Source organism: Pinus tabuliformis, chromosome Q (assembly GCF_031772625.1).
Source record: "Pinus tabuliformis cultivar Carrire ecotype Pingquan chromosome Q, CPIR1, whole genome shotgun sequence".
NCBI lineage: Eukaryota > Viridiplantae > Streptophyta > Pinopsida > Pinales > Pinaceae > Pinus > Pinus tabuliformis.
The window spans coordinates 182,537,969-182,610,057 of record NC_142296.1 but is presented as its reverse complement, the minus strand read 5'-3'; positions in this window follow the sequence as shown (position 1 = coordinate 182,610,057).

The following is a 72,089-nucleotide window of genomic DNA, read 5'->3' as shown; positions in this document are numbered from 1 at the left end:
CAAATAAATTTCTGAGACGTTCTGGATATCTAAAGAGATTTCCTTATAAAGCTCAAGTTCAAAAAAGCATCCAACATATGGATCATGAAACAGTGGATCCTCACACTAATATATTCACCATGGGACTGATACAAAGTTATACAAATTGTAAACTCCCTCATGTAGATGAGAAAGTGGTGTTGGAAACTCTCCATGTTAGAATTGACACTCTTACCATATTCAAATGGTATCCTTCCTCAATGTAAACAATTCTTCAATAATATGGCCACTCTCCCACATGTGTCACTTCTCCCAATCCTCACGCTTAATTGGCACACTGCACCTATGCATTTCATTTGACAATGTGTATGTCTTGGTACTTTATATTCACTGTAGTGGGACTTCATCCCTCTTCTATTACAAAGTAGACTTCTCAAGGTAGGGGAAATCACAACTCCCTGCCCTCCCTCATTTAAAGGTAACACGAAAATCTTTTCTTGCACCCTTTCCATTTCACGGCAATTCTTCAATTAGAAATCTCAATTTCAAGCCCTTCCTTCCAACTTTGGTTAAATATTTTCGTTTCTATCAAATCCAAAAGTAGGTGACAGAAAGGATGGGTAGAAGGCTTGGTACACAAGCTAGAGTTAAAGAGGAAGAAACATTGAGTCAGACACTGGAAGATTCCTCTTGTGGGGTAAAAGGATCACAACAAGGCCACAGTAAGCCCCAAAGAGAGAAAGAAGATGCTACTGTATGCAATGGTAACAATCAAAGTATGGTTCAACATTGTATATTAAGGTACCATTATCATCCCCTCAAGACTTCGATTGTTGAGGAGAGAGAAAATATTTTAAAAGCAAAATCTGGAAAATTTGAGGCTATAATTAGCAAAGTGGAAAGCTTGCACAATTTTGTTTAGCGACCTCGTGAGCAAGTTACAGATGTTGATACACTCTTTGATCTCACACCCACACTCCTCGCTACTGTTAAGAGATCACAAAACAATGATGGTGATACTCTAGTTGATTTTATTAGTAGTGATATTCTAAGAAACTATAGTGACCAGGCATATGGAAGCAGGTCTTTGGAGGGAAATGACAATCAAACCCAAATATCATGGAGAAATATTGGGCTTTTAGTTGTTTTTGTTTTCCAGCATGTGGCAGGAATTTGCACTATGCTTGGACCAATGGATAATGAACCCAAGCAAAGGAAAGCTATGGTACAGAGAAAACATACTAAGCCAACAAAAAGCACTCGACCTGAAGCAGTGAAAGTGTCCTTGGAAGATGAAAAATCAGAAACGGACAAGAATATGGCAAGCATATTTAACATTTTGCGAAAACAAAAGCAAGCCAGATTAGAGAATTTGGTTCTAAATAGAATATCATTTTCCCAGATAGTAGAAAAAATATTTTCGTTATCATTTCTAGTAAAGGATGGTAGACTTGAAATAAATGTTGATGAAAATTGAAAACATTTTGTTGTCCCCAAAAATGCTCCTAGAGCTACAAAAATGGCATCTGGAGAAGCTTCTTACAACCAATTTGTTTTACGGTTTGATTTTAAAAACTGGAAGTTGATGATGGAAGCTGTTGAAAGTTGTGAGGAGTTGATGCCTCACAGAACCAATCCACTTATGATTCGTTGTTCTAAGAAGGCTATAGAGGCTCCTATCAGAGAGATTTCAAGAAGCAAGGGCACAGTGGTACCTGCAACTCTTGAGGTGCAGGAGGATGAATGTCAAAGTGATGATGGTGGTGGAGGTCTTTAAAGACCAAGACTGAAGAAGCGAAATAAGTGTCTCCTATGACTTTTGCTGCATTTTTGGATGCTTTTTGTTGGAAACTATCTCTGTTTCTATCAGTGCACTATAATTCATACAGGAAAATAATCATTAATTTAAGAAATCTGGTATATAAACAATACAATATTGTTCTCATAATTAGTTATAATTAAGTTTACTAGCATTGTAAACCCCCGGTCATGTAGTACACCCCTTTAGGCATGGTTCCAAGGCCTGGGCAGAAGACTGACATCAAGTAAAAGGAAATTGTTAATGTAAGATGTCAAGTTTGATCTGTTAAACCATGATTAGTCTCCTTGTGACACTATGTTGTAATTTTATGTTTGAAAAGTATTTTGAGATACCACACAATAACAAAGTTTCTGATTATGTAGTTGGTTTAATTTGAGAATACATAGAGATGAGAGTAGGGTAAGGCCAGGCGAAAATAGATGTAAATACAAAGGTTTAAAAAACTAGCTAGCAACCCTTACCATACCCAAACCCTTTTACTGGCACTACAGGGATAGAGAGATCCACCCAGAGGCGCGTGGAGAATAAGTAGGGATATGCATGCTCTAGACTGACTAATTGCTTGAGCCTAGCTCAAGCAGGCGCAACTAGTATATGGAAAGATATTGGGAATATATATCTATTAATTATGTGTATATGAAATTCATTATGTCCCCTTTTGATTTTCAAGGTGGGAGGAATGTAATGGAGAAAGGGAGATTGTATTTGTCCTCTATATCCCACCTATTAGGACACTAGGATAAGTCCCAATAATAAGATTTGGGTTCACTCATAAGTATATGATTGTAAAAGGCCATCATGAACTTTATTAAGCTTAGTCATCCTTTATTTGAGTTTCATCCTTTAGTTGAAGCTTCAAGCAAGATACTCGGCCTCTTTTCAACCCTTCAGTCTTCCTGGAATAGATACAGAACAACCCTATTTAACCCACGTTGAATGCCTCTTCTTGTTGTGATCTTAAACTTCAAACTTTGGCCCTTCTCCTTATAAGAGCACCCAAGAACAACACTCAAAACAACCTCTCTTTCACACGTTGTACCTACAGCAAAACTTAAGACTTCCACGTTGCTCCTAGGGCTTCTTTCTTGTTGTCTTATGGATCCTTCTTGAATGGATAGGGCCTCCCTTTGACTGCATCTAGGGCCTCTCTGAGTGTTGCTTTAGACCTTCCTTTACTACAGCTATATGATTCTTCTTGATGACTGATAATGGCCTCCCTCTTGCTATGGATTAAGGCCTCCTTTGTTGTGGATAAGAGCCTTCCTTTTTCGGGTTATCTGGCATCTCTTGATTAGGTCTTTATGCCTCTCTTGATTGTGTCTTAGGCCTCTCTCTAGATTGCATCTTAGGCCTCTCTCTTGTTGTGGCTAGGCCTCCTTTTGACTGTGGTTAGGGCTACCTTTTACTGCAGCTAGGGCTTCCTTTTCGACTATGGCTAGAGCTCCTTCAAGATTGCATCTAGGTCTCCCTTCATGACTGTAACTAGGGCACCTTTGTGACCGCAACTAGGGCTTGCACTATTGCAACCTACTAGCCTCGCGCTGCCTGGGGACTCCTGCACTGTAGCACTCTCCACTGCTTCATCCGCATCCATCTCTACCCACATCCACCAGTCCTACTACTCTCTCTTTGGGGATCCCATACCAAGGTATAATCCAAAAGGTTGGGTACCTCAAGTATCTGCCCCTCATCATTTGTAGTCCTCTTGACTACAGCTCGATGTCTCCCCACCTCTTCTCTAGATGTACATGAGCACTCCCTGTAGTCCCTAGCATGCCCTAGGACACTACGACATGAGCACTAGTGCATTAACTATGCTAAAAGGTAACTTTCTTGTTGATTTGACCATGAATATCTCTTCTACAAAGCAGTATTTCTTAGCTTTGGTTACGTTAGTGGATTGATAAGAACATTTCTACAGTCTCTTCACTGAATTTCTTAAAGTTTTTACATTTATGCTTTTTGACAAAAAAGGGCTAACCCTAGCTAAGTAAGGATTCTTTAAGCAACCTTCTAGCTTGGTTCCTTTTTGTTCCATCTAAGCTTGGAAAAGTGTCATGAATTTACATTGGACAATGTAAGAATCTAGTCTTCTCTAGAAACAATCAAGCCAACTCTTTCATTTTGCAAATTACCTACCAGTTCTAAACATATTCTTTTAAATTTCTATGCTGAAGGTGTTGGATTTAGGTAAGTGATATAGAATGCACACCTACAGTTCTATTGTTCACCTATTAGACCAGTGAAAATTATAGGCAAAATTGGAAGGGTTGGACATGAATGTTCCAACCATAATCTTATTGTTCTGCAACACATATATTCATAACACATACCTACAATACTATTGTTCACCTATTCTGCTAGTGCATATTGTAGGCAAACTGTTAATGTTGGACTTCATTGTCTCAAGTTCACACACCAGCGCTAAAGATGCAACGTATTGTGTGCATCCTTAGATATGTTTGACATTACAAGCTAACTGTTTAAATAAATGCATGTATAAAACTTCTATATTAGCAAAATAACCATCAATATTTTTTTCTAGCACTTTGGCCTGAATTCACAATTGTATGCTAAAAATTGTCATTTCAATGTCTAGAAATTAGGATATATAAATGTGAGATATATACTCTACATCTTTGGGTTATCTCCTTTTCAAACTTGAGTTTTTTTAGGCTACATCTTAATTGTTTGAACTTTGAACTTTGAATAAATTCCTGAATGGACTTCGTAAATACTCAAATGGATGGACTTCATAAGGCAGTGGTACCATAAATTGTGTTATTTCAAAGATTTGACTTCCATATTTTCAGAAAATACAATGTCCTATAAATACTTATATGTATAGATACTTATGTTTAGGATTATATATGTGCTAGAGTGGTTCCTTTATGTTTTACTATAATCCTGATGCTGACAAGCTTTAGCTGACTTTTTTCATCAATTGTTCATAGAATATGCAAAAGATTTCATTGTCAAAATGTGGCAAAAATTACATTTCTCTATATTTATTTTTTATTGTACATGGAAAGATAATCATGTTGCAGGAATGAGGTATCCTACAGTCTGTTTCAATTTATGGATATTTTTTTCGTCCCATTTTTTTTACAAGGATGTAGATTTTATTTTCATGTTGATGGTTTTTGCATGTATCTTATCTAGACCAAAATGATGGTAATGGAGCGGATCTTGAGAAGTAGTCGTGGAAACAGACTATCAGAGGTTAATGTTACAATACCACTTCCACCTGGTATCAAAAATAGTTTAATGGTAAGTGACATAAAGAAGAGTTATTTAATGATAGGGTTGAAAGGGAAACCTCATGTCTTAGTTCTAAGTCATTTATTTACGTTTCTTAGCTCTAAGTCATCTGTTTTTAAGCTTTACCAGATCAATTATTTCACTAATCCAATATGCATGGATTGTATTTCTCACCCGATGTTAATTACTTGACATGGTTGATATAACATTCAATTCTAGGCCACTTTTATTTTAAGTCGGAGATTTTATTGATTAAAAGGATGTTCATATTTTGATTGGTTTACTTGGAGCTTGATTTAATTTTCTTTTCTAAATTCCACATGGATGTTATTTTTTCAGGGTGAGCTCTTTGCACAAGGTCAAATGAGTCCTAGAACATAGGTGTACAACAAGAACATCTTTGGCCTTTGTTGTGTATCTGTTATTCTTTATATCATTGATGGATGGTTATTGATTATGTAAAACAGAGGATGGGAAGGTCCTGCCAATTCTCTTTACAACACAAAATAAAATGGAGTGGTAGAATTGTGTTTTAAAGGGTGAGCCAGAAATTAGTACTTGAAAGGTATAACTTGAGAATGGCAAGCTATCTGACCTGGATCTAGAGACACAACAAACTGTGGAAAAAAAATGATGGTATTGACGAGTCTTCCCAAAAAATAAGCTCTAATTGTTAGACCACTACCCAAATTTCAATTATCTACAATGGAAATAGTGACTCTAGCTTTATTTGTATGAAGAATGACTTTGTCCATTGTCCTATTCTTTTCCTATGAATGATTTTGACTTTCAAACTCCAACTAGTTTGTTGTTAAATTAAGTAAAGCTTTGATGACAAACTTATAGTTTTCGAATCTCTTTTCTAAATCTATTTTCTTGAGCAAATTTGTCTTTTTACTTTAGGTACTGTAGATTGCTACTGTATGACATATGCTATGACATAATTGCATGGATAAATAGATAGAAGTGTTATACAACGTAGTCTTTTTTAAATCTAAAGAAACAGTATTTCCAAATACAAAGTTTATTAATTAAGAACAACTTTTAGACTTCTTTGCTACGTTATGATTATATTTCAGTAGGGGATTTTGTGTATGATGATATTGTGTTGTCTCTTTGGTTTTTGTCAGGTAACAATGGTTAATAAGGAATGTGTTCTTGAGCAGCAGACACACATCTTATTCTACTAGCAACAGGGAACTCCATGGTTTTCAGGCATGGCAACAAAAACGCAGATGTTAGTGGGATATCCAAAGTCTGAGTTGGATGAATTTAATACTAGTGATGATTTTGATTCCTTGTCAGATAAAGAATGTCATGAGTCAAATTCAAATAAATAGAAGCAACTCAAGAATGAAGGTGAAGCTATTGCTTTCTGTCTAAGTCAATTTCTTTTATTTGTTGGTTGTTGTCATGTTTTGAGTGTGGACTTGTGAAATTCCAAATTTCATGTTGGTTTATGTAAAGGGGATATATATATATATATATATATATATATATATATATATATATATATATATATATATATATATATATATCATATGTCGTTCATGGTTTTCGGAGATCCGTGTTACATTTGCACATAAGTTTAGATATCATTCAGACATCTAAACACCAAACAACAACAACATTAAGATTTTTCTTTCACTCAACCTATAACATATTGCATCTGTCTTACTCAATGTTCTTCTTCCATATGTTATCAACTTATGACATTTCCTTTGCAATATTTGGTGCATTTTCTAGTTATAGGTCATTTATAGATTATAAATGTCTTCATACTTTCACTTATAATTGAGTATTCAACTGAAAATATTGATTCTCTTATACATAATTATTTTCCCCTCCACCCACTTTTCATAACTTCCATAACCATTAGGTAGGGACCTGCAACTTCGATGTTGCTTTGCTTGCTTACTAAAATATCGTCAAGAGTTTAATTTATTGAAAGTTGTAGAATTTACAATTTATGAAGTTTCAAGGTCTAATTTTAAAATTCTAATTCTTTAAAGGGTGCTAGCTCAAAGGAAGAGCACCTGCTTTACAAGCAGGAGGTTGGGGGTTCGATTCCATCGTGCCCTGACATGATCCATATGGAATGAGCTTTTGACCATCACCAATGAGCTTTGGTGACATTTTTCAATCGTCATCAAAATATGAAATGGTGACGGTCAACGAATGCCACCATATATATGCATCAATAATGACGAACCTTAAATGTCTGTAACCATAAATCATTATTATTGATATGAAATGGTGATGGTCGATGTCCGTCATTATAGTCATTATTCGTGATGGACCTTGAATGTCACCACAACACCTATACTTATGGCAATGCGGCTTTTGGTGAGGGTCAACGAATGTCACCATATATATGCACCAATAGTGATGGTCATGAAAGATCCATCACAATAAATCGTTGTTGTTCATATGAAATGGTGACAGTCACTATCCGTCATTATAATCAATATTCGTGACGGACCTTTAATGTCACCATAACACCTATACTTTTGGTGATGCCACCTTTGGTGACATTCAGTTTTTTGTGACGGAGGCTATGGTTCATCACCATTACTCATATTAAATGGTGACGGTCACTATCTGTCACTATAAATCATTATTGGTGACAGACTTTGAATGTCACTACAACACCTATACTTTTGGTGATGCCACCTTTGGTGACGTTCATTTTTTGGTGATGGAGGCTATGGTCCGTCACCATTGCTCATATGAAATGGTGACGGACACTATTCATCATTATATTAGTGATGAACTTTGAATGTCATTACAACAACTATACTTTTGGCGATGCCACTTTTGGTGACGTTCAGTTTTTGGTGATGAGGTCTCTTTTGACTGTCACCAATGAGCTTATGGTGACATTTTTCACCCCTCACCATTGTCCTTTTTTCTTGTAGTGAATGTCTTGCTTCAATCCTGAAGCACACCCTGCATTATAAACATGTTCTCCTACTGATTGTCTTGCTCTAGCCAACACTTAGTCAATTCAAGGCCCCATATTTCTCCTATTTCCTTGCACAATTCGTGAGGAAATTAGCTCCTAAATAATAGGATAATTCACTATTTCATTATGCAAATCCCAAGTAATTGATTTCCTACCTCAATGCCCAACATGTATACTCAACTAGTATACAATTAATAATTAGAATGTGTCTTTTCCTCCAATTCAATATGGAAATTCAAATTCCATGCATGTCTGGGCTATTTTTAGTTGATTGACTAGTTTAATTGAGAGATCATTGAGTTACCAACAATTCTATTACTCAATTGTCCTTCAACTCACTCGACTAGTTGTTTGAGCTCAGTTAACTAAATCAAACTAACAATAATTGAATTAGATTACTAAATTTTAGCAACACTACGTGCATAACTATACTTCTAGCCTATAACTCAAATTTATTGAATAAACAAGTAGACAAGGCCATGTCACACAAGTTAACTACCATCCAAGTTATCTTGCTGATTTGGAAAATGAAATTACTAAATTTGACTATGGAACAAGTCAAATTTAGCTTTTCTTGCTACATTTTCTAACACTCCCTCTTAGCGAGAAAGCGATTTTTCACCACCCATATCCTACACCTATGGAGATTGAATTTTCCTCTTTAAAATTCCTTTTCAATATATCTACATCTTGCTTCTCAGTTGGAATGTAATGTTGCATCATAATTATCCTCTGCACACAATTCCGCAAGTGATGGTACCTAATATCAATGTGCTTGGACCTGTCATGAAATACTGGATTCTCAAAGATTTTGATACAACTCTGACTATCACAATAAATCATTGTCGAATTCATCTGATAATTGAAAAGACCCACAAGTATTTTCCTCATCCATATGGCCTCACAGACTACCTGACTTGTAGCCATCTATTCAACCTCTATTGAGTTGAGTGCCACATACCTTTATTTCCAAATATACAAGGAAATAGCTGCAGACCCAACAATGAAGATAGCACCCAAAGTATTTTTCTTTTCTAATGGACTCCCTTTATAATCTACATTAGTGAAGTCTTGGAGTTGCACTCCATTTTTCCTCTTATACCATACCCCATACTTAGTTGTGCCTCTGAGGTAGCTCAACACATGCTTTGTTTCCTTCCAATAAAACTTGGTAAGCTTCGCCATGACTTGACTCAACTGATTAACTGCATAATGTATGACGGGCCTTGTGTTCACCAGATACATCAAGGATCACTCAAGTTGTCTATATATTGTAGAATCTACTACCTCTCATGAAGAAGTGCTCTCCTTCCTCCAATTTGTAGCTAGAGGTGTGTCCATAGGCTTTCAGTTCTCCATGTAAAATCTACAAAGTATTTGGAGGCATACTTCCCCTGAATCACAAACATCTCACCATCACCCTGCCATACTTCCAGCCTAAGGAAGTAATGTATCAATCCCATGTCCTTCATCTCAAATTATCTTGCAAGGTCCTCCTTGCAAGACCAGATCAACTTCTCATCTCCTCTAAGTATCAAGTCATCAACATACAATACCAAGATAAGCAACTTGCCATATACCACAATGTGATATAGGTTGGCATCTCTTCACCTTTGGTGAATCCCAGTCCACTGAGATATGTATAAGTCTACGTGTACCATGCTCAGGGTGCTTGTTTGATACCATACATGGCTCTTTTGAGTCTACACACGTCTCCCAGTCATATGTCTCAAATCCCTCTAGTTTCTCTATGTAAATTTCTTCCTCAACAACACCATCAAGAAAGGTGATCTTCACATCCATTTGGTGGATCTTCCACCCCATCTGTGTAGCTAATGCTAGAATGGTTATGATCAAGGAATATATTTCCACAGGTGCAAATGTTTCCCCATAGTCCACTCCCTCTACTTGAGAGAATCCTTTGGCCACAAATCTAGCCTTGTACTTCTCGTTGCTCCCATCAATTGCATGCTTCAGTTTGTAGATCCATCTGGGACAACCTAATGACTTTTTCTCTAGCCTCAGCACCACCTCCCATACAATGTTCTTCATGATGGATTCATACTCCTCCACCATGGTATCAACCCACACTGGTTGAGAAACTACTTCCTCAAATGAAGAAGGCTCTGACTCAATGAACTTTGTAATGATAGCCATATACCCAATGTACCTATCTAGTGACCTCCTTTTTTGCTGCTAATATGAATGAGCTCCCACATTCTCCCATGCATATTGTACCAATCAATCAACTTCTCTGGTTCTCTTCCTCCCCTCTATGGAAGATTCTGGTTGAGTGGACGCCTCCACTCAACCTCTTCTTCACTCCTCTCCATGTGGCTACTCCAAAACCTCTTAAATCTCTACATGAGGCTCCTCCTTAGGAACTATAAGCTCCTCCTATGGTCGGATACTCAACTCTCACTCTAAAGAGCATATCATAGCCTTCGCCTCATCAAATTTGACATCTCTCCTCATTATTGTCACCTTGGGTGACATCAAATACACCCTATAGTTATGTGGAGTCTCTATGTATCCTAAAAGGACTCCCATCTCAGTTGTAGGCTCAATTTTCTTCCTACTATCCTTGGAGAAGTGACAACACACAATAGCTCCAAAAAGTCTAAAATGAGATACAACTCGCTTCCTCCCATAGAAAGCTTCGAGAGTGATCATGCCAAGTATTCTATGACGACTCTGGTTATGCAAATAAAATGTGTCGTTGCATGATTATTCCCATAGGTGTAATGGCAACCCCTGATCATGCAACATGGCTCTTTCTACTCCCACTATTCTTTTGTTCTTCCTTTCAACCGCACCATTTTGTTGTGGGTTATGGGGTGTTATCAATTCTCTTCTAATACCCTCTTTGGCACAAAGTCCTTAAAGGTGCTAGATACATATTCTCATCCATTATCACTTCTCAAGGATTTCAATTTCTAACCAATATCCTTTTAAACCAATTCTTTGAATTCAACAAATTTTGAGAAAACTCCATCATTCTTCCGCATGAAGCATATTCAACATTTTCTTGAAAATTCATAAATAAAAATAGCATAATACTTGTGCTTTGTTGTAGAGGTTGTAGAAAATGTTCCACATACATCAGAGTGGACTCACTCCAAGATTACTCCAACTCTGTTACCTTGGCCCTGGAAGGTGGGTTTGACATATTTACCCAATGTGAATCCCTTGCATACATCATGTTAGTCAAGGGTGCATTTCGAGAGACTGGTGGTAATCCACTGCATTATTTTTAAGGCCCCATGGTGTGATCATTACAATGATGGGTGCACCTATGGGGCTAGTAGCTATACTAAACGAAATAATGCAAGAATTATAATCTATTTAAAGGGTGAAATTGATGAGAAAATTTGAGGTGATGAGTAGAAAATTACATATATCCACATTTAAGGATTGTTTATTATAAACTTAGAAGTCGTTGCACACTTAGCTTATCAAAACAAGACATAAAATAGTCATTGACCAAACCAATAAGTACCCAATGTAGAAGACAACAAAATTGAAACCAAGTACAGGGATGATACTTCCCAAGGATCAAATGTGTAATTCTTCTTCTCCAACAAGTCTTTATTAAGTACCTTTTGAATGTGAAATCCATTCCAGGGGGCTGTCAAATTCATTAGATAGTAATTGAGGAGAAGGTTAAGAGTATCTAGCCTATCCATTGGTTCTCATCGTTTAGTCTTTACCTATTTAAACATGACAATTTCTTGCTCAAGTATAAAGGATAGCTCATATGTATTTTGTCTCTTATTTTTCTATTATGATTGCTCTACCTATTCTCTCATTTGGACATTTTGAGCAACAAGATGATGAACTAGTTGTTGCATTGAGTCCAATCAGTCCTCACTTTTGCTTAGGCAAGCTATTTTTAGTTTATCCATTTTAACGAATCTTATGTGAATAGTCTAGACAACTTCCTTTCATTTCTTTTTTCATAGCATGATAATCTCTTTCCTCATTCTCTTCCACCTCATAGAAGTTTCTCTAGAGACAACATGAAATAGTTGAAATACTAAAATATCCAATACATATTTTGGATCATATGCTAGTTGAGTCGGTTTAAGTTATTTTGTTGAGGTAAAATGGCCTTCATTTTCATTGATTTATAATTGTGTATTTTTATGTGTTCTTATGTTATGTTTTTAAAGTATACACATTTCAAATTTTGTTCAATTTATAAGTTTAAAAACATAACAAGTACATATCATTGTACAATAAAAAAACATGGGAAGTATACTTTTTACTCAATTTGCATAGGATACAATGTATTGCCTTTGGGTAACAAATATCATATTGCGAAAAATATCCTTTGGATGTAGAAATTTATATGAGGAAGAAACACTCTCCTTTGAAGGGTATTGGTTATTGCATTAATTCAAATACATAATTTTTCAATATACTTAAAACAAAATATAATCTCTCAAAAATGTTTCTTATATCTATAAGACATAGATTAAGTTCAAATAGAAAATGAAGTCATAAATTAAGGAAATGGGTAGAAATTAGAAATGGAAAGCTATTATTAGGGATAGAGACCATAATTATACTAATGATTTGGAATTTAGGACATCATCAACCCATTTTTAGAACTGTCATGGATTTACGTGGCATAAAATTTGTTTGCTAAGTTTTCTCTTTATGGACCAAACATTTTACGTTTCGTGAAATCATGAAGTACATATTATGACCTAGTAATATATGCTTATATGTCATTGTGAAAGGTATATCTAACCTCGAATGTCAACCTTTTTAAAATATAAGAGGACACATTTCCTCTTGTTGATATAAAACCCAAAACCTAAAAATTGGGCTACGTAGGCCAATGACAGACTAAGAATTACAAACAAAGATTATGAAGGAATAAGATAAAAAGAGATTGGTAAGGGGAATTTTTAATTTTTAGATATGGTCCAACATTATTATTTAAGGGGGGAGTCTTCAAAGGGATTCCATGAGGATGAGATTTGAAAATATGATGATACACTTACATGATTATCTAATTTATCTGTAATTTTTTTTCGAGATCTTCTGATGTGGGTTGGGATGATTATCAAAATGGAAGGAAGGGGAAATGCTACTCATATGAGTAGGATTTCATGTATCAAAATACAAGGTATTCTTCTTGTTTAAGTGCATTCTAGGATTCTTTTGATTATGTCTATAACAAGTTGAGAATCTCCCACCGCACAAGTTTTTTTTGGCCTTGAGTCTAGGAAATGAGTAGTATATCTTGCAAGGCATTCAATTTTACTAGGTTATTATTATTATATCCCACAAAACATATATAAATGTAGATATGGGATCCCAAATTATCCATCAATATATGCACATATCCCACCTTATTTGGGTTACCTTTTCAAGCACCATAAAAAATTAAGCTTTAGAAAATTAAGGGGAGGAGGGATCCAGGAGGAGGGAATGGAAATTGTAGAAGGGAAAATATTAATTCCTAGAATAGATAACTAACTATGAAGTAGAAGGACCTTCTCACATAAGGCATTCTAGTATTTATCTATTGAGGTCTGCATGACAATTGATTCCATTACATTATTTTGAACTATGATCCAATGAAAGCTGTGAAGGAGGGAGGGATGCTCGAATATGAAATAATTTCTCTCTTTCCAAGTATTATCAAGAGGACACTTATAAGGGTAATGAAAATGAGGTTCAAGTTAGGGTTGTTAAAAGGATGATCCCTCTAATTGTTAACAATGCAAGGGAGACTAGATGGATCACGATTTTATCTCTTCATACTAGCTTGTACATTTATCAATAGATGATTGCAATGGGGAGAAATCTTGTGGAAGTGCTCCAAATTTCAGCTCCATGAAGGCACAAATAATAGCAAGATATGTACCTATGATTTCATTTCTTAAGGTTACTCCAAGTTAAGGTTTTCCATTTAACTAGGGGCCAGAGGAAGATGGAAAGTTTTAGCCATAGATTTTTGTGATAGATGCTACTCAAAATGGAATATTTTAGAAATTCTTTGAATCACAGCTCCAAGATATAGGCCTCACAGGTGGAAGGGAATCCAGCTGATTGGTAACCCCATCCTAATTATCTACTAAGTTGGATATTGGGATGATTCTTTACTATAGCTTCCTCCAAAATTTTGACCAAGCCTCTTGAATTGTGACTTTATTCCATCCTTCATAGCCATGCATGCAAATGCAATAGCTACAACTCCAACTTCATTCATTGGAAGTTAAAGAAATGGTTTTCATTAAATTTTTCCAACAATTCTAAGGTCAATGTTCATAAATATAATTGTAAACACAGTTGTAGCTTTGTCATTTGTACTTTGTGTAATAAAAAAAATAGCTCCCTTCTTTACACCCGTCATTGTAAATGCCATTCCATTCTTCCTAAATGTAGTCACATTGAATTTAGTAGTCCCTATGAATCTAATTAAACTACGCATAAGGGTCAAACAATAAGTTTTTTTTTTTGCAAGAAAATTCCAAATACATTATCACATTAGTTAAGTGGTTGTCATTTATTAATATGAGTATGCAATTGAGGAATGGAAATGTCATCCAAACGAGATACTACAAAATTAACAAACCTTGGACTTGGTGTGAGATTTGTGCCTTATACCCTTATTTTATTAGGCATTTCTCCTATGATATGGTGAAGCATGTATCCATTTATTCATCCAAGGTATAGTGGTCATCATTCCCATCCAAATGTTCAATCTTGCAATGTGTTTCGGTGGTCTAAAGGACTAGAGCCAATCCTGAACAAGTTGGTTGTGCAAGTATTTGTCCAAAAGTATGTTTCTCCAAATAATGTCCCTTGTGATTACCCACCATGAACTTTTCATGACCAATGCAAGACTGAACCAGTGGATGTTCTTGAATCCCCAACCACCATGGTGCTTTGGTTGGAAAATAATTTCCCACTTCACCAAATGACGATATGTGCAACTTCTTTTGTCATTCCATTAGAAATTACTCATACATTGTCAAATCGTGTGAATGGTAGACTTTGCAATATTTGGAAGAGAAAACCAATAGATGGGGATGCTTACCGAAAACTGATTTACTCATAATCATTCTACCACCAATTGAAAGCCATCTGTAGCACCAGTTGTTAACTTTTCCTTCAATCCACTTTATTAACTAGTTCCAATCCTCCACATGATAGTAGTTTGGCTTGAGAAAAAGTTCCAAGTATACAAGACCATGATCACACAGAGTCATCTTATATGGTAGCATTGATTCAATATTATGGATAGCCTAATTAGGGACATTATTATAAAAGAAAGTAGGCTTATGTTGATTGATCAACATGCTTGAGGATGAACAATAGACTAAGAAAATAATTCTAAATATTTTACATTAGGGAGTTTGATATTTTAGCTAAGCCGAACCCTTTATATTGCCAATATTTCCCATTTTTGCAGGAATTTGGTATGCTTAAGATATTGTTTCGAGGAAGTTGTCATGGAAAATTGAATTCAAACAATATTAGTTTGCAGTGCTAAGATATTCCTCGGATTACAAACAAAATGCTTTCATTGTGCTTAAGGATTCATCATTTTTTGCTAGTGAAATGAAGATCTTTTATGTTAATTTTATGACCAATTTAACGTAAACCAAAAACTAAAAAACAACATAAACATGTACAGAACATCATCAAAAACACATTACAACAAGCACATGATTATGGATTTCAACACTTGTAGGCTACGTCTCATTGGTCAAGCTTCCAATGGCTTGGGCCTCTCTATTATGCTCAAAAGTGTAAAAATATGTGTTTACAATGCTCAAATGCTTTTGAAACCTACTTTGTTAGACCCCTATACCACTAGTGTAACCCCTTATTGTTATTAGTACAACCCCATTATTATATTTTTGTACCCATGTAATCCCCATATTGTTATTATTGTGCCCTTACATTATTATTATTATTATGTCGGCTCTGATTATATTCTGACCCGTTAGACTCCTATATATAGAAAGGAGGTCGTGACCTTTGTATCATCCAAGAATTTTTCATTTGTGTAATGTAAAGAAGGTTTCCCCCTTGAAGAGGCTGAATTCTAAGGCATTTATCTCTCTTTTCTATCTCTTTGTGAGCTGGTTTCATAACATTTGCTATCAAAGCTTTGGATTCTAGGGTTTTCATTGCTTTAAACAGGTCATCGTGGAATTTTTCACTATAAATTGTTTTCTGCGACGTTTCAGAAGCTAAACAAAAAACCCATTTGAGCCCAAATCGTACTGAAGCTTATGTCCAAATTTTAGGTCTTGTTTCACTACAATTGCATAGTTATAGTCCAAAACATTCAGGGTTTCTGCAGCCTCCTGAATTACATCCCAAACAGGTGATCTTGGGAAAATTTTCATAAATTTCTGTCTGAGCGTCAGATTTTTGTTTCATAAGAAATTACATAAAGACAATGTCCTGTATATTTTTGTGTATCAATTACAAGTCCGTAGGTCGAAATAGTGACACATGGCACTTTGTACAAGTTAACTCTTCTGAAAAGGTATATAATCAAGTTATCTTGAGAGATTGTGCATAAATATTTCTTGGAGAATCCAATTTCAATCAGACAAGTGGCATTGGATAGAGGACGCAGAGGGCTACCACAGGTCGTAGTTTCAGAACTTAAAGATCTGAAAGTACAAAGGTACAGTCATTTCAAGATCGAGCTCCTAAAATCAAGAAAAAGTGAGATGAGGAAGTTTGATGGCAAGGATCCGGTAAGTTAGATACTACAGATAGAGAAATATTTTGATCTACATGGTGTACCATTGTTACAAAAAGTACATATTGCATCTAATTATTTAGAACTGAATCAATTTTTATGGTATAAAGGGCTTTGTTCTAGTAAACCACTTGTTACGTGGTCAATTTTCATGGAGGAAATGATAACACATATGAGGATACAAAGAGGAACACCTTCTTTAGCCAATTGATAAATCTCAAACAAAAGGGTTCAACAGAAGAGCACATTGAGGAATTCCAAAAATTGAATATAAGGGTAAATGATATTCCAAAGAATAAAATCGTTGATGTCTTCATAGGGACTTTAAAGGATAACATTCAACACGAGGTTCATCTTTGGGAACCTAATTCATTGGAGAAGGCATTCAGGTTGGCAAGAAAAATTGAAAGTGAAATTATGGAAACAAGGAATCCCACCACCCATGACTATAATTATGGAAGTGTTTTTCCTCCTAGCCTTCCATAACCTACAAGGTTTACACCACAACAATTAGAAGCAAAAAGAGAAAAAGGCTTTGTTACAATTGTGATAGAAAATACACTAAAGGTTATAAATGTGCTCAGAAGAAATTATTTTACATAGATTATGCAGAGGGGGAGGAAAAGGATCAAGAAACATCAAAAGAAGATGATATACACTAGGAACCCATCCCAGAGAAATAATAAATGATTCCGACCACATCTTGTAAAGCATTGGAAAAAATTACTACTCCTCAAACTCTTAAGATAGAAGGAAACATCAAGAAGAAAAAGGTTCAAGAAGTGAAAGATCACATCGAGAAAGAAGAAATGAATCCAACCATATCTTGTAATGCATTGTCCGGAATTACCACTCCTCAAACTATCAAGATAGAAGGACATATCAAAAAGAAAAAATTTCAAGAAGTGAAAAATCACATCGAGCATCAAGAAATGAATCCGACCATATCTTGTAAAGTATTGGAAGAAATTACCATTCCTAAAACTCTCAAGATAGAAGGACATATCAAGAAGAAAAAGGTGTAAGCAGTGAAATATCACATCGAGCATCAACAACAAGTTCTCCAACTTTTAAAGGATAACGCCACTTTGGTGCAGAATCGAATGAAACAACAGGTAGATCAACATCGCAGTGAAAAAAGTTTTGATGTAGGTGATTGGGTATTTTTATGGCTACATCTCAAGCAAGCTATTTATGAGAAGTAAATGTTGGAAATACTACACGCACTTAAGAAATGGCGACCTTACCCAATGGGAAGACACTTCAAGGTAAAAATGGATCATGATAGTCTTAAATACTTTTTAGAACAAGTATTATCTTTAGAAGAACAAAAAAAAATGGGTCTCAAATATGTTGGGTTATGACTTTGACATCATCTACAGAAAAGGGAAGCAAAATTTTGTTGCAGAAGCACTCTCAAGAAAGGATGAGGATGTGGAAGCAGTATTTTGTTCTATTTCTATTATCCAACCAGATTGGATAAACGAAGCAAGGGATGAATGGAAGAAGGACGAAGAAGTGTGGCCACTCATTCAAAAGTTGCAGAAGATACCAATTCAAACAATATTGCCAGAACTTTAAGAGGAAGGAAAAATCATATTGGAACCTGGAGTAGTCACAGAAAAAAGAACTTGCTAGCTACGAAATCGATCAATTTTAGAGTATCTCATCAAGTGGAAGAACTTTCCTACTGAATATTCCACATGGGAGGACAAGAATTTTGTACAGAAGCATCAAGAACTACTCAATCATTGAGGACAACACTTTTTGAAGGAGAGGGGCATGTTAGGCCCCTATACTACTAGTGTAACCCCTTATTGTTGTTAATACAACCCCCTTATTATATTTTTGTACCCATGTAGTCCCCATATGTTATTATTGTGCCCCATACAAGCCCACTATTGTTATTATTGTGCCCTTACAATATTATTGTTATGTCAGCTCTAATTATATTATGACCCCTTAGACTCCTATATATAGAAAGGAGGTCTTGGTATTTGTATCATCCAAGAATTGTTCATTTGTGTAATGTAAAGGAGGTTTCCCCCTCGAAGAGGCTAAATTCTAAGGTGTTTATCTCTCTTTTCTATCGTTTTGTGAGCTGGTTTCATAACATGATCCAATCAGTCTAGAATGTCCAAAAATGGCAATCTAGCCTCTCTTTGCAACCAATTTGGTGGAAAACTGAAGATGTTATGACTTCTCCTACTTATCCCAATATTCGCTCCACAAAATGTCCCATTTCCATCATGATCCTACAAATTAGCCCCAACATCCTTTGTCTACCCTCAATGCGTTACAATTTTTTTGAACTATCCCTTTGTGTGTTCGGATAGAGTGTTGAATTATCTATGTGTTCTATGTTCTCTGCGTTCAACACTGAGTGACGTGTTGAACAGATTGGTGAATGTTGAATTCTGTCAATGCAAATGTTATAGAAGCTATAAAAAAAAAACAAAAGGGGTCGTGACCAGTTGCATTTAAATTGATGCATGGATTTGAATAGATTTATGTCGGTTGAATAAATTTTGAGGCCGTGGTGAACCTGATATATGGAAGATCGTACGACATCTCTGTAACTCGTATCCTTGTGACTAGAGAATAGGCATATAACTGAGTGACAAGTATAACCTGCACTCTGCTATGGTATGGTTTGCATTTCTCCAAGTAAGGGACTGCATTTCTTTATGACAATATCCACAGTTTTCCAAGGCTCGCAAGCCCTCAATTCTTTGAGCTTGCATATTGTGAGGCTCACACCATTGGCTGACATACTTTGTGCCCTGACGTGAAGCAGCGAAAGCGTGGTGAGCCTGGACTGTGTGTTGGCTTCCTGTATATGTCGACTGACAACTTTTGGTAATGTGAACATGGATTTGAAGGCTACAAATTCCGTTTTTCTCTACTCTTAGCATTGATGCCAAAAACTCCTACTATGTTACATTGGAATTCTTGAAGGGATTCATTTGATAAATTGAATGTTGTGTCTATATTGTGTCAAATAATTCTAGAAGATTATATATGGTGAATGATGAATGCTATTATGCTGAATGATATTGTGTTGTATGGTATTACATTTTGTACAGTGATACCTCTATTTCTATATATCAGAATCAAATTTTTTTTAGGAGTAAAATTTTCAGCAGAAGTATTTTTTTCCACAGTACATAGATTTTACAATGCATTCAATCATATCTATTGTGGGACTAGTTATCACTGGAAAGGAGAACTATCTGATTGTTCGTGGAAAATAAAACACACCCTCATTTTCAATTAGTTGTGGAAAGGAGTGTGTGTTGGATACAGAGACAAAGAGCCAAAACAGCCTACCTCAGACAAGGAGTTCACCATTTGGGAAAATAAGAAAAGCAAGGCCTATGCATTGATTGCAGCATCAGTAAGTGAAGAGGTGAGTCGCCATATTTCACCATTTTCAAATGCTTTCGAAGCCTTACAAAAATTGAAGGAACTCTATGACTCACACTCTGCACTTGAAGTTGTTCAACTCATGATTAAACTCTTCACTCTTGAATTACAAAATAATGATCCTCTTGCTGTTGCATCCGAAGTAAAATCTATAATGCATGATAAAAAAGCAACTAAGGTTGAATTGGATATTCCTCTCATCGCTTTTCTCAAGGCACTTTATCCTACTTACTCCAATTATCTTAAGTCATTGCAAGCAAATGGAAATCTCAAAGATATTACCTTTGAGTCTCTTGTGAAAAAAATTGTTGAAAGAGAGAAAGCTTTTGGCAAGAAGATAGCTCCTAAATTTTTGAAGAGGTTGTGTGTCTTTCTCAAAGAGAAAAGAATCTTTCTCAATATTCTTCTAGAGGAAGAGGTGGTCGAAGAGGAAGAGGAAGAAATTTCAGAGGCAGGGGGGGCAGGCATTCTCAAGGCGAAAATTCATATTTGCACTGCATATGCTACAAAAGAGATGGATCACATGATGCATCCACATGCAAGCTTCCTTGGGACAGAATTGAGCAGGAAAGAAACTAACCCAATGGTAAAACTAATGATAAAGACAAAGGTAAAGCACATGAATCCACTCACTATGTTGTGGCAGACTGTAATATTGGAGTAAATGAAGACTTATTTAATGCTTCACTTGCTTCTTGGAAAAATGATTGGTTGCTTGATTCAGGAGAAACTTGCCACATGACTTTTAGAAAATATTTTTTTGAAGAATTTACTGACAATGTTGATGGAGCAATATACTCTGCAGAGAAACCCAAACTCAAGCCATCAGGGCTTGGCACAAACAGGCTTAAATTGCCTGGTCTTCTAGACTTTCTTCTACATCATGTTCTATATCTCCCACAGCTGAGGAGAAACTTGTTATCCTTGGTCCACATCCGCCAACAAGGTCACTCCATTCATATGTTTGATGGCAAGCTTGAGGTGAGAAAACCATCTGACCACTCACTTGTCATGACAAGGATAGAAGAAGAAAGGCTTCTCAAGATGCAGGGTACCTCTACTCGTGCACAACATTTCTCATACAATTCTCATTATGAAGAAGGTACACTTCCATCAAGTTTATTATGGCATCCTAGATTTGGACTTTTGAACTATGACAGCCTCTGCTTGCTGAAGAAAAATGGTGTTACTGGTTTGCCTACAATTTCTAAGAAGCTTAAGCAATATGATGCTTAAATTTTAGGAAAGCATAGCAAACAATCCTTTCATGATTCACACTCCAGAGCTCATAGAAAACTTGAACTCATTCATTCAAATTTATGTGGTCCAATGCCTATTCCTTTTGCAAATGGAAATAAATATATGATGACATTTATTGGTGACTACACCAAAATGTGTTGGGTTTATTTATTGAAGAACAAATCTGATGCTTTTCAAACATTCAAGAACTTTCATACATGGATTGAAAATGTTGCGCAATCTCATATTGGCTCTACTCACACTGATAATGGAAAATAATACACTTCAAATGAATTTGAAAACTATCTTCGCCAACATGGGATCAAACATCAAACAACTGTGCCTTATAATCCCCAACAGAATGGAGTAGCTAAAAGAATGAATAGGACAATCTTAAATATGGTACACTTCATGATGTTTTTCAAAAATGTAAAATTGATGTTTTGGGCTGATGTAGTTCTATGTGATGTATATGTAAAGAATAGATGTCCATCTAATGCTATTAGAAACAAGACTCCTTATGGAATGTGGTATGGGCACATTCCTTCGGTAAATCATCTCAAGGTCTTTGGTTCCACATGCTATGCCTTGATACCAAAGGTACATAAAAACAAACTTGGTGCAAGAAGTCATAAGTGTATCTTCCTGGGGTATTCAAACACCTCCAAAGCATATCATCTCTATGATGAAGTCAATAAAAAGTTTGTTGTATCTAGAGATGTAATCTTTCTTAAATCATCCAAAACTGACAATGTTGTTGAAAGGCATCTTGATCACTTGGATAGATTTGCAAATGAAAAATCATTTCAAGAATTTGATAATCAGATTCCACATCTTGAACGGGGAATTCCTATACTAGATCAACCTGTGGAATCTTCTTCTGAAGTGCTCTTTCCCCCACATGAAACTCCAACAATAGATGATACACTAAGTGATGTGATTGATAGAATTGGGAGACTCAATCTTGATTCAGTCCCAACTCAATCAACGGAGAAGCCTGGACCATCTGAGAAAGGTCCCCCAAAGTGGCTAACAAAGACACTTGAAAGTGTTCATCCTGATGAGGTTGGAAACACAGGAACTAGAAATTCAAACCAACAAAATGGAGGTGATGTAGATGACTCTGATTCGCCCATTGATAGGGATGTTTCTTATGATTGTGAATTGAATTTGTCTACATATTTTGAACCAACTTCCTTCAAAGAATTTGCTTCTCATGATGAATGGAAAGAAGCGATGCAAAAGGAGTATGATGCCCTGATAAAGAATGGCACTTGGAAGCTGGTTGATCCTCCATTAGGAACCAAACCAATTGGCTGCAAGTGGGTCTACAAGAAAAAGTATAAAGTTGATGCCTCACTTGACAAGCACAAAGCCAGGCTTGTGGCAAAAGGTTTTGTACAGAAGGAAGGGGTTTATTATGCGGATACTTTTACCCCCACAGCAAAATGGGCCACCATCCAGACACTCTTTTCCCTAGCAACTCAGAATGGTTGGAAAGTCCATCAAATGGATGTAAAAATTGCTTTCTTGAATGGAGATCTAAAAGAGAATGTTTTTATGTCCCAGCTTGAAGGATTTGTTATGAAAGAACATTAACATAAAGTATGAAAAATTGTGAAATCCTTGTATGGCCTCAAACAAGCACCACGAGCCTGGTATGAAAAACTAAGTGAGCATCTTTTGAAACTCAATTTCAAACATTATGATCTTGATGATGCAACTTTGTTTGTCAAGAAGGTTGGAAAAATATTTGTATATCTTGTGGTATATGTAGATGATATTTTGATGATAGGGGACAATGAAAGCTACATTGCATCCATAAAGAAGGAATTTATGAAAGATTTTGAACTGACTAATTTGGGCTACATTCATTACTATCTTGGTATTGAAGTAACTCAACATCCGAAGTCCATATTCCTTTCTCAAAAGAAGTACATTGGAGATCTGTTGAACAGGTTTGGCATGATAGAATGCAATCCTCTTACACTCCAATGGAACAAAACTGAAAGCTCACATCCATTGAAGGAAAAAAATTTAAGGATGTAACAAAGTATAGACAGCTTGTAGGAACTCTCAACTACCTAACTACTACCAGACCAGACATTTCATTTGTTGTTGGAATCCTATCTAGGTTTATGCAAAAGCCTTGTGAGGGACATTGGTCTACTGCAAAAAGAGTTCTAATGTACTTGAAGGGAACTCAAGACTTTGGAATCAAGTATACACAGGTGGGTGACTTCAGCTTGATTGGATACTCTGATTTACACTTCGATGGAGACAAAGAAACTAGGGTATCTAATTCAGGTTATGTTATGACTCTTGGATCAGGAACTATCTCATGGAGATCACGCAAACAATAAGTTCTAGTAGATTCCACAATAGAGGCAAAATATGTGGCAGCAACTGAGGCAACAAAAGAAATTGTGTGGCTCAGGAAAATTCTTGAAGATTTATAGGTAAAATAAGTACAATCGACTCCACTCATGATTGAAAATACCTCGACAATAAAGTTGGCCAAGAACCCAAAGTTCCATGATCGAACGAAGCACATCAATACTAAATATCATTTGATTCGACATCATGTTGAGGCCAAAACAATCCATCTCTGCCATTGTTCCACTAATGAGAAAATTGCATACATCTTCACCAAAACACTTGGAAGAGAAAAGATTGAAAGATTCAAAACAATGCTTGGACTCACCAACATCCCTTCAGATTAAGGGGGGGAATGTTGACACCTAATCATAGGGATTGGGTGAAAATTTGTAATTAATGTAAATAAATAATAGAAAAGATGAAGAGTCATCGGGAGATGAAATGAATAGTCTCTCCCTCATGTATATAATAGTGACCAACCTGAATGAATATCATGATTTGTTTTGAGGAGTTACCTCCTAGCTTGACATTTAGAATTAAATTGGAGAAGATCGTATCTTCTCCCAAGTAGATTTGAGAAGACACCTTGGGATATGGATATTTAATTTGGAAGTTAATTGGAGAAGACCATATCTTCTCAAAACTAGATTCGAAAAGACACCTTGGGATATGGATATTTAATTTGGAATAAATTGGAAGAGACCATATCCTATCCAATATTAAATTTGAAAAGACAAGTTGGGAATTGAATAACAACAATAATAAAATTTATATCAGTAAAATAAAAGTACATTTTCACAAATGTAGGTATATACCAATATTTCTTGATAATTATAAGTCAATATTTTCAGGTCAATTAAACACTAATAAAAATTGGCATGATAAGATTAAGTAAGTCATTACAAGAATAATAGTGGAAATATAGTGAAACTGTACAAGTGATAACATGTAGAGACTTGACCAAAGTGTGAAAGGAGAAGCCAACAAGAAGGGATCCAAACTAAAACTACAAATCTCAGAGGATGAGCTAAAGAAAGAGATAAAATACAAAGTAAAAATCATACAACATGGTGCACTTGATAAGAAATTAAGGAGGCCACCTATGAAATATCAAAGAGAACATAGAAAAGCGATGCATCATTGAGTGCAATGGTGGAAAGTATAGTGATTATTTGTGTGACCCTCTTATATGTAGTTGAAGAAGGCCTCTAAAGAGAACTTACCGAAAAAATAGCCTTCGGCGTAATAATGTTTTTGTCAATTAATATGATGTACTTGGTAAGAGAGTGATGAGATTTCAATATGATAGTGATTCAGTTTACAAAAGCGTTTGCCATTAATAGAAATTTCTTTTATGATTCTTTTTAATGCTACATTTTTCATTTATGGAATTTGTGAAAAAGCAGACGGATGAGGTTAAGGGAAAAAGAAAACATAACCGTTGATAATAGACTTTGAAATCACACACTAACTATAATAAGAGAATTTTTAATAAATCAGTATTGACTTTTATGTTTAAATATATTGTTTTTTTTTTTGTAAGTTTGGCACGACTACATCTTCTGGTGACTTCACATCAAGGTAGATCAACAAATTATGCAATATACTAAAGCAAAATACAAGATCTACTTCTACAACAAACTTGCAGAAGCTTAATCGAATATGAGCAAGATCAAATAGAACACATATAACTAATAATGAGAAATCACTAACACATGAACATAGAAGAATAACCCGTGGAAAGCCTCAGCCTAAAACCCCAATCTCTGTATTATCATACAAGTGGAAAATATGTTCAAATTACAAAAAGAACTAGCTCACAATCTTTCATGCTCTCTCTGCAATCAAACAATACAACTCATAAACTGAACAGACACAAGATATGCCTTCCCTTAGCCCTCCAATCCTCCTATTTCCTTGCGCAGTTTTTCTTGGGGTCCAATGATGCCACCTGTGTGATTGGCCTCATCACACACTCACTAAACTAAAGAAGTAACTGTGCAATCCTCAAGGAATGAATTCCTTCTGCATGCAAGAGATATCCTCCATGTAATATTCCTGCAACTGATAGTACATTGTCCCATCATCTGATCTCAACTGGGTATTTGTCTGAACTGACATGCATGAGTTATTTATGAGAGAATATTCAGTTATCTGAAGTGCAACAATTACATGCATGCATGCATTAACTAACTAAACTCACAATTAGTTCAACAAACTATTTGAGCTAATCTAATTGGACTTAACTCAGTTAACTGAGCTAACTAATTACAAATCAAATTACAACTCATCCTTATCTCTTTAACTAAGGGATAAATTCCTTAATTTATGGGATAAATGTTGCATGTCCTCACATAGACTTCATGTTTGATTTTCTACAACTAATTACCTCGAGATGAATTAATTAATTATTAATCAAACAGCTGCTAAGAAAAATTCGAATTTTACTTCTCTATTTTAGTTCAGGGAATAACTAAAATAGGAAGGCATCCCTAAATGCTATTTATGGCAGTGCTATTTTTAGCACTTCTATATTTAGCATTCCTTGTTTCTATTTTCAACACTCCCTGTCAACAAGAAATGGATTATCAGTAACCCCAATCCTGTCTCTGTGGAACTCGAACTTGCATTTTGACAATGCCTTCGTTAAAATATCTGCATCCTGTTCCTCAGTCGAAACATATAGCAACAACATGATCCTCTTGACCACACAGTCTTGAAGATGGTGATACCGGATATCAATGTGCTTGGACCTGTCATGAAAAATGGATTCTCAGAGAGTTTGATACAACTCTTATTATCACAGTAGATCATAGTTGGATCCATCCTCTGACCAAACAATCCCACTAGAATCTTCTGCACCTAAGTTGCCTCACATGTAGCTTGACTAGCAGCCATGTATTTAGCCTCTGCCGAGGTAAGTGAAACTGATCTTTATTTCCTGTTGTACTAGGAAACTATAGCTGAACCAAGGTTGAAGATTCCTCCAGAAGTTCTCTTCCAGTCTGATGGACTCCCTGCCCAATCCGCATATGTGAAGCCCTGGAGCTTCACTCCCTTTGTCTGTCTGTACCACAATCCAAGCTGAGATGTGCCTCTGAGGTATCTCAGCGCATGCTTCACTGCCTTTCAAAATAGCTTGGTAGGATGAACCATAGCTTGACTCAGCTGGTTCATCGCAAATCATAATTCTAGTCATGCGTTCACCAGATACATAAGTGAACCCACAAGCTGCCAATAAACAGTAGCAACTACTACCACACCTGAAGTAGCATCCTCCTTCCTCTAGTTCCCAGCTAGAGGAGTCTCCATGGGCTTTAACTTATCCATGTGAAAGTGCCTGAGTATCTCATTGGCATACTTGCCTTGAGACACAAATACTTCACCATATTTCTACCACACCTCCATGCCTAGAAAGTAGTGCATAAGACCCATGTCTTTCATTTCGAACTCTCTTGCAAGGTCCTCCTTGCAAGACTGGATCAGCCTATCATCACCTGTCAAAATTAGATCATTGACATAAATAACAATGATCAATGGCTTACCTTCTACCATGATGTGGTAAAGGTTTGCATCTGCTTCACTCTTGGTGAAGCCCAACCCAGTCAAATAGCTATCGATCCTGGTGTACCAAGCACGGGGTGCTTGCTTCAGCCCATACAAAGCCCTCTTGAGACGGCACACATGCGACTCATGATCAAAAGTCTCGAAACCCTCTGGCTGCTCAATGTACACCTCCTCCTCAATCTTCCCATTGAGGAATGTTGTCTTCACGTTCATCTGATGGATCTTCCAACCCATCTGAGCTGATAGTGACAACATCAATATGATAGATAAGTACCTTGCTACAAGAGCAAAGGTCTCATCGTAGTTGATCCCCTCGACCTGTGAGAAACCACAGGCAACAAACCTTGCCTTATGTTTCTCAACACTGTCGTCAGCTGCCTTCTTTACCTTGTAAAGCCATCTGGAACTCACCACTGACTTTTCCTGAGGTCTTGGGACAACATCCCAAACATAGTTCTGAATGATGGAGTTGTACTCCTCCACCATTACATCAACGCAAACTGGTTGCTACACTGCCTCCTTGAATGAAGAAGGCTCGGACTTTACACACTCCCCAAATAGGGCCATGTAACCAGTGTACCGCTTCGGCGACCTCCTCTGTCTGTGCTGAGAAGATGGTTGTCCCACATTCTCCCACGAATCCAACATCAACCTGTTAGCTTCCCTTGAGCGTTTCTGCCCATCTCTGGAAGTCTCAGCATGAGTGGATGTCTCCACTCCTGGATCATCTGCATGCAGTTGCTCTACATCAATCTGAGGCTCTTCCTCCTTAGGAACTGAAAGCTCCTTCTTTGCATGCAACTTGAGCTCCCTCTCAAGTGATACTCGCATGGCTTTCTACTCGTCGAACTTTAGATCCCTGCATACCGCTGTCCTCTAACTAGTAGGCAGGTACACCTGATAGTTGTGGGGTGTATCAGTGTGCCCCACAAGTATTCCCAACTCAGATGTTGGATCTAGCTTCTTTTGAGCATCTTTGGTCACATGATAGTAAATTGATGATCCAAAGATTCGGAAGTGACTCACATCTGCTCGCTTCCCAGAAAAGGCCTCCATAGGTGTCTTCATTCCCAGTATACGGTGCAGGCTCCTGTTCTGCAAGTATACTGTTGTATTGCATGCCTCAGCCCACAAATGCAGTGGTAGGCTTTGGTCATGCAACATTGCTCGAGCTGCTCCCACAATCGATTTGTTCTTCCTTTCAGCCACCCCATTCTGTTGTGGGTTATGGGGTGTTGTCAACTCCCATTTAATTCCTTTTGCAGTGCAGAAGTCCTTAAACTGTTGGGAGACATACTCTCCACCACTGTCGCTATGCAAGGCTTTTATTTTCTTTCCAGATTCTTTCTCTGCCAAGGATTTAAACTCACAAAACTTCAAGAAGGTCTAATCCTTCTTTTGCATAAAGTAGATCCAGCATCCATGAGAAAAATCATCAATAAAAATAACATAGTACCTTTGTTTAGCGGTGGAGGTTGTAGAGAAAGGTCCACAAACATCTGAGTGAACTTGCTCCAGGATTGCTCGAGCTCTACTGTCGCGATCTGGAAAGGAAGATTGCGCATACTTACCCAAGGTATAACCTTTGCATGTATTCGTCTGCTTCATTTTTCCATTGGGAAGTCCTGTAGAAATATGTTGCATGATCTTCAGGGCTTCATGGTGCAAGTGGCCCAATCTTATATACCATAGCTCGCCAACATCTTGGCTCTACACCATCTCAGCTTTGGAACTCAATGTAGCACAGTCATCTACCTCTAGCTTGTAGAGATTCTTTACTCGAATCCTGATTCACTTGGTCTATCCAGTGACGATATGCCTTAGGAATACGTTTCATTTACTAAAGACTACATCATAGCCTTTATCTTCTAGCATAGCAACAGACACAGGATTCTTCTTCAAACCTGGTACATACTTTACGTCAATCAGGGTGAGAGGCTCTCCATGCTCCCTCTAAAACATAACCATACCTTCACTTGAAACACGGTACTTTCCATCATCGCCCATCTCAATCCGCATTTGGAGATCCTTCTCCTCCAAGGTACTGAAAAGATTCTTGTTACCTAACATGTGGAATGAAGCTCCACTATCCAGGTACCAAACACATCCCACCATGGATGAAACCATGCATGCGATAAGAAGGAAATCCAATTCAAACTATGAGGCCAGTGCCTCACCATCAAATCCCTTTGAGGATCCCTTCTTGGATTTCATCTGTGGAAAATTCATAGCATAATGACCCACTTCATGACAATGAAAGCATTGCACTTTCGATTTGTCAAACTTCTTCCCACCATGGGAAGAAATGGATTTGGAATGGGACACCTTCCATTTCCCTTTCCTCACCTTACTAGCTAAGGCTAGATTTTCCTCATCATCTTGCTTTGATGAGGATCCATCTTTGGTGCTTCTTCTTATCTCCTTCTGCTTCAAATCAAACCAAAGTCGCTCCTAATCTGGCAGTTTTTCTCTTCCATTGACCGAGTCTTAGTAGCTATGCCAGCTCTTAGGAAGACCAAGGAGTGCAAGACTCACCATGTAATTATCGGTTGTCGTGATCCCTACACTTCCAAGCTCATCGCTATAGGTGGTGAGCTTGTTCAGATATGTAGAGATCGTGTCGCCCTTTTCACACTTGATTTTTTGAAGCTTGTCTTTCAGGGCCAGCTTCCTTTGATCGCTGCTATTCTAATATAGATCTTTCAATGTTTTCCACATTGGAAATGGTGTCTCCTTCCCATGGAGGCTCGAGACAATGTGGTCTCGAACTCCCTCCAGGAGGATTCTCCTTTCTCTAGCCACACATTTCTTCCATTCCGCCAATTCTGTAGCATTTGCTGCTGTGGGCTTGGGGACTTCTTGATCAATGAATTCTTTTAGACTATTATCCTCTAATACTACTTCCATGTGATCCTTCCAGGCTATATAATTCGAGTTGCCATCAAGGGCACACTCAAGTCTTAAACCGTTGAACGCCATTAGTGAAATTGAGATGTGATAAGAACTTGATTTCTATATTTAGGAACCTCAAACTTTGAACTTCTCCCTTCTTGTATACTGTTCTTTGCTTTGATCACCTTTGCTCCAATACCATGTAGAATTTCCCACTATATACCAACAAATTATGCAATATACTAAAGCAAAATACAAGATTTACTTCTACAACAAGCTTGCAGAAGCTTAATTGAATATGAGAAAGATCAATTAGAACACATATAACTAAGAATGAAAAATCAATCACACATGAACACAGAAGAATAACCCTGGGAAAGCCTCAACCTAAAACCCCAATCTCTGTATTATCATACAAGTGGAAAATATGTTCAAATTACAAAAAGAATCAGCTCACAAGCTATCCTGCTCTCTCTGCAATTAAATAATACAGCTCACGGACTGAATAGACACAATATATGCCTTCCCTCAGCCCTCTAAGCCTCCTATTTCCTTGCGCAGTTTTTCTTGGGGTACAATGATGCCACCTGTGTGATTGGCCTCATTACACACTCACTAAACTGAAGAAGTAACTATGTGATCCTCAATGAATGAATTCCTTCTGCATGCAAGAGATATCCTCCATGGAATATTCCTGCAACTGATAGTACATTGTCCCATCATCTGATCTCAACTGGGTCTCTTTCTGAACTGACATGCATGAGTTATTTATGAAAGAATATTTAGTTATCTGAAGTGCAACAGTTACATGCATGCATGCATTAACTAACTAAACTGACAATTAGTTCAACAAACTATTTGAACTAGTCTAACTGGAATTAACTCAGTTTACTGAGCTAACTAATTGCAACTCAAATTACAACTCATCCTTATCTCTTTAACTAAGGGATAAATTCCTCAATTAATGGGATAACTGTTGCATGTCCTCACATAGACTTCATGTTTGATTTTCTACAACTAATTAACTCAAGATGAATTAATTAATTATTAATCAAATAGCTACTAAGATCAAATTCGAATTTTACTTCTCTATTTTAGTTCAAGGAATAACTAAAATAGGAAGGTATCCCAAAATGCTATCTATGGCAGTGTTATTTTTAGCACTTCTATATTTAGCATTTCTTGTTGCTATTTTCAACAACATTGGCACGACTACATCTTTTGGTGACTTCACATCAAGGTGTGTCTTAACAGAGCACCCGATAAATGTTTATCCAAGACCCTATGGACTAATTATATTATTTGTTACTTTTGGTGCAAACTATAAAAATAAATATATTAAATATATTAAAATTACAAAGCAACCGACTCTTATATGAATTAAAAACAATAATAATATATAAAAAAATAAAATAGTTGTCTTACTTTAAAGTAAAAAAATATTTTAAATTTTATTATTCTTATTTATTTTAAAAGTTATGCTAACTAGTGATAAATGACTAAAGGTCATATATGTATATGACCTTTAGTCCCGTGTGTGTGTATATATATATATAAAATTTGTTTGGTATATGTCAAGCTAATTTATCACACCATCTTTTTTAAATCAAACTAATGGAATAGCTAATAAAAGAAAAATGGAAGTATTTACTTTTGGGGTTGGAAATCAGAGTTTTTGAATTTTCTCCCATCCCTAGGCATACAACTCACAATAAAATAGAGGCTATGTTAGGGTAAATGTTTTAGCTACATATTTGAAACGTTTGTTTCGATCCATTGTAATTTTATCATGCGCACAGGTTTTGATTTTTCTAAATTAATGATACAATGGAAAATACAATCTAAGTTATCATTTCATGCCACTTACAATAAAATGTACCATCTAAATTGTTTTTCATGTGTGTAATTGTCAAGACAATATTCATGGAAAGACAAAAGAGTTTGTCGTTAATAGAAAATTCTTTTTCGATTCGTTTTAACGCTGCATTTTTCATTTATGGAATTTGTGCAAAAAGCATACGGATGCAGTTAAGGGAAAAAGAAAACATAACCACTTAAGATGGTGGAAAAAAGTGGACCCAATTATTATTATATTTATATTTAATGGATCATTATATTTTGAGAGGGAGACGCTCCTGCTCTATTTATTTTTCGACGCTCCCTGCATGCTTGTTATACATCTCTTTTAGGTAGGTGTGTTTTTTTTGTTTTGTTCGTCACTGTTTTTTTATGTTTTTTGTCCTTGTACCTATATACTATAAAATTTAAGCTGGAAGTACTGAATCAGATCATCATGAATATTCTTAAGGACAGTTCTAGTTATTGGGCTGAGAATTTGTTATTGAAGGAGCTTGTGCCCAATGTTGTGGTGACTCTGCAAGAGGCTAGAGAGCTTGCAAAGCGTTGCAGAGAGATTTCATTCAGTGGGAAGCTTATGATGTAGAGTGACATAGATGTGCTCATCAACAAACTCAATTTTCATCTGTGCAATTTGGATATTCTTATAAAGAGCAGACTATTGAGGGAATCTAGTGATGGCTTTATAGTGTCAAGTCTGGATTCCAGTAGGGATGCCTGATTTTTTTTGTCAAGGGTTTGTTTGCAAGGATTAAGATTGGTAATACTGAACTCAAAAAATAGGCCTTGATTTCTCTTGTATAGTTTTTGAAGGAGGATGACATGAATATTCTGTTTATGGTAGATGGAGGAGTGGATATTCTTTACTTGGTGCATTTCCTCGATTCACATAATGTTGCTATCAAATAATATGTAGCTGTTGCAGTATTGATTATGGCGTAGTAGTTTGATGTCTTCAAGGCCTGTGTTGTTGCAGAAAGTGTTGTGCCACCATTGATTAGGTTGTTGGAATTTGGAACTTCTTTGTGCAAGGAGAAAGCAGTCAAGGCTCTGCAGGGATTGACTGTTGACTTTGAGGAGGAGAATATTCATGCCGAGTTGAATTTAATCTTAGGTATTTGTCATTGTAATGATGGCCTGCACATAGCTAAAGAATATGCCTCTGGGGTTTCTACATTTGGTGGAATCTCAGCTCTGATTGAATTACGCAGAAATGGGTATCAAAGGCAGGGTATTGCGTCGGAAATGTTGAGGAAGTTGGCCTTTGTGGAAGAAATAAGAGGTCTCATGGTAGAGGAAGGAGCAATTCTTGTGTTGATCAATCTTGTGAATTATGGTACAATCCTTACACAGAAGTCTTTTGCAGAATGTTTTCATTTGTTGAGGTAGTGATTGAATTGCTTGTTTTATTTTTGGAAAAAGCAGAGAGTACCGAGGTGTGACAGATTGCACTAAGGGCCATCCATAGTCTCTCTATGTCCATTTTCTCTGTAACTATTTTGATGTCATCTGGGTTTTTTAAAGATGTCATAGTTGGAATGATCTTTGATACTAACTATTGTATGGCGTGTTTATTAACAGTCACAAAATATTTTTCCTGCGCATTTTGTTTACTGCATTGTGCCAGCTTCAAGGTTGTTAATTGAAACCTTTCCACGAGTTACTTTTCATTTGTATTTTTGTTGGAGTTCCTATGTTTATTAGCGCGGCAATGCATCATTTTCATTTCCTCATGATTTTCATTCCCATTACTTTGTATTGCACAACGCTTCAACAAAAAATTTCATTCTATAAATATTTAAGTGACCTTTGGAATTATTGGGTAGGGTTTACCATTGGATTTGAATTCTTCACGTGATCTATTCAATTTTGAGTTTTGGGTTAGTAAATTGTGTTATTTTTATTATTTTAGAATGCTTATTGGAATTTGAAATCTTTGATATCTTGATTTGAATTATTGGCTATTGGGATTCTTTTTCAATATGCCCTTTGCACCATATGTCTAGCAGGTAATGAAGCTACTGCTTGTAAATTTATGTAACTGATTGGATTAATATAATGCTACTCCAATTTGAATTATTGGCTATTGGGATTCTTTTTCAATATGCCCTTTGCACCATATGTCTAGCAGGTAATGAAGCTACTGCTTGTAAATTTATGTAACTGATTGGATTAATATAATGCTACTCCAATGAAAATAATTAGGGGAATTGTAATTAAATTGTATGCTACAGTCTAATAGGCTTTAGGGGATAATAAGAAATTAAGGAAATGTGAATTTATAGTTTTTGACTAGTTTTTCTTTTGTTTTAGGTCGGGATTCTACATAATAGTTCATTACCTCGTCCTCAACTGGAGAGCCAAAAAATTCCTTACAATATTGCTCAACAACAACTAGGTGAATTTTATGGTGGTGAGCAAGTTTACACAGATTGGAGAATGTTAAATGTTAGATGATCCAAAAATAATTATTATCATAGGTTATTAAGTTAAATAAAATAATTATTAATTTAAGATATTAAATTAATAATTATTAATCTAGAATATTTAATTATTTAATGGAGACATTTAGAATTAGTATATTGTGGTAAAAGATATGACTCTACAATTGTGTCGTATCTTAGGCTCTATTTTAGGAGAATTGTTAGTAAGATTGTTTGAATAGCTTTTGTTGTAAGTGGACACTTGTTATTACGTAAGTGATCCATAATTAGAGGTAGTAGGACATTGAGATTATAAATAGCTCATTACAAGAGTGTTTGGTTGTTTGGGTGTAAACTCTTGCAAAATTCCAGATGTAATTGTTTTTCTGATTAATAAAATTATGTGTTTGAGGATACTTCTGCCATTATTGTGGTATCAGAGCTCCAGTAATGCTACAGCTGATGTGAGGAGGAGATTCTAGCTCTACAAGTTTTTGGAAAACTCCATTGAATTGATCAGCAAATGATGGGTATGAAAATTGTCTAGTTTATATTTTAGTTTAATTTCAGATTTTTATAAATAAAAAATTAGATCATTTGAGGTTTTCATCAAAATGAAGCGTTTGCCACACCAATCTATCCTGTATCGATTTGGATAAATGGAATGTAGTACTGTTGACAATTCGCGAAATCACAGCCATTGGAATAACGCATCATAAGGAGGAGTTTCCACGAGCCTTGCTGCAATAATAACAGGAAAGACAAATCAATCGAAGTTCGTTAAAGTTGCACTTGCCATTATTTCTTTTTGTTATTGTTTTGTGTGGTGTGTTGATTGGTTTCAGCAGTGAACACGAGACTCTGCTACTTTTCAGTGGGTTTCGGCCTGTAGATGTTCCTTGTTGACAATGCAACGCACAATGCCTGCGATCACAAAAATTTCATTTGATGTCCCTCGAGGCTGAATACTTGAAACTCACTTACGCTGGGAAGCGCTTGGACATAATTGGGAATCGAACATGGGCCGGTTATTTCCCAAGGTTTCTTTTAACCATTTTGTGCGAGCTTCCTTCAATATCTGCATTAAGCTCCATCTTTACAGTGGTGTTTTGCAATACTAGATATCAATAATCAAAGCAGGATCATGCAAAATCTGTGAGTATATGTTGCAGATGGCCAATTACGTATTTTATTGGCAAGATTTTGGTTCAAAATATATTAAAACATCTTCGGAAAATAAAACCATACAAAAAACGAGAGGAATATAGAACTTTTGGTCTCAGGTATAACTCTAGCCGTGGTTGAAAAGTTGTGTTTTGTTGCGCCAGTAGCTCCTGCATCGTAACTTTGTGTTGAATCTGCAATAGAGTTACCAATCAAAGCATAGTGATATATATAATCAGAAACAGGGTATACACTCTGCGTAGCTGTCTTGTTGCCTTCAGGCTCTACGATTGAGCTTGTATTCAACCATTGAAATTGCTACGAGTAAGGTTCATGGTTCCCTTGCCCGAGCAGGGAAAGATAGAGGGTAGACGCCCAAGGTGGCTAAACAAGACAAGAAGAAACAATTGAGAGGCCGCACTCACAAGCGAATCGCAGTGGTTACTTTTGGAAAGAAGTGAGGGCGCAAACCTGTTTGCAACATATTTTATTTTTGATTTTGAAGTCGTGAGTGAAAACAATAAAGGAGGGTTTAATATTAATTAAAAAATTGTGTTTTGGCAATAGGAGTTTTTTTTTTTTTTGTAACTCGGAGAAATAAGGAAGTTTCTATTAATTTGTAATATTTTTGGAGAAATAAGGTGTGAGGGGTTATTTGTAAATGTTTAGGGCAATAAATTTTTGGAGTAATAAGGAGATTTTATTTGTAACTTATTATTTGGAGAGATAAGTGTGACATTGTAACTCAAAGTAATTTTACTTTGAGGGGGGGTAACATTTTTTGTTTACTAGGATTTTCAAGAGCATTGTAAAAGTCAAATTTCAAAAGTTACCTTGTAAATTTTTGAGAAATTGACTAGAGCCAAGTGCAAAGATCAGTCATTTTTCTCCTCCAACAACTATACGAGGGTCAAGGCCAAGCCCCAATAGATCGTTTTTTGCGTAGTGTGTTGCATGTTGTGTTGCCCATCTTGATTTTTTTGAGCCAAATTCTTGGTGTGAAGCTTCAACACTACAATGTCAAAGTTGATTAATTTGTTTTCTAATTCCGACAAACTTGAAGGTACAAAATCTTATAAAACATGGCAATGCGTCATCGAAAGCACTCCTATTTATAATGAATTGTGGCAGGATATATGTGATGGTGATATTAAGCCAAATAAATCCACAGATGCAGCTGCACTAGCAAAATGGGGAGCTAAGAATGCCAAAGCATTAGCTCCTATTAAATCTTCTGTCAATGATGAAATGTATGTCCATATAGCAAATGCTACAGATGCATGGTCTTCTTTGAGAACTTTTAAATAATTCTCTAATACTCAACCTGAATCAAAGAAAGTTGATCTATCTCTAGACTTAAGAATATTAGGCAGGAAATCATTAATGCTAGTTTTCCAGCAGTAGATGATAGTTTTATGTTCACAGTTTTAATTGCTGGACCTCCTTCTTCCTACACACATTTTTTGGAAACTCTACAATTAACTGGAAAGTTAGAGAAGCTAAAGTTTGATGAGCTCTGCGAAATGTTGACCCAACTTGATAAAACCTTTGGGAAGAAAAATAAAGTTGGTGAAGATGTCTTTTTCACAGAGGCCAACACTAGTAAATCATCGACTGACAGTCCTAGAAATAGAGGTAGAGGGAATTTCAATCAGAATCAAGAAACACATAATGTACAAAGTCGAGGTTGAAGCCAAAGAAGAGGAAACAATTTTAATAGTGGCAATAGTTTAGGCAGGAGTAATTTTCAAGGCAAAGGAAACAATCAAGGAAGAGGAACTAATAATCAAGGTAGAGGAAAACCTCAAAAGAAAAGTCAAAGCAGAGGCAGAGGACAATCTCCAGGAAGAGGAAGAGACTTAAGTCAAATTGTGTGTCGAAGATGTAACAAAGTTGGACATTATGCTGAAGATTGTCGAACTTCTCTTAATAAAATTCCCAAGTTTCATCAGCACTCAACACAATTTGCAAATGATCAAGATGATAATAACTCAAAATATGTTTTTACTTCTTTGCTGGAATTACAACTTTCATCCCATCTTAGAAGTGATTATGAAGATGCTTGGATCTTGGATTTAGGGGCAACTTAGCACATGACTTGTCGACGTGACCTTTTTTGGAATTTTCAAGATTGCCAACTTAATTCCATTTTTCTCGCAAATGATACAAAACATACACCTTATGGAAAAGGAGCAATTAAATTTTTTCTCCCTGGCATTGGAGAAAAAATGATTTCAAATGTATGGTATGTACCAAAATTTAAGAAAAATTTGCTATCTTTAGTCACGATTTGACAAGCAAGACATCAGGTAATTATGGAAGATGGCCTAGTTAACATTAATTCAATCAAACAGAGCTTGAAAAATGTGATGATAGCTTATGAAGATGGAAAATTGTTAAGGATAAAAGGGACAATTATTCCAAGGCATTCTGATTTTGCAGGGGCAGTGACTACGGGAATTTCACTTATAAGATTGTGGCATGTAAGATATGGACATTTAAATTTTGATAGTCTTTTTCAATTGCAAAAACAAGGGATGGTTAAAGGACTTCCCACTTTCAAAAAGGAAAATGCAAAATGTGAAGCTTGCATTTATGGAAAACAAAGTCGAGAAAGCTTTCCAACAAGTTCATGGCGCACAAACAGGTTGTTGCAACTAGTTCACAGTGATGTGTGTGGACCACTACAAACTTCATTCGATGGTTGCAAATATTTCTTACTATCCATTGATGATTTTAGTAGAATGACTTGGGTTTATTTCTTAAAGAAAAAGTCAGAAGCATTTGAAAAGTTTAAAATTTTTCACCAACTTCTTAAAAATGAAGTCAACGAAAAGATAGGTACTCTCAAGATAGATAATTGGGGAGAATTCACTTCAAATGAATTCAAAACTTATTGCAGTGATAATGGCATAAGAAGACATCTTACAAATGTTTACACTCCACAACAAAATGGCATCGTAGAAAGAATGAACCGCACCTTGTTAGGAATGGCGAGATCTATGTTAACTTTCAAAAGGTTACGTCCTGTTGACCACAACGTGTCAAATTCCCAGTAGTGCACCCCCTTTTCTTCACAAAAAGGGATAGCGCTTGATCGACATGTCCGTGCCATTTGACATTCATCAACAGCTTGATCAATTTATGTTGTAAACCCAGTCTGCATATTTAATTGTAAATAATCTTAGTAGAGTTGAGTCATGTATGTAAATTGCCTAGGTGGACCTAATTTTCTAGTGATAATCTATGTTCCGGAAGGTTTTTTGTCTCACCGATCTATGATCAGCAGAGTTTTCCTTCAGCCTAACCCCAAAGCCGGAATGGATTTTGTCATTAGAATCTTAGGAGAATCCTAGTGTGTTAATCTACTAGATTATAGTTGTGTCACAGAACTGGGTGGTTTATGAGGGTCTATGTCAAATGGGTTCTCCCCCTTGAGATGTAAAATTGTAAAAGTCATGATGTAAAGTGTCTTGAGGGTTAGAAATTGTTTTTTAATCCCCTCATATGTCCTAAGTCCTAGGTCCTAGGTGATTTTTCCAAAGGCTAAGTTCAAGGATCTATTTAAAAATAAATTAAAAAAAAAAAATTAAAAATTAAAAAATAAAAAAAAAAATATATATATATATATATATAAAATAAATAAAAATAGAAAATAATAAAATAAAGTAAAAACTTAAAAAATAATAAAATAATAATAAGTCAAATTTTTGAGTAAATAAATGCAGAATTTCAATTTTTTAATGCATTAAAAATTCGACGGATGAGATTAAGACATATCTTGATCCTCATCGACGATCGAGATCATTTTGACGTGGATCACTCGAACTAGTTGTTGGGAATTTTTCCTTTAAATAGGGTGCTAGGGGTCATTTGAGATGAGATTGGATCTGTGAGTCTTGTGCTGAAGAAGCTCTCTTGTAAACTTTTTCTGGTGCTAATAAAGAAAGACTTTGGGGTTACAAATCTCGCTGGTGTTACTCTTCTGAAAATGCTGTAAGATTGTTCTATTTTTCTGCATAACTTTATTTTCAGCCACTGATGATAGCTTAATGAAGATTGATCTAGGCACAGATATCTTGTCTGATAATTGGGGTTTGAATAATAATTTAGATTCTGAAATATAGTGGCAGGTTTCTCCATTTGATCGGGGTTTCACTATTGTTTTCTCCTTCTATGTTAATGGTTGATTTTAAGCTGTGTAGAAAGTCCTTTTTTCAGATTACAGGGTGTTAGGGGAAGTTCTCGGTTGAACCAGCCAATTCCTGGGTTGTGTTTTCTGAAAGATCCTAGCCAGTGCTTGATCCCGAGCTTATCATTCGATTTTTTTATGAATGCATGCAAGGTTTTCTGAAGCGTTTTACATTAAAATTAAATTCTGATAATATTACTGTGATTATTGATAAATCTGGCTTCTTAAGAGCTTTCAGTTTGTAAATACTGTAAAAAAAAAATTGCTGGGTTTAGGGTTTTCAGTTTTGTTTTATGCACATATCATTTTTGGGTGATTTTTCGTTCCAGGTTGCAGGGTTTCTGAAGATTTCCAAGGTTTATCTACGCCGTTTCGCTGTCCAAGGGTTTCAATTTCAATTGTTTTTTAGGTCCGGAAGAAATTTTACATCGGTTTCATTGATCTCAGCATCTGGGGTTTGGAATATTTTTCCAAGGACTGCAAAATCGTTTTTTCAAAATTCCCCAACTATCCTCAGCTGCCAGAAATCTGCATAAAAATAAAAATAAAAACACAGCTCCTTCTTCTTCTCCTTTGCTGCTCCACCTCCCTTTCTCCTGCGTGCTGCCATATCCTTTCTGCCTACAAACCTTCCTCATCATCGCAACCCATCCCACACCTTCCATCTCATTTCTTCATTGCTTGCAAACCTGCAGTCAGCAACAAAATACATTGGCAAAACGCTACAGCCTTGGATTCCTTCACCTTGCCCACGCTGTCTCCTCTTCAACCTGGGATTTCCTCCCCTTCCAACCTGTCGTCAAGCGAAGCTGCCTCTGCTCTCCATCGGACGAATTCTTCGCTGTTCAGTTTGCTCCACTGGACCTGCGTTCAATACGTTACGTACAACAGATTCATTTTTTGATTTAAATTTTTTTGCATGCATATAGTTTAGGTTTAGATTTAGCCTAATCAGATTTTTTAGTTTTAAATTTATTTTCAATTCCATTTTCCCTTCTTCTTCTTTTTTCCGATTTTGATTTAGCTTAAACTTTTTTTATATGTAGTATTCGTATGTAGTTCTAGTTTTATTCAACTCAGCTTTTTTTTTGGGTTTTACATCTTAGTCTAATTTGAATATAGTTTATTTGATTTTGACTTAAATTTTAGTTTTAATTTAAAATTTTAAAATTTCATAAAAATTCTTAAGTCCCTTTAGTTAGGGTTTTAGTTATATAGTTTTAGACTAGATTTTAGTTTTTTTCGTTAAAGTTTTCTTTTTTTAGATTTTAATTTTAGTTTTATTAATCATAAAAATTATAAAATAAAAATAATAATAATAATAATAATAAAGTCATTAATAAAAGTTCTTTTTAGACTTTAGTTTTAGTTTAAATTTTGATTTCAAGTCCTTTTTTATAATCATAAAATTCTTAAAAAAATTATAAAATCATAAAAAACAAAAAAGTTCTAGATTTTAATTCTATAGTTTAGTTTAAGTTTTATTTTTATTAATCATAAAAAAATAAAAAAATGTAAAAATCAGAAATCATAAAAATCATAAAAAAAAAATAAAAAAAAAAAAAAAAATATATATATATATATATATATATATATATATATATATATATATATATATATATATATATATATAAATTTTCGTTTCTATAGTCTCATTTATTTAGGCTTTAGTTAGCCTAGTCTTGTTTTATTTGAAAACATAAAAATATTTTGGAAATATTTTGCCAGTTTGAATCTTAGCCCAGGAATCTGTTACTTTTTATCTCTTTCGCTGAGGCTAAATTTTTGATGTGGGGTTAATGTTTATCATTTTCATGTGGTTAAATATGTTTGAATGATCATTTAAAGATTAGCTATATGAATGTGATCTCTGGTTAACTTTTGAAATTACGTGGTTGTTTAAAGCCTTTATCTTTCGAAATTTCAATTGCTGGAGTATCATTTAAGCATTTTCTCGCATTTGATAAAAATTTATTTTTGTTTGAATGGTTGCTCTACATGGTTTATATTTCTGCAGCATCTAATAATTAATCGTTTAAACATTAAATCCGCAAGGCACTGGTCCATTAAACTTAACAAAATAAATTTAGTGCTTGTTTCTTCGTGTCTCCCAACCCAACTAGTCGACAGTTGGTCTTCATCACCTCATAGGGTCTACCCCCCTTAGCCGCGGGAGACAGGCTTAAACGGAGAGATCAGGGATCAGAGTGACAGCCCCTGGTTTAAGCGTTGTCGTGTCAATCTGTGCGACAACATTTTTTGGCGCCGTTTCCGGGGACAGAGTTTTTCTGTCCCTGGCATTTCAACGACATTCATCTTCTCATTTCTCATCATTCTTTCATCTTTCTCATCTCTGATTTGAGCTGGCAGATTCAACATTTTTGGTTATCATTTGGATATTTTATCACCTTATCTTTCGTCATATCAGCAACTCCTCTTCAGTTCATTTCTTGTTTGGGTGGCGACTCCATTTCTTTTCATTTATTTTCCCAACCAAGAAGCCTCTCTCATATCAGCTTGTTGGTTACCTTTTGGATCCAAGAATTTGACTCATTGTTCAAGTGGCGACTCCACTTCTTTCATCTCTTAATTTTCTTGAGCAGAAATCTCTTTCTATCATCCATTTGATCCCTTATTATTCATCATGGATTATTCATTTAAACCATGTCATTTTACTGATAATCTCCATGATTTTCCGAAAGAGGCCATTTCTAAATTATTTAAGTTCTCAGGTGGTGATTTGGTCGCTGTTAGACAACATTTAAATAGGTTTACTTGTGTAATGATCATATATTGTAGACTTCCTCAATATAATCATGAAGATGTCAAGATGCGTCTATTTGTCCATTCTTTAAAGGGTGATGCTTTGAACTGGTTTAATATTTGTCCTAAAGATTCTTTCATTTCTTTGCAAGACATTATCGATGCTTTTAAAGATAGATATGGTGATCCAGATAGCTCGCCTTGTGCCCCTAAAATCGTGCTGCAAAATTAAAGTAATCTTATAAAAGGTTCAGCTGTCGAAGAAAGATTTCAAGACAATGCTTCATATCAGAATTTGCCATCCACTTGTAGTGGAAAAGTAGAAACAAATTGTAAAAACAGTATTAACAATGAAAAGGAAGATCATAAGCAAATTATACAAGATCTAATGCTGCTGGTAAAAAATATGGAGATCAATCAAACTAATTGTGCCAATGATGTAAGAATTTTATGCACCCACCTGGAAAAGCGTAATAGGGAGATGGAGATCATGCAAAATCAACATAGTAAGGAGATTGAAGCCATGAAGATTAATCATGACATAGAAATTAGTTTTATGCAAAGCAAGATGTCAGGCTTAGAGGAAAATATGACAAACATGCAAGCAAATCATAAGAAAGAGATAAACTCTATGCAACATTGCTTGATGACCATGGAAGAAGACCATGCCAGGGAAATCAGTGCTATAAGGGTTGAACACTCTAGTCAGATAGACACCATTAAAATACAGTTTCAGAAATTTCAACAGCAGTCAGAAGATGAAGGAAACCAGGAAAAATCAATAGATCAAGAGCCTTCTTATCCGCTGCAGCAAACTCCATCTTACTATGAGGTGGTCATTGGTTCGATTGAAAGGTGGTTAATTGAAGGTGATCCAGATAGAATTAAAAATGATAAAGATCAGATGCAGGATAAAGAAAGACATGTCACGCATATCTTACATACTTCATCTCATAGCTTTGAAGCAGAAAGTTCCATGTCATCAGTGATGCAGCCTGCCAGGAAGAAAAAGTGCAAAAGAAAGAGAATGAGAAGAAGATTTGATGCATCAGACAGCCGCGAGCAGCTTGATTTTCGGATAGGAAAAAGTCCTACTGTATGCAGAATTGGACATGGCACATCCGACAAGCAGCCGACAGGTTTGCCTGAAAGCAGGCAAATGCTCAGTATACACTATATTGAACACATCTGATGCCATGGGGCATCCTTTGTATTGTATTTCTAACCCTACTCCTTGTCATTTCAGCATTTTCATTTCTGTTTTAGGATTAGATTTGCTTTTCTAGATTAGTTAATAAATGAAGAGCTTATATCTTTCCTGTGCTTAATGTTATATGATGATTTTTGGATGGACGCTACTTATGTTATGTTGTGTATTGCATGGGTGCAGATTCTGGATTCTCACATTCCTATAGTGCAACAACGTGTCCCCAAGTGGAGCCAGATGTTGACCACAATGTGTCAACTTCCCAGCAGTACACCCCCTTTTCTTCGTAAAAAGGGATAGCGCTTGATCGACATGTCCGTGCCATTCGACAGTCATCGACAACTTGATCAATTTATGTTGTAAACCTAGTCTGCATATTTAATTGTAAATAATCTTAGCAGAGTTGAGTCATGTATGTAAATTGCCTAGGTGGACATAATTTTCTAGTGATAATCTACGTTCCGGAAGGTTTTTTGTCTCACCGATCTATGATCGGCAGAGTTTTCCTTCAGCCTAACCCCAAAGCCGAAATGGAATTTTTCATTAGAGTCTTAGGAGAATCCTAGTGTGTTAATCTGCTAGATTATAGTTGTGTCACAGAACTGGGTGGTTTATGACGGTCTATGTCAAATGGGTTCTCCCCCTTGAGATGTAAAGTTGTAAAAGTCATGATGTAAAGTGTCTTGAGGGTTAGAAAATATTTTTAATCCCCTCAAATGTCCTAAGTCCTAGGTCCTAGGTGATTTTTCCAAAGGCTAAGTTCGAGGATCCATTTAAAAATAAATAAATAAAAAAGAATTAAAAATTTAAAAATATATATATATATAAAATAAATAAAAATAATAAAATAATAAAATAAAGTAAAAACTTAAAAAATAATAAAATAATAATATTTTGAGTAAATAAATGCAGAATTTCAATTTTTTAATGCATTAAAAATTCGACGAATGAGATTAAGAGATATCTTGATCCCCATCGACGGTCGAGATCTTTTTGACATGGATCACTCGAACTAGCTGTTGGGAATTTTTCCTTTAAATAGGGTGCTAGGGGTCATTTGAGATCAGATTGGATCTATGAGTCCTGTGCTGAAGAAGCTCTCTTGTAAACTTTTTCTGGTGCCAATAAAGAAAGACTTTGGGGTTAAAAATCTTGCTGGTGTTACTCTTCTGAAAATGCTGTAAGATTGTTCTATTTTTCTGCATAACTTTATTTTCAGCCATTGATGATAGCTTAATGAAGATTGATCTAGGCACAGATATCTTGTCTGATCTTTGGGGTTTGAATAATAGTTTAGATTCTGAAATATAGTGGCAGGTATCTCCATTTGATCGGGGTTTCACTATTGTTTTCTCCTTCTATGTTAATGGTTGATTTTAAGTTGTGCAGAAAGTCCTTTTTTCAGATCACCGGACATTAGGGGAAGTTCTCAGCTGAACCAGCCAAATCCCGGGTTGTGTTTTCTGAAAGAGCCTATCCAGTTCTTGATCCCAAGCTTATCATTCGAATTTTTTTTTTTTATGAATGCATGCAGGGTTTTCTGAAGCGTTTTACATTAAAATTAAATTCTGATAATATTACTGTGATTATTGATAAATCTGGCTTCTTAAGAGCTTTTAGTTTGTAAATACTGTAAAAAAAAAATTGTTGGGTTTAGGGTTTTCAGTTTTGTTTTATGCACATATCATTTTTGGGTGATTTTTCATTCCAGGTTGTAGGGTTTCTGAATATTTCCAAGGTTTATCTGCGTCGTTTCGCTGTCCAAGGGTTTCAATTTCAATTGTTTTTCAGGTCCAGAAGAAATTTTACATCGGTTTCATTGATATCAACGTCTGGGGTTTGGAATATTTTTCCAAGGACAGCAAAATCATTTTTTCAAAATTCCCCAGCTATCCTCAGCTGCCAGAAATCTGCATAAAAATAAAAATAAAAACGCAGCTCCTTCTTATTCTCCTTTGCTGCTCCAGCTCCCTTTCTCCTGTGTGCTGTCATATCCTTTCCGCCTGCAAACCTTCGTCATCATCGCAGCCCATCCCACGCCTTCCATCTCGTTTCTTCATTGCTTGCAAACCTGCAATCAGCAACAAAATACATTGGCAAAACGCTACAGCCTTGGATTCCTTCACCCTGCCCACACTGTCTCCTCTTCAACCTAGGATTTCCTCCCCTTCCAACCTGCCGTCAAGCGAAGCTGCCTCTGCTCTCCATCGGAAGACTTCTTCGCTGTTTAGTTTGCTCCGCTGGACCTGCGTTCAATACGTTACGCACGGCAGATTCATTTTTTGATTTAAATTTTTTTGCATGCATATAGTTTAGGTTTAGATTTAGCCTAATCAGATTTTTTAGTTTTAAATTTATTTTCAATCCGATTTTCCCTTCTTTTTTTTCTTTTTTTTTTCTTTTTTTTTTCGATTTTGATTTAGCTTAAACTTTTTTTATACGTAGTATTCGTATGTAGTTCTAGTTTTATTCAACTCAGCTTTTCCACGAATACCAGCTGGAATTTTAGTCTTAATGAACATCATGCTTAGACGATTGGATCGCTCCCATCGCTCATAAAGCGTGATGTCCGCTGTAGTGCTGGTATTAGTGAGTGCCGATGGTTCATCTTTCCTAATAGCATAGTCTATGTCCATCCACCCTAAATGAAGGAGAATCCTCTCCTTCCAAATCTTATAGTTATCTCCCTTAAGTTCGGGAATGTCACAACGAATTTCAGAGAAATTTGCAGGTTGTACTACTGCATCAAAATTAAAAATCACATGCTTATGTTAAAATTGAGGCTTAGATAAAATTTCATGTTTTACCAATGTAAATCATGCTCAAAATTGAATCTAATGACATAAAAATTGCCTGTGGGCTAAATTTTCAATTCAAACAGATTCAATAAAACTTTATGATAAAACTTATTAATTCATAACTCCTGTGGGTAGGTTATGAAATTTTATCCTAATTAATTACATAAATATAATAAAAATTCCTGTAGGATAAAATTTATTATATTTAGTCTAATTAATTACAATTTAATGTCTAAATAATCTTTATGTGATCTATCCAATCATAATATATAATTTTATTTAATTAAAGATGTTGTGGCTATTTTTTAATTAATTAAAATTATATGATCACTAGACATTATCCATTATAAATTGCATAAACAAAATATATATATATATATATATATGGAAGGCGGAAACAATTACCGCACTAATCAAACTCTTTAAAAAAAAATTCTTACAAAATTATAAACATTTCTTTAACCAGAGTAAAAAAATGTTCGGTAAAATGAATATGTCAATTTGACATTTTAATAAACTTCATACAAGAAAACTATATGAGTAAAAACTGCGATAAATATTAGTATTACTTCAAATGACATCAGGAATTTCTTTCTAAATAAATAAACCTCAAATTCCTTTTTAATGAAAACCATATAATTAAAATAGTTGATATTTGGGGAAACATATTGTTCTTAGTCCACAGAAACTTCATGAAGATCAAGAAAATTAATACGAGAATTAAAATATGCATATTAGCAGAACTTGAAGACAATATCCAGACAAACAACAAGAAAGTCTGATACAATTATTCATAATGGGATTTTAAAAGGGAATCCCAACTAGATGGTGAAACCAGTCACCAGTAGGCATAGAAGACATAATAAATAACTAAATATTGACATCAAGTTGAAAGCTAACTATCACAATTCTTTACTCAGGAAATTGAGAACAAAATCGTGGAGGGTATCAAGGCCTACAATATTCAAGTTTATATGAAGGCTTAATAATAGATAATTCATGATGTTAACTAAACAGATAATGCCACATTTTCATATGACAAATATGCTAGCTAATCTATGACTGTGACCATCAGTTTCTCATACAATGACAGACAGAACTCCAATGGGCACAATAACATTTTTAAGGATTTTATGAATTAAGTGAAAAGAATCATAAATTACCCAAAAAAAAAAAAAAAAAATTGTACTATTTTATTTCACTATAAATAAATAGCCTCGCTGTTATCATTACATTATAAGGTCTTTTATGTTGTGTTTCCAAAATATATAATTCCACGCTCCACGCAGCTAAAAACTTATGGTCATATGCGCATTGAAAGGGCACCTTACTTACCACGGCATCAACTCCACTTTGAAAGAGACTAGCCAAAGCAAAACGTGGATGGATTTGTTTAAGTGGCGATAGAGAAATATTAAATAGATGAGCTTTTTTCCACCCCTTTAGAATTCCACAAGGCCGATTCAAATTAAACCAAGTTTTGCTATGAAATTAGGATCCAGCACATCGTTATCATTAAAATTTGAGATATTGAATCTAATTGCCAAAATTTAAAACTCGTTCACTATACTCAAAGCTTTGCGCAATCAAACATTCAAATGAAATCAAAAATTCATTCATTTGACAGCTCATAATTTCTCTCGTGTTTCTAGAATTTTAGAAAGCTCGACTAATAGATTCAAATCCCGAAACCAGTTAACTTAATCCAGATTTGGAATTCAATTCTTTATTTATCAAAATTTCACATATTTTATTCGTATTGCTGATGATCTAAAAAACGATAAGAATATGTAAGGTTCAAAAGCATAATAAATATATCTAAACCAGGTCTACAAAAATACGAGTATTTTGACATCGGTCGATAATGTCAACATCTACACTGTTAAATGTACATTCTGTTATCATCAGTAAAGACGAAACAAGCAGAATTTCAAATGACATACGGTGCAAACTTTCAACGAGAGGAATGTGTGAACAGTAAAACACGCGGGGAGGCCAGGCCAGTTTTATAATCAATCAAAATATATATATATATATATATATATATATATCTATATATATATATATATATATATATATATACATATATATATATATATATATACATATATATATATATATATATATACATATATATATATATATATATACATATATATATATATATATATACATATATATATATATATATATTTTAAATCACACAGGAAAATATTGGCCAGATTAAGGGGGCAAACCCATTTGATATTTTCCAACCTAGCTGATGGATGGTTTTCGGAGGCAGTTAGAGTAAGCAGAACACACCAAGGCAGAGATAAATGTGCAGCTCTCCAGCCATTGATGATCAATTCGTCACTTCAGACAAGGCACTAGCAAGCACCCTAATCATGAAGTTCTCATCCCTAAGGCTCACCAGTGTGAAAGGTGTGCGCGAGCACATCATGCAGATGAGGGACACTGTGGCTCAATTGAAGAAACTCGAGGTTGATATATCGGAGTCCTTCCTAGTGCACTACATCCTGAACACCCTTCCTCACCAATATCGACCTTTCAAAATCTCATACAACACACATAAGGATAAATGGTCAATTAGTGAACTCATGACCATGTGTGTTCAAGAGGAAGAGAGACTAGTGATGGAACTAGGAGAGAGTGCAATGCTAGCAACACGTGGAAAGGGAAAATCTCAAGCCAATCGTAAAGGGAAAGGTAAAGTACCTCCCCAAGCCAATATCAAGAAGGATTCCAAGTGTTTCTTCTGTAAAAAGAAGGGACACATGAAGAAGGAATGCGCCAAATTTCAGAAATGGCTTGCGGACAAAGGTAATTTAATCTCATTTGTTTGTTATGAATCTAATATGGTTAACGTAAATATTAACACATGGTGGATTCATTCTGGATCAACAATTCACATTTCAAATTCCTTGCAGGGTTTGCAAAACCTAAGGAAGCCAGTGGGAAGTGAGCAAAGCATCTTATCAGGAAACAAGATGGGCTCGCATGTGGAAGCTATAGGAACATGTTATTTAACTTTAAGTAATGGTTTTGTTTTGGAATTAGAAAAGACCTTTTATGTTCCAAGTTTTTCTAGAAACTTGATTTCAGTTTCAAGGCTTGTACCTTTTGGATATTCCTTAAACTTTTCAGACAAATCTTTCAGTCTATTCTATAAATCTGATTATGTTGGGAATGGTATTTTGTCTAATGGTCTTTACTGCATTAATTTACAAAACAATGTCACTTATGATTCAATGCATGTTCACACTGGCACTAAAATATGTGTTATTAATGAAGATTCTTCTAAATTATGGCACCGGAGACTAGGTCATATCTCCATAGAAAGAATTAAAAGATTGGTAAATGAAGGGGTACTTAATACTTTGGATTTTACTAATTTTGAGACTTGTGTGGACTGCATAAAGGGAAAGCAGACCAACAAGTCAAAGAAAGGTGCCAATAGGAGTTCGGACATATTAGAGATCATACATACTGATATATGTAGTCCAGACATGGACTCACATGGTCAGAGATACTTCATCTCCTTTATAGATGATTACTCACGATATATGTATCTCTACATGCTTCATAAAAAGAGCGAAGCATTAGATGCCTTTAAGATATTTAAGGCTGAAGTAGAGAAACAATGGGGCAAGCAAATTAAGATCGTGAGATCAGATAGAGGTGGAGAATATTATGGTAGATACACAGAAGATGGACAAGCACCTGGGCCATTTGCTAAATTTCTTCAAGAGCATGGGATCGTTGCCCAATACACCATGCCTGGTTCACCCGACCAGAATGGTGTAGCAGAAAGAAGAAATCGAACATTATTGGACATGGTGCGGAGTATGCTTAGCAGCTCCAATCTTCCTAAATCCTTGTGGATTGAAGCACTTAAGACGGCAATGTATATATTAAACTGAGTCCCAACCAAGGCGGTTCTTAAAACACCATTTGAATTATGAAAAGGTTGGAAACCGAGTTTGCGACATATGCGCATTTGGGGATGCCCGTCTGAAGTGAGAATTTATAATCCACAAGAGAAGAAGATGGACCCAAGGACCATTAGTGGGTATTTCATTGGATATGCTGAAAGGTCTAAAGGTTACAGATTTTATTGTCCATCTCACAGCACTAGGATTGTGGAATCAAGAAATGCAAAGTTTCTTGAAAATGACTTGATCAGTGGGAGCGATCAAACCAGAAACATAGTTTCTGAGAAGGATCATTCAGAATCTCAACCTTCCACTTCAAGTGATAGATTGGTTATTATTCATAGCACCCCTCAAGTAAAACTGGTGTTGAACAACCAATTGTTGAAGTTCCACAAGCTGCTGACTATATTCCAGTAGATCAAGGAGTTCAAGAGTTGCCAAGAACTTTTGAACAACAAGTTGAACCACATACTTCTCAGGAAGATGATGGTACAACATTAAGAAGATCTACTAGACCAAAGAGATCAGCAATTCCTAATGATTACGTTGTGTATCTACAAGAATCTGACTACAACATTGGAGCCGAAAATGATCCCGAGTCATTTTCACAAGCCATGAGTTGCAAAGAATCAGAACTATGGTACAATGCCATGAAGGAAGAGATGAATTCCATAAAGAGTAACGAAGTATGGGATCTTGTTGAGTTGCCTAATGGTGCAAAAGCCATTGGATGTAAACGGGTCTTTAAGACAAAGAAAGACTCATTGGACAACATTGAGAGATACAAGGCAAGACTTGTTGAAGGCCATTGATGATCAATTCGTCACTTCAGACAAGGCACTAGCAAGCACCCTAATCATGAAGTTCTCATCCCTAAGGCTCACCAGTGTGAAAGGTGTGCGCGAGCAATATGAACAAGGCAAGACTTGTTGCTAAGGGATTCACTCAGAAAGAAGGAATCGACTACACGGAGACCTTTTCTCTTGTATCTAAGAAAGATTCCTTGCATGTTATTATGGCATTAGTAGCCCATTTTGACTTGGAGTTGCAACAAATGGATGTGAAAACGGCTTTTCTTAATGGAGATCTAGAGGAGGAGGTTTACATGAAACAACCTGAATGATTCCCCTCTAGTGATGGTGAGCAATTGGTTTGCAAGCTCAAGAAGTCATTATATGGTTTAAAACAAGCATCCCGACAATGGTATTTGAAATTCCATAATGTAATTTCTTCTTTTGGTTTTGTAGAAAACATTATGGATCAATGTATATACCTGAAAGTTAGTGGGAGTAAAATTTGTTTTCTTGTTTTATATGTGGATGACATTTTGCTGGCAACCAATGATAAGGGTTTGCTACATGAGGTGAAACAATTCCTCTCTAAAAATTTTGATATGAAGGATATGGGTGAGGCATCTTATGTCATTGGCATTAAGATCCATAGAGACAGATTTCGAGGCATCTTGGGTCTGTCACAGGAAACCTATATTAATAAAATTTTAGAGAGATTTCGGATGAAGGATTGTTCACCAAGTGTAGCTCCCATTGTGAAGGGTGATAGGTTCAATTTGAACCAATGCCCAAAGAACGACTTTGAAAGGGAACAAATGAAGAACATTCCAAATGCTTCTGCTGTCGGAAGCCTAATGTATGCTCAAGTCTGCACAAGACCTGACATTGCATTTGTTGTGGGAATGTTGGGACGATATCGGAGTGATCCAGGTTTAGACCACTGGAGAGCTGCAAAGAAAGTAATGAGGTACCTTCAAGGAACCAAAGACTACATGCTTATGTATAGACGGACAAACAACTTGGAAGTAATTGGCTACTCAGATTCTGACTTTGCTGGATGTGTTGATTCACGTAAATCAACATCAGGTTACATTTTCATGATGGCCGGTGGAGTTGTATCATGGAGGAGTGCCAAGCAGACCTTGATTGCCACTTCCACTATGGAAGCTGAGTTCATCTCCTATTTTTAGGCTACTTTACATGGTGTATGGCTTAAGAGTTTCATTTCTGGGCTTAGAATTATGGGTTCTATCTCTAAGCCATTGAGAATATATTGTGATAATTCAGCTGTTGTTTTTATGGCTAAAAACAACAAAAGTGGGAGTCGAAATAAACACATCGACATTAAGTATTTAGCTATAAGGGAACGTGTTAAAGAAAAGAAAGTGGTCATTGAGCACGTCAGCACTGAGTTGATGATCGCTGATCCTTTGACTAAGGGCATGCCACCATTTAAATTCAAGGATCATGTAATGAATATGGGACTTGGTTCCATTATGTAGTTTCTCATTGTATGGACAATGTTATTTTAATGAAATTCTTAATTATTGTGATGTTTTTTCTCATATTTATGTGCACCTTAAGTTGATTTGAGAAAATTCATTTAAGAAGGACCAAGAATAAACATAAGGTTTATTCATTAAGAAATTGTTGCCACATAAATTATAATAAGAATAAATACATAGTAATACATGGAAGATAATACTCATCATTAGAGGACTTATCGCCATGAAGGGGTACTTAATACTCTGGATTTTACTGATTTTGAGACTTGTGTGGACTGCATAAAGGGAAAGCAGACCAACAAGTCAAAGAAAGGTGCCAATAGGAGTTCGGACATATTAGAGATCATACATACTGATATATGTAGTCCAGACATGGACTCACATGGTCAAAGATACTTCATCTCCTTTATAGATGATTACTCACGATATATGTATCTCTACATGCTTCATAAAAAGAGCGAAGCATTAGATGCCTTTAAGATATTTAAGGCTGAAGTAGAGAAACAATGCGGCAAGCAAATTAAGATCGTGAGATCAGATAGAGGTGGAGAATATTATGGTAGATACACAGAAGATGGACAAGCACCTGGGCCATTTGCTAAATTTCTTCAAGAGCATGGGATCGTTGCCCAATACACCATGCCTGGTTCACCCGACCAGAATGGTGTAGCAGAAAGAAGAAATCGAACATTATTGGACATGGTGCGGAGTATGCTTAGCAGCTCCAATCTTCCTAAATCCTTCTGGACTGAAGCACTTAAGACGACAGTGTATATATTAAACCGAGTCCCAACCAAGGCGGTTCCTAAAACACCATTTGAATTATGGAAAGGTTGGAAACCGAGTTTACGACATATGCACATTTGGGGATGCCCGTCTGAAGTGAGAATTTATAATCCACAAGAGAAGAAGCTGGACCCAAGCACCATTAGTGGGTATTTCATTGGATATGCTAAAAGGTCTAAAGGTTACAGATTTTATTTTCCATCTCACAGCACTAGGATTGTGGAATCAAGAAATGCAAAGTTTCTTGAAAATGACTTGATCAGTGGGAGCGATCAAACCAGAAACATAGTTTCTGAGAAGGATCATTCAGAATCTCAACCTTCCACTTCAAGTGATAGATTGGTTATTATTCATAGCACCCCTCAAGTACAAACTGGTGTTGAACAACCAATTATTGAAGTTCCACAAGCTGCTGACTATATTCCAGTAGATCAAGGAGTTCAAGAGTTGCCAAGAACTTTTGAACAACAAGTTGAACCACATACTTCTCAGGAAGATGATGGTACAACATTAAGAAGATCTACTAGACCAAAGAGATCAGCAATTCCTAATGATTATGTTGTGTATCTACAAGAATCTGACTACAACATTGGAGCCGAAAATGATCTCGAGTCATTTTCACAAGCCATGAGTTGCAAAGAATCAGAACTATGGTACAATGCCATGAAGGAGGAGATGAATTCCATAAAGAGTAACGAAGTCTGGGATCTTGTTGAGTTGCCTAATGGTGCAAAAGCCATTGGATGTAAATGGGTCTTTAAGACAAAGAAAGAATCATTGGGCAACATTGAGAGATACAAGGCAAGACTTGTTGAAGGCCATTGATGATCAAGTCGTCACTTCAGACAAGGCACTAGCAAGCACCCTAATCATGAAGTTCTCATCCCTAAGGCTCACCAGTGTGAAAGGTGTGCGTGAGCAATATGGACAAGGCAAGACTTGTTGTTAAGGGATTCACTCAGAAAGAAAGAATCGACTACACGGAGACCTTTTCTCCTGTATCTAAGAAAGATTCCTTGTGCGTTATTATGGCATTAGTAGCCCATTTTGACTTGGAGTTGCAACAAATGGATGTGAAAAAGGCTTTTCTTAATGGAGATCTAGAGGAGGAGGTTTACATGAAACAACCTGAAGGATTCCCCTCTAGTGATGGTGAGCAATTGGTTTGCAAGCTCAAGAAGTCATTATATGGTTTAAAACAAGCATCCCGCCAATGGTATTTGAAATTCCATAATGTAATTTCTTCTTTTGGTTTTGTAGAAAACATTATGGATCAATGTATATACCTGAAAGTTAGTGGGAGTAAAATTTGTTTTCTTGTTTTATATGTGGATGACATTTTGCTGGCAACCAATGATAAGGGTTTACTACATGAGGTGAAACAATTCCTCTCTAAAATTTTTGATATGAAGGATATGGGTGAGGCATCTTATGTCATTGGCATTAAGATCCATAGAGACAGATTTCGAGGCATCTTGGGTCTGTCACAGGAAACCTATATTAATAAAATTTTAGAGAGATTTCGGATGAAGGATTGTTCACCAAGTGTAGCTCCCATTGTGAAGGGTGATAGGTTCAATTTGAACCAATGCCCGAAGAACGACTTTGAAAGGGAACAAATGAAGAACATTCCATATGCTTCTGCTGTCGGAAGCCTAATGTATGCTCAAGTCTGCACATGACCTGACATTGCATTTGTTGTGGGAATGTTAGGACGATATCAGAGTAATCCAGGTTTAGACCACTAGAGAGCTGCAAAGAAAGTAATGAGGTACCTTCAAGGAACCAAAGACTACATGCTTATGTATAGACGGACGGACAACTTGGAAGTAAACTGCTACTCAGATTCTGACTTTGCTGGATGTGTTGATTCACGTAAATCAACATCAAGTTATATTTTCATGATGGCCGGTGGAGCTGTATCATGGAGGAGTGCCAAGCAGACCTTGATTGCCACTTCCACTATGGAAGCCGAGTTCGTCTCCTGTTTTGAGGCTACTTTACATGGTGTATGGCTTAAGAGTTTCATTTCTAGGCTTAGAATTATAGGTTCTATCTCTAAGCCATTGAGAATATATTGTGATAATTCAGCTGCTGTTTTTATGGCTAAAAACAACAAAAGTGGGAGTCGAAATAAACACATCGACATTAAGTATTTAGCTATAAGAGAATGTGTTAAAGAAAAAAAAGTGGTCATTGAGCACGTCAGCACTGAGTTGATGATCGCTGATCCTTTGACTAAGGGCATGCCACCATTTAAATTCAAGGATCATGTAATGAATATGGGACTTGGTTCCATTATGTAGTTTTTCATTGTATGGACAATGTTATTTTAATGAAATTTTTAATTATTGTGATGTTTTTTCTCATATTTATGTGCACCTTAAGTTGATTTGAGAAAATTCATTTAAGAAGGACCAAGAATAAACATAAGGTTTATTCATTAAGAAATTGTTGCCACATAAATTATAATAAGAATAAATACATAGTAATACATGGAAGATAATACTCGTCATTAGAGGACTTATCGCCATGATTCATGTATCTATTACTTAATATAGATTATCGATGGGTTTTAAGTTGAGACATTAAGTTTGGAAGTATGGACCAAGTGGGAGAATGTTAAGCTCCATTAATTTTTTTGACAATTGCTTCCTACAATTCTGGAATCCAGCTGCAGTCTTTCCTTAATTTCTGGAAACCAACTGCAGTAATTTCCTTAATTTAAGGAAATCAACTGCAGTTAATAAATTTATTGTTGGGAGCTACTGAAGTGGTCCATTACTCCATCTGGAGTTCTTTACCTTGATCTATGGAACACCTGACACATAGCCATCAGAAGCTTGATGGAAGCTTGGCTATAATCTATCTGTTTGGTCCCCAAGCTTGCATCTCAATCCCCTTCAGTTTTTTACACCATCTAGCTGAGAGAGCAGAGCTTGGAAGTGCCTTCAGACTTTCTATATTCTTTTCTTTTTGCTTGGATTGAAGCTGGAGTGCACCATTAGGCAACTCAACAAGATCCCAGACTTTGTTACTCTTTATGGAATTCATCTCTTCCTTCATGGCATTGTACCATAGTTCTGATTCTTTGCAACTCATGGCTTGTGAAAATGACTCGGGATCATTTTTGGCTCCAATGTTGTAGTTAGATTCTTGTAGATACACAACATAATCATTAGGAATTGCTGATCTCTTTGGTCTAGTAGATATTCTTAATGTTGTACCATCATCTTCCTGAGAAGTATGTGGTTCAACTTGTTGTTCAAAATTTCTTGGCAACTCTTGAACTCCTTGATCTACTGGAATATAGTCAGCAGCTTGTGGAAATCAACAATTGGTTGTTCAACACCAGTTTGTACTTGAGGGGTGCTATGAATAATAACCAATCTATCACTTGAAGTGGAAGGTTGAGATTCTGAATGATCCTTCTCAGAAACTATGTTTCTGGTTTGATCGCTCCCACTGATCAAGTCATTTTCAAGAAACTTTGCATTTCTTGATTCCACAATCCTAGTGTTGTGAGATGGACAATAAAATCTATAACCTTTAGACCTTTCAGCATATCAAATGAAATACCCACTAATGGTCCTTGGGTCCAGCTTCTTCTCTTGTGGATTATAAATTCTCACTTCAGACGGGCATCCCCAAACGTGCATATGTCGCAAACTCGGTTTCCAACCTTTCCATAATTCAAATGGTGTTTTAGGAACCGCCTTGGTTGGGACTCTGTTTAATATATACACTGTTGTCTTAAGTGCTTTAGTCCACAAGGATTTAGGAAGATTGGAGCTGCTAAGCATACTCCGCACCATGTCCAATAATGTTTGATTTCTTCTTTCTGCTACACCATTCTGGTCGGGTGAACCAGGCATGGTGTATTGGGCAACGATCCCATGCTCTTGAGGAAATTTAGCAAATGGCCCAGGTAATTGTCCATCTTCTATGTATCTACCATAATATTCTCCACCTCTATCTGATCTCACGATCTTAATTTGCTTGCCGCATTGTTTCTCTACTTCAGCCTTAAATATCTTAAAGGCATCTAATGCTTCGCTCTTTTTATGAAGCATGTAGAGATACATATATCGTGAGTAATCATCTATAAAGGAGATGAAGTATCTCTGACCATGTGAGTCCATGTCTGGACTACATATATCAGTATGTATGATCTCTAATATGTCCGAACTCCTATTGGCACCTTTCGTTGACTTGTTGGTCTGCTTTCCCTTTATGCAGTCCACACAAGTCTCAAAATCAGTAAAATCCAGAGTATTAAGTACCCCTTCATTTACCAATATTTTAATTCTTTCTATGGAGATATGACCTAGTCTCCGGTGCCATAATTTAGAAGAATCTTCATTAATAACACATCTTTTAGTGCCAGTGTGAACATGCATTGAATCATAAGTGACATTGTTTTGTAAATTAATGCAGTAAAGACCATTAGACAAAATACCATTCCCATTGGTAAATCCTTAAAAATGTTATTGTGCCCATTGGAGTTCTGTCTGTCATTGTATGAGAAACTGATGGTCACAGTCATAGATTAGCTGGCATATTTGTCATATGAAAATGTGGCATTATCTGTTTAGTTAACATCATTAATTATCTATTATTAAGCCTTCATATAAACTTGAATATTGTAGGCCTTGATACCCTCCTCCACGATTTTGTTCTCAATTTCCTAAGTAAAGAATTGTGATAGTTAGCTTGCAACTTGATGTCAATATTTAGTTATTTATTATGTCTTCTATGCCTACTGGTGATTGGTTTCACCATTTAGTTGGGATTCCCTTTTAAAATCCCATTATGAATAATTGTATCAGACTTTCTTGTTGTTTGTCTGCATATTGTCTTCAAGTTCTGCTAATATGCATATTTTAATTCTCGCATTAATTTTCTTGATCTTCATGAAGTTTCTGTGGACTAAGAACAATATGTTTCCCCAAATATCAACTATTTTAATTATATGGTTTTCATTAAAAAGGAATTTAAGGTTTATTTATTTAGAAAGAAATTCTTGATGTCATTTGAAGTAATACTAATATTTATCGCAGTTTTTACTCATATAGTTTTCTTGTATGAAGTTTATTAAAATGTCAATTTGACATATTCATTTTACCGAACATTTTTTTACTCTGGTTAAAGAAATGTTTATAATTTTGTAAGAAATTTTTTTTTAAGAGTTTGATTAGTGCGGTAATTGTTTCCGCCTTCCATATATATATATATATTTTGTTTATGAAATTTATAATGGATAATGTCTAGTGATCATATAATTTTAATTAATTAAAGAATAGCCACAGCATCTTTAATTAAATAAAATTATATATTATGATTGGATAGATCACATAAAGATTATTTAGACATTAAATTGTAATTAATTAGACTAAATATAATAAATTTTATCCCACAGGAATTTTTATTATATTTATGTAATTAATTAGGATAAAATTTCATAACCTACCCACAGGAGTTATGAATTAATAAGTTTTATCATAAAGTTTTATTGAATCTGTTTGAATTGAAAATTTAGCCCACAGTCAATTTTTATGTCATTAGTTTCAATTTTGAGCATGATTTACATTGGTAAAACATGAAATTTTATCTAAGCCTCAATTTTAACATAAGCATGTGATTTTTAATTTTGATGCAGTAGTACAACCTGCAAATTTCTCTGAAATTCGTTGTGACATTCCCGAACTTAAGGGAGATAACTATAAGATTTGGAAGGAGAGGATTCTCCTTCATTTAGGGTGGATGGACATAGACTATGCTATTAGGAAAGATGAACCATCGGCACTCACTAATACCATCACTGCAGCGGACATCACGCTTTATGAACGATGGGAGCGATCCAATCGTCTAAGCATGATGTTCATTAAGACTAAAATTTCAGCTGGTCTTCGTGGTTCCGTTGATCAGCATGAAAAGGTCCGAGACATGTTGAAGGCCATTGATGATCAATTCGTCACTTCAGACAAGGCACTAGCAAGCACCCTAATCATGAAGTTCTCATCCCTAAGGCTCACCAGTGTGAAAGGTGTGTGCGAGCACATCATGTAGATGAGGGACACTGTGGCTCAATTGAAGAAACTCGAGGTTGATATATCGGAGTCCTTCCTAGTGCACTACATCCTGAACACCCTTCCACAGCAATATGGACAATTCTGGAATCCAACTGCAGTCTTTCCTTAATTTCTGGAAACCAACTGTAGTAATTTCCTTAAATTAAGGAAATCAACTGCAGTTAATAAATTTATTGTTGGGAGCTACTGAAGTGGTCCATTGCTCCATCTGGAGTTCTTTACCTTGATCTGTGGAACACCTGACACATAGCCATCAGAAGCTTGATGGAAGCTAGGCTATAAATCTATCTGTTTGGTCCCCAAGCTTGCATCTCAATCCCCTTCATTTAGTTACACCATCTAGCTGAGAGAGCAGAGCTTGGAAGTGCCTTCAGACTTTCTGTATTCTTTTCTTTTTGCTTGGATTGAAGCTGGAGTGTTGAAGTAAAGAAGCAAGTGGACTGTGGTTTGCATCAAGAACATCACAAATGGCTGGAGGTAATTTATATTTCTGGGCATTGAGTTTTAACAATTCTTTGAGTTTTCCGCATACAGAATCGCTGTTGAAATTTTAATTTAACATTTGGTAATGGAGCTTAACATTCTCCCACTTGGTCCATACTTCCAAACTTAATGTCTCAACTTAAAACCCATTGATAATCTGTATTAAGTAATAGATACATGAATCATGGCGATAAGTCCTCTAATGACGAGTATTATCTTCCATGTATTACTATGTATTTAGGGTTTTAGTTATATAGTTTTAGACTAGAGTTTAGTTTTTTTCGTTAAAGTTTTCTTTTTTTAGATTTTAATTTTAGTTTTATTAATCATAAAAGTTATAAAAAAAATAAATAAATAATAATAATAATAATAATAAAAGTCATTAATAAAAGTTCTTTTTAGACTTTAGTTTTAGTTTAAATTTTGATTTCAAGTCCTTTTTATAATCATAAAATTCTTTAAAAAATTATAAAATCATAAAAAAACAAAAAAGTTCTAGATTTTAATTCTATAGTTTAGTTTAAGCTTTATTTTTATTAATCATAACAAATAAAAAATGTAAAAATCATAAATCATAAAAATCATAAAAAAAAAAATTAAAAAAAAAAGATATAAAATTTTTCTTTTCTATAGTCTCATTTATTTAGACTTTAGTTAGCCTGGTCTTGTTTTATTTGAAAACATAAAAATATTTTGGAAATATTTTGCTAGTTTGAATCTTAGCCCAGGAATCTATTACTTTTTATCTCTTTCGCTGAGGCTAAATTTTTGATGTGGGGTTAATGTTTATCATTTTCATGAGGTTAAATATGCTTGAATGGTCATTTAAAGATTAGCTATATGAATGTGATCTTTGGTTAACTTTTGAAATTACGTGGTTGTTTAAAGCCTTTATCTTTCGAAATTTCAATTGCTGGAGTATCATTTAAGCATTTTCTCGCATTTGATAAAAATTTATTTTTGTTTGAATGGTTGCTCTACATGGTTTATATTTCTGCAGCATCTGATAATTAATCGTTTAAACATTAAATCGCAAGGCACTGGTCCATTAAACTTAACAAAATCAACTTAGTGCTTGTTTCTTCATGTATCCCAACCCAACTGGTCGACAGTTGGTCTTCATCACCTCATAGGGTCTACCCCCCTTAGCCGCGGGAGACAGGCTTAAATGGAGAGATCAGGGATCAGAGTGATAGCCCCTGGTCTGAGCGTTGTCGTGTCAATCTGTGCGACAACAAGTCCAACATATTTGGCGAAAGAAATTCATACAACTGTCTACTTAAGAAACAGATCTCCAACTGCTTCTTTACACGAAATCACACCTTATGAAGCTTGGTTTGGTTTCAAACCTCGAGTTAAACATCTTAGAGTTTTTGGATCAATATGTTATGCCTTAGTTCCAAAAGAAAAATGAACTAAGCTTGACTCAAGAAATTTGAAATGCACAATTATTGGCTATTCTGATGAGAAGAAAGGGTACCATATTTTTACCAATGGAAAATTTATTATGAGCAGGGATGCAATTTTTGATGAAATAGAGAGTAAGAGTGCTGAAGAAATCAAAAGACTTCTTCAAAAGTTAGAAATTAAAGGCAGTCAAAGAAAAGGAAATATGCAAAGTCAACCAAATTCACCAAATTGGTATGAACTTGATTTTCCTTCATCTGAAGATGATTCCTCTAGTCCATCTACTTCACAACACCATCAGGATCTTCTAGCAGTTCATCCACATATTCAAGTAGTAGCAGTTCTTCAAACAGTGATTCTCCACCTCCAGAATCTTCAACAGATCGACGAACGTCAGTTTATATTAATCCACTTTACAATGATGGTGACTTTCTAGAATCTCAAACAAGTGACCATCAACTACCAAAATGGGCAGTTCAACTTTTGAAAGATGTAAGGCCTGATGAGCAGAATAAAATAGGAACAAGGAACTCACACAGAAGTGAAGGAAATTTTGCACTAATAACACATGATTTTACTGAACCTTCCACATACAATGAAGCAGTAAAACATAAAGAATGGCAATAGCCTATGATTGAAGAATATTGAGCAGTAATTGATAACAACACTTGGAAATTTGTTGATTGTCCTCAAAATGTTAAACCCATAGGATGCAAATGGGTTTATAGAATTAAGTACAACCAAAAGGGTGAACTTGAAAAGTATAAAGCAAGACTTGTGGCTAAAGGTTTTACGTAGCAAGAAGGCATTGATTATGAGGAAACTTTTGCTCCTACAGCTAAATGGAACACCATCTGATTATCACTTGCATTGGCTGCTCAGAAAGGATGGAAAGTTCATCAAATGGATGTGAAAAGTGATTTTCTCAACGGGGATTTACAGGAAGAAGTGTATATGACACAACCACCAGGTTTTGAAATTGAAGGGCAAGAACATAAACTCTGCATATTGATCAAGGCTTTATATGGGTTAAAACAAGCTCCCTGAGCTTGGTATGAAAAAATTGATGAATACCTTAGGAAAGTTGGTTTTCAACGAAGTGAATCTGATGATACTTTGTATGTGCCACAACAGGTAAAATATCTGGTGATTCTTGTTATGTATGTAGATGATTTGATCATTACTGGAAATAATGATGATCATATTGCCCAAGTGAAAAAGGAGTTACATGCAGGTTTTAAGATGACAGATTTGGGATTACTTCACTACTATCTTGGAGTTGAAGTCTTCCAATGTCCACATCATATTTTCATTTCTCAGAGTAAGTGTGTGGCAGAGGTTCTTCAGCGATTTGGTATGAAGGATTGCAAGCCTGTTCTTTCCCCCATGGAGAAAAACTTGAAACTTTCGAAATTTGATGGGGGGAAAAGGTGGACAGCACTACTTACAGACAGTTGATTGGAAGCTTGAATATATCTTATGCAGTCAGTATTCTTTCACGTTTTATGTAGGAACCACAAGACAACCACTGGAATGCAGCCAAAAGAGTTCTTCGATATATCCAATGAACAAAATATTTTGGTCTTCTTTACACAAAGACTAAAAACTTCGTACTTGGTGGATATTCAGATGCCGACTTTGCTGGAAGTATTGATGATCGAGCATCAACATCAGGTTATTTAATGAACATGCGGTCAACAACAGTATCTTGGAGTTGTAAGAAACAAGCTACAGTGGCCACTTCTTCAGTAGAAGCAGAGTACATTTTAGCATGGGAAGCAACATGTGAAATTGTTTGGTTGCACAAAATTTTGCAGGACTTGGGCATTTCTCAGACAGAAGCTACATCATTATTCATTGAGAGCCAGTCAGCCATCAAACTTGCCAAGAACCCATTTTTTCATTCAAAGACAAGACATGTGGACACCAAGTATCATCATATTATATCTCTCATTGCCAAAGATGTCCTCAAGCCAATTTATTGTCCTTCAGAAGATCAGATCTCCGACATTTTCATGAAACCGCTTGGCAGAATAAAATTTACTAAGTTCAGGGATGAACTTGGTATCTGTTGTAATGTATCTTTGGATCATAGGGGGGAATGTTAGATGATCCAAAAATAATTATTATTATAGGTTATTAAGTTAGAATAAAATAATTATTAATTTAAGATATTAAATTATTAATTATTAATCTAGAATATTTAATTATTTAATGGAGACATTTAGAATTAGTATATTGTTGTAAAAGATATGACTCTACAAATGTGTCATATCTTAGGCTATATTTTAGGAAAATTGTTATTGAGATTGTTTGAATATCTTTTATTGTAAGTGAACGTTTGTTATTGCATAAGTGATCCATAATTAGAGGTAGTTAGGACATTGAGCTTATAAATAGCTCATTGCAAGAGTGTTTGTTTGTTTGGGTGTAAACTCTTGCAAAATTCCAGATGTAATTGTTTTTCTGATTAATAAAATTATGTGTCTGAGGACACTTCTGCCATTATTAAATTAATATTGCATCAGTGACTGTTGAAATGTGAAAGCCAGTAATGGAGGCGATAACTTTGTAGGTCACCAATAGATTAAGAATTGGCCTATATCATGTTGTGAGGGCCTTTGTCAATTTTCCATCTTTTGTAAAATATTCATTAAGACAGGGTTGCGAATTGGTTGTATATTCCAATACATATGCATTCTTACAATTTTTTGCTATCAAGGAAGCTAGTTCCAATTATACAAGGGTATGAATTAAATTTTCCACCTTTTAATGTGATTCAAGCTTTTGGATTTATATGTTAGAGAGTAAACTCTCTTGTAGGATGGAGAAATCTTGAACATTTTTCTTTTGCCTCATAAGATTTCATCAAATGAAGTTTCAACTAAGGATCTTGCATGTTCAAATTCAATGACATGAATGTATTTTCAACAAATATAAGTGTGTTGCCTTCTTATTTTCAAGGTTTCTTTCCAAAGCTGTAAAGTTTTGGAAATTGTTTTTTCATTTATATTTAAAATGACTTTATTGTTAACTTTAAAAAAATTGGAATTTATTCCTTTTTTTTCCATAAAGAACAGAGATTTATGGTAATTAAAAGCACTAGTTGGTAGCTTTAAATGTTGAAACCACCTTAAAATAACATTTAAAATGATTTTGTTTAATTTTTTAAATATTTTTTCATATTGTCTCTAGAGAAACAATAGTTGGAATTATGGACATACAGTCTTTATAGAGACCATATTTTCTTAATCTCAGCTATTGCCTCTCAAGAGACAAAAATGTAATTGTCTCTAAAGAGACAAAAATGAAAATGTCTCTACAAAGAAAACTGAAATTGTCTCTTAAGAGACAATAATGCCTGTGTCTTTATAGAGACAAGTTTTTAAGACAATAATTTTGAGACACCCACTTAAAGATAATATTTAAGGCAATACATAGGTTTCTTTTTATCTCAAGTTAAGACAATTGACTCTAAAATTGTCTAAAATATTATCTTAAAACCCTCTCGCATGTAGTAGTTCCTAAACCAATAATTTGGAAAAATAAGTTTGTAGTGATTAAATTGTTGTGTTGATTCATTTACTCGCATGTAATGCTTTCTTCCACATTTATTTATTTTTACAAATTTACTGTCACTATGATATGACTCAACCTCTAAGTTTCAGATATGAAAGTGGGGCCTACAATATGGAAAAAAGCATACAATCCTCAAAGACTACAGATCACTCAGGATCCTACCAACCACCTCAAGTGGCCAATCCTTGAGATGAAACTCTTTATCACAAGGTTTACTCCCCAATCGCACACATAACATTGCATGCATGTGGTTGGGAGACTATAACCACACTCATAAGTTTGTCTCCATGTTGTTATGACCTTAAATATCATGTTCTGTACATGAAATTGCGAGATTTATGCCACTTTTTCAGGCTAGCCTCTAGATCACTATTTGGAACTACTTGTAACTTTCTCGAATCATGACAATGATGATAATAATACTAAACAAGCAATACTTGAGAAAGATTTTGAACAATACATGCCTAATGCAAGATAGACATTTCATCAAACACATGATAAACATATAAGCTATAGGTCACGAACGCATATCTGATCGTAAACTTCTGAAATTTTTCTGGTAATCACCAAGAAGGCTCTATGCCCTCTCTAGCTAGTTGCAATAACACTTGTTAGCAAATGCATTCATAAAACATATTGTAACTTATCAAATCATGAGCAAGAGTCATAGTTAAAACACATCATATAACAAGGTATATAACCAACATATAACCATAATAGAAACCATGACAAATGAAACATAATATCAACATAATAACCAGTAGGTTTTCTCATTAATTAAAATAGAAAAATAGTTCATATTAACATATGCAAATGTTAGCCAGGGAATTCCACGTTCCACCCAACCATAGATTGGGTTGAACCAAATCTCTCTTTCAGTCAATCACCCTTGTGGCATATTTTAAGCATGAATGTGGAAGCATAAGGTTTAAACCAAGATAAAACCATCCAAGGATTCCAAATTCCAAACCACATCAACCCTCAACCACAATTATCTCACCTATACAATCCATAAATCACTAACATCAACCAGTTCAATCTCTACCCAAGTTGTCGAGGGCTCCATAAACTAGTAACTCAACCCACAGCCTCAAGGGAACTTGTTAAATTTGGCAACTAGGGCCAAACTCCAACTTGGACAACTCATATGATGCATCTGATATTTTTATTGGATTCCTCTTTCTCAGAGGTGTAGGATTGATCTAAAGATCATCTCACTCTAACATGTACAAATGGAATTATGAATTTATTTCGCTTATGGACAAATTATCAAGGTCAGCCAACAATCTAATGTAAGCTCAGAAGCCCAAAAGACATGTCTATTCATCCTCAATGTTGCATATAAATAGAAGGATCATCTACCTCATTTGGACACTCATCACTCACACATCTCTCTCTCTTATATGATTGGGTGTATGGATTTCTAGGCATCCTCTCTTTCCACGCGTGTGAAGGACAAGTCTGCAATTTTCTGTTTTGGTCATTGACCGACTTGCAGGAGGGTTTGATCAGCGTTGATCAGGCAGTAGTTGACCAATTTTGACTACATTTTTCTTATGGAATATTCTGTTAGGGAAGGCCACATTTCTGGGCATAGAAATTGAGGCATTTAGAGTTGTTTGACTAGTGTTAACCACAGGTTTGACTATGTATTGACCAAGTTTGATTGATATTTTCAAGACTGTTTTGGGCTGATTCGGACTGTCCTTTAAGGCCGAGTTGACTGGGTTTGACCGAGCTAATTTGGAGGAGATATTTTGCCACGTTGACTAGATTTGAATTTATGGTTAGGGCATCTTGTTGATTGTTATTTCACTAGATAAATTTTGACTATGATTAGGAAACTAAATTTTGTATATTTTACTCTCTCTCTACTGAGATTTTGAAGAATAATAAGAAGAATTGATCAAAGGGTTTCCCCACATTAGGGTTTTTCCCTAGCATCCACCAAATATTTTGTCCTCTTGTATTGGCTTGTCTTTTGGTTATTGTTTATATTCTATCTGCATTTTACTATCATGTTAATGTGATTGTTAATCTAGAAAATGATATTGGGCTAGTAAGAAAATTGAAGTCAAACAGCTCTTAAGCATAGAAAATACCATTATTATCTAAAATTAAGATGGAATCAAAGCTGAGGTGAAGACAAAGGCCAAGCAAGAGTGAGAAGAGAAATCACTGAGATCTATTGATCAACGACAATATTTAATGACCTCCACATCCTAATTCAAATCTGATGACAAGCTTCATGACAATTCTTATTATCATGCATGGAATATCTCTCTTGATTTGACTTTGGAAGAGCATGATGTTATGGGTTATGTGCAGGGAAATATCATTGAACCTCCTTCAAATGCACCGGCTGTCGCTAAGACAAAGTACAAGAAAGGTGAAGTCAAATCCAAGAAGATGATCAGGGATTCTATTCATAAGCATTTAGTTTCTTACATCTCTAATTTGAACACATCAAAGGAGATATATGATAGGTTGGTTGGCATGTTCAAAGCAAGTAATGCAAACCAAGTCCTCTTTCTCAAGAACAAATTGAAGGACATAAAGAATGGAAGAGGTGAAGATATCCAATCCTACTTTATGAGGATTACCGATATCAAAAATGATCTTCTTTCAATTGAAGAAGTTATTGCTGATAGGGAGCTCACTCTCATTGCCCTTGGAAGTCTCCCTCATGAATGGCATGCGTTCAACACTAGTATCCTCAACAATGATAGGATTTTAGGTTTTGATGAATTGTTGACTAGATGCACTCAAGAAGAGACAAGGATGATGGAAATGGACATGCCTACAAATAGGAATGCTCCTACTGCATTCTCTACTCATGCTAAAAAGAAGAACAACACAGGTTCAAGGAAGCAATGTCAAGGAAGACCGAGATTCAAAAATGGAAGGAAGGGAAAATGATTCATTTATAACATGTTTGGCCACTGTGCTAGGGAGTGTCCTAATATAAGGGATACACCTCATTATGATGACAACCACAACCACAACAATTTTAGGGTCAACAACAATCAAAGGAATGACAGATTCAACAATAAAGGAAAAAGGAATGCTCCCGCTACTCAACATGGAAATGGTTGACCTCCCAAAAGATCAAGAAACTCTAGGTATGATGAATCTAATGTTGTAGATAACAAGAAAAAATAATTTTATCTTATATCTTCCCTCTCTAATGTCTCTCCTCTGGATACCTTGGGAAATTGGTTGATTGATAGTTGTGCCTCATGGCACTTCATTGGGTATAAGGAAGCCCTTTCAAATCTGATAGAAAAAGATATAAATTTGGAAATCATTCCTGGGGAGGCCCCACCTATCTCATGAAGGGATTTGGGAATGTTACTCTTCAATTGAATCAAGGTAACACCATTCATCTACAAAAATTATTGTATGTACCTGATCTAAAGAAGAACCTGGTATCTATCTCGGCAATGAAGGACAAAGGATTCAAGGTGGCATTCATCGATGGAAAGGTACGTGTTTGGAATAGAAATTTTAAAGAATAATTTACTATTGGATTCATGGTGGATAACCTATGTCAAGTTGTAGGAAGTCCAATGGGAGCTATGTCTTGCGACACATCTCTTCAATCAGAACTATGGCACTGAAGGTTTTCTCATATTCATTACAAGGCTCTACCTGATATGAGGAAGATGGTGACATGTATTACTGAATTTAAACTACAACATGAACGTATTTGTCAAGGATGTGTCAAAAGAAAACATACAAGGGTACCATTCTCCTCAAGTTATAGCAAGACTACCGAGATTTTGCAATTGGTTCATTCTGATCTATCTGGTATGATGCCCTCGACATCTTTGGGAGGATATATATATATATATATATATATATATATATATATATATATAATGATATATTTTTGTATGATTTCTCTCACAAAACTTGGATATATTTCTTGAAGAAGGACAAATTATTCTCATGGTTCCGTTCTTTCAAACCCTTCATTAAAAATAAAATAGGGAAGAAGATCAAAATATTGAGGACCGATAATGGAACCGAATATGAATCAAATGAGTTCAATGACTATTGTAGAGAACATGGAAATAAGAGGGAGACTACTACCACATATACTCCTGAGAAAAATGGTGTTTCTGAAAGGAAGAACCATTCTATTAGAGAGGCCACTCGTGCCATACTTCATGATCAAATCCTTCCAAAGTTATTATGGACTGAAACTACCAACACTATTGTGTACATTCAAAATAGATGCCCTCATCAAGCATTGGACTCCAAAACTCCTGAAGAAGTTTTCACCGGTAAGAAACCTGATGTTTCTCGCTTTAGAAGTTTTGGTAGCCCCATATACTTTCATGTTTTGAAAGAAAAGAGAAGCAAATTGGATGCATCTGAGAAGAAAGGAACATTTGTGGGCTACAATGAAACTTGTAAGGCATATAGAATCTATGTGCCTAGTCAAAGAGAAGTGGAGATAAGGCATGATGTCACCTTTGATGAATATGTTTCCCTTGGGAAGATTAGTAACCTTCCTATTCCAAGGAATAACAAAGAAGTAGATATAGGAAATCAAGGAGAACTGTAGGATGAGTAGATGACCAATGTTGAAGGACCAATGAATCCCATTGATCCACCTCCTCATGAGCGCTCCTCCTCAAAAAGGAGACTCTCAAGGCTTATGAAAACTCTTGAAGATTCCGAGAGACATATTGCACCAAGGGGGACATTTTGTGAAAGTAAGAAGCCTAATAGATACTTTTTGATGGTGTTGGACCCACCAACACATCAGGGGATCTCCTCGGTAAGAAGTCCCAATTAGACCTTAGTCCGTTTGGTATAGGAGTTCCAACAGTGGGTCATACTGTAATGCCTTGACCGTAGTTTCACACAGAGGCAAGTAAGATGTCCCTGTTGGTAGCAAGGGTGTGATAGCTGCGGTAAGAAAAGGAAGGTGCATGAATGGTTCTAGCACACGGAGAGTGGGGTGAGTGCGCCCCTTGGAAACCTATGATAGCACATGGATTGGAAAGGAACATACGAGAAAAGATGCATCACAAATTGGAAATCAAGTTAGCTAACAATCCAAAGTGATGGTTAAACCAATCAACACATTTCATTAAGATTCATACATACTTATACAAAATAGTCTATACATGCATGTGTAAGAAAATAAATACATATGCCATTTAGAGTAAACAAGATAGCTAGAATACAATATGACATATGCATGAAACATGTTGGATCTGTTATATTAAGAAGTGTAAGTTCCAGTCATACAATACATCCATGTCCAACCACTAGTTCTGACAGTAGAACGTTACAGCCACAACCGCCTGCTCCTCTAAAGAGATATACTAGCTCTGCGCAGTGGATAAGCCAAGGCACATTACAATATTGTCCAAGCTCTCTCTAAGATAGTCTTAGTGGAAGATTGGCTGACCAAAAGCCTCTACAATGAGTCATGAGGTTATATTTATAGAAAAGGGTGGAGTGACCCTTGACATTCCCCTTTGTGACCATTCATCTAACATCATGACTCTTCAACTACTCTATGAATGTTACATTCAACTATTGACACTTGAACTTCCACTTTACAAGACATTACATAAGAATGCACATGTGCCAATGTGAGACAAAATGGCTTGAGCAAGCCATGCAAGACATCACTGACACTCAGACTATTGTGGTGAGACCAACTCTTTGACATCCTTGTGATGGTGAAGGTGGTGAGCTAATGCCAAGCTTGGTCGTCTATGATGGTGTCTGTGCGCTCAACGGTGACATCTTGTCGAAGCCAGCTTTTTCCTTCATTGCATCCAGGTGCACTGATATGGCTCCTTCGTCCAACTCGTCTGATAGAATGTGCATGGTCTTCTTGGGTGCGGCCGAACTGGCAACACATTGATGCATAGTGTCCGTCTTGATCTTCAAGTGTGTGCTAGTGATCATGCACATCAACTATCAAACTACATGTTCAGCCCGAGTCAGACTTGCTTCTTATCTTCGCCTCAGTGAGTGTTCGAAATGGGTGGATCACATGCGTGCACAAAATGACATGCATGCTGCTGAATTCCCTTGCATGCGATCAACAACACTTCTCACCTTGTTTGCACCGTGACAGCTATTGGGATGGATCTATAACTTGTACGGGCATAGTTTCGTTCATCTGTGCATGTTACGCCCCCTGTTGTACCTATTCCTCCTGCAACTCATTCTATCGTCTATCCATCTCCTGTTCTTCCTTGAGTTGCTGCTTCAGCACATGCACTCCTTCTCTATTTTTTTCTCCATATTTGGGCAATCTTCATGTCTCACCATCATCTCATAGCTTGAGTCTCCAAATTTTCTTTCATCACAAGCAGATTCGCTTGATCCTACAACTTTGTTCCACCTTTGTGTTGTCAACAACCTTCCTCTTGCATTCATTGCTTGTAGTTGCGTTGCCTTCTATTGTTGCTGATGGTGATGCTCGTTGTGATTTTTCTGCCATATCATCATGATGTCCTTGTCTACAAACAACTTGATGTCTTCATAGGTAGGCAAGTTCATAGACACTTGATTGGCTGCAAACCCCATTGTGCTCTCAATGGTGTCCTTTGACTTTGCTCTCCCGAAGGCCATTGTACTTGTGTTGATGACAGACAAATGAACACTTGTTATGCTTGGAGACATAACAACACTCATGGCAAGAAATTTGTCAGTCGAAAACCAAAACAAACTTGAGGACTGACTTGCAACATACCTGTGTGATTGATCGTGAGGGTTGCGCAATTTCTGGCGGGAGGTTGGGAGACTAACTGCCAAAACTGCGCAAGGCATAGGCCAGGATGTCAGGAGGCTGACTAA